Below are 69224 nucleotides of genomic sequence, written 5' to 3' on the forward strand. Positions count from 1 at the left end.
GCTTAACCGACTAAGCCACCCAGGCGCCCCTAGAGATTTTGTTTTTTTAAAGTAGTCTGCACACCCAGTGTGGGACTTGAACCTACAACCTGGAGATCAAGAGTTACCTGCTCTACTGACTGAGCCAGCCGGGTACCCCAAAAGACATTCTGAAGAGAATGGAAAGACACGCCACAGACTAAGAGGAAATATTTGCCAAACATATAATTGATAAAGGATGTGTATCCAGAATATACATAGTATTCTTGAACCACAAAGTGAAACAACCAAAAAAGGTTTTTAAATGGGCTGAATATTTAGGTTTAGAAGATATGCTAATGGCGAATGAGCACATGAAAAGATGTTCAGCATAATTACACACTAGGGAAATGCAAATTAAAGCCCCAGTAAGAGATGCACCTACTGGAATGTCAACGCGTTCGATCCTTCCAGCAACTAACCCTTTGAGGTAGTTAACGTTATTGTTTTTATTTGACAGAGGAAGAAGCTGATAAATGGGATTTGAATGCAGACACACCTGGGATTCAAAAATCCAGGCTCTTGGGGCGTCTGGGTGGCTTAGTCGGTTAAGCGTCCGACTTTCGCTTGGGTCGTGATCTCGCGGTTCGTGGGTTCGAGCCCCGCGTCGGGCTCTGTGCTGACTGCCAGCTCGGAGCCTGGAGCCTGTTTCGGTCTGTGTCTCCCTCTCTCTCTGACCCTCCCCTGTTCACGCTGTCTATCTCTCTCTCTCTCCTAGAAATAAATAAAAATTAAAAAAAATTTAAAAAAAAAATCCGGGCTCTTAACCAACACATGAGCAGGCTTCCCTATATACAATAGATCTGAACCTTATTTTTCGACTCCATTGTATATTAAGTGCCTGTGGTGTGTGTAGATAGCTCTTTGTTAGATATTTTTGCTGGATCCAAGGGAAGAAGTAGAAAATTCTCTACACCTAAACTTTTTTTCTGGGCAGTTCCTGACTACTTTGATCATAGGTGGGAGGAGAGCGCCATCCAGTGGTGAAAGGCAGAACTGCAGGCACCTCGCTTGCACTTCAAAAGGGTGTAGTTTTCTCCACCTGCCTGTGTTTAAAATGCTCCCGTCCTGCTGAATAAGCATGTCCAGATGTCTAACCAGTTTGACCCAGGTGCCAGTCGTGTTTCGTCCAGCAGCCTGCCATTTGATTTCAGGCCAACTTTCCCTGGCTAGGCCTCTGCTCCCTCATTTGTAAATAAACTCTGCAGTTCTCACCTACAACCCTAAGTTTAGTTAAACACGAGACTGTATCGGATCTTTGCTCTCTGAATGGTCTGTGCTTGGTGTTTTACCTGAATGACAGTGTTTTATCCCCACAGAACCTCACGGAGCAAATGCTTTTATCATCCCCATTTTACAGACGAGCAAACTGAGGCTGCAGATAGGAAGCCACTTGCCCAATATTATTCAGCTCATAAGAATTGGAGTCAGGAGCAGCACCTGGGTGGCTCAGTTGGTTAAGCGTCCGACTTCGGCTCCTGTCCTGATCTCATGGTTTGTGAGGTCGAGTGCCGCCTTGGGCTCTGTGCTGACACATCCTTGGACTTCAGAGCATGAGCTGTAAACCCCTGTGTGATCTGCCCTCGCCCATCTCACACGTCCCCATAGGGAAGTCTGTAGCCACAGCGCTACTGAGCCTGCAGTTTTTATTTATTTTTTATTTTTTAACTTTGGCAAACCAGTTTTGTTGTTAAAAAAATAAATGTTGCATTTGCATTTGACATACAAAAAGTCATTTTCAGTCATACTGATGGGTTTTTTTAACACGTTGTGATTTATAATATGAAATATACACAGTATTTGGTCTTCCTCCCCTTATTAACATAGGGCTCCTAAAAACCTGGCAATTTCCAAAGAAAGCGGTTAAGGTGTCTCTTGTTATGTTAATGAGGTGACATCGGGGCCTCACTTGGAGGAAGGGGCTGGTTGCCAGGGAACCAACCAAGCGCTGGAGGGTTAGAACTTTCGATCCCTCCCCACCCACCTCCCAATGCCGCCAGGGCGCTGGAGTTTGAGCCAATCACCAGCGGCCAACGATTTAATCAAGTGTGACTGTGTGATGAAGCCTCCGTAAAACCTGAAAGGACAGAATTTGGAGCGTTTCCAGTTTGGTGAGCGAACGCACGGAGTTTGGGGGAGAAAGGCGTGCCTGGAGAGGGCATGGGAGCCCCTGCACCTCTCCGTACCCTCACCCTGTGCATCTCTTCCGTCTGGCTGTTCCTGAATTCTGTTCTTCTCTAAAAGCAACAGTCATCTGGTAAGTGAAAAGTTTTTTCTCAGTTCTGTGGGCCACTCTAGCGAACTGATCGAATCCAAAGCGGGGGAGGAGGTCATGGAAAACCTGATTTGTAGCTAGTCGGTCAGAAGATCAGGTAGCAAATTGGACTTGGGACAGACGTCTGAGGTCCAAGGAGATTGGGACCCCCAATCTACAGCCGGGAAGTCAGAAGTACAGGTGACAACCTGGACTTCAAATGGACATATGAAGTCGGTGGCGCGGGAGGGGGTGCAGGGAGGAGGCAGTCCTGTAAAACTGAGCTCGCATCCTGCAGAATCAAACGTATCAGGATCAGAAACTGATTGAATTGTAGGGCACCTGGCTGGCGCCCGCAGTGTTACTTATTGATTTGGGGGAAACCGCAGTCCCGCGTTGGAAACTGGGTTCAGAAGCCCTTTATATGCCCAGGCCCTCGCTCAAGACTCTAACCTAACTGGTGTGGGGAAGCAGGTCCTCGGGAGAAGATCCCCCCCAGGGGATTGTAATATGCAGCTGAGTTGAGAAACGCAAGCTCTAGGAGGTATATTTACAGGTGTCTCAGCCCTTCTAGGGCACATTTAAGCCCTAACAGCTTCAGAAGTATAAACAAACTTTAAAAAAAAAAAAAAAAAAAAAAAGACTGCTTTCAGAGCAGTTGCAGGCATAGTTTTAGCAATTTTAGAAAAACTTATCAGGAAGTTCGGAAAGTTCCCGAACATTCCTTCTCTACCTCGCCCACCCCACTTTTCCCTATTATTAACATCTGGCGTTGGTGTGGTCCTTTGTTACCGTTGGTGAACCATAATATTGATACGTTAGTATTAACTGGAGTCCACAGTTGAAGTTAGAGCTCACACGTGAAGCTCCAAGGTTGTGAGGTTGGACACCCGCATAATGTCAAGTCCACACCGTGACGCTGTCACACCGTATGTTTCCCTGCCCTGAAAATGCTATTCACCGTCCCCTCCCCAACCCCTGGCAACCACCGATGGTTCTGGTGTGTCTCTAGTTCTCCGAACTTAATTTTAAAAGCATTTAAAAATGTAGCTAATTAAATCGTTTGGCACTCGCTAAGTTTTTCACATTGAAAACGACGAAACTTCCAGCTTTCACTTTGTTGTTTTCATCCTCGCCATCTTCAATCACGGGGGACCGAAATAAAAATTGTAAATTTAAAATCTATCAAACTCCCCAAACTAAGTACATGCAAAGGAGATGTAAATATATTTTCATACGCTGATTCTGGGGAGTTTGTAGCGTTCACACCTCCCCAGTTACTAAAACAGAGAACTGGGCGCAGACGTCTGGAACGCTCTGTGTTCAGGAAAGGAGAACGCAGTGGATTCCGCAGGCCAGAAACGGCTTCCGTGGGATGATGTGGAAAGCTGAGACGTCAGAGGATGGGGTGAGAGCCAGCAGGGAGGACATTCCTGGCGAAGAAGCTGTGTGAGCCACAGAGGGATGGCTTGGGCTGCCCCTGGGGAAATGGCTGGCATTTTGGCGAGAAGTGGGGCCGGAGGAGTAAAAGTGGTCACAGAGGTCACCGAAAAGAGTGTCAGGATTGGTGCTCGCCTGGGCCCTAGGGAGCCATCGAAGGTGTCAGAGGAGCAGAGCGGCCCAGTCTGAACTGTAAGGGGAAAGGACCATAAGATGTGTAGCCGAGAAACCACGAGAGTCGATCCTGTGCAGGTGTGACTTTCCTCTCCTTCCAGGCACATGCGACTGAACACGCTCCCTACACCTTTTTGGATATGACTGATTCTTGCAATGGAAGGTCATTTCTGGGTGGAAGCATTTCAGAACCAGTGTATAAATCACGCTATCTTTATATATATATATATAATTTTTATTTTTGAAAGAGAGAGCATGAGCGGGCAGGGGAAGGGGGGAGAGAGAGAGAGAGAGAGAGAGACCCAGAATTGGAAGCTCCAGGCTCTGAGCTGTCAGCAGAGCCTGATACGGGGCCCAATCCCATGGACCACGAGTTCATGACCTGAGCCCAAATCAAGAGTTGGACGCTCAACTGACTGAGCCCACCAGGCACCCCCAAATCACACTGTCCTTTTTAAAAAATTTTTTTATGTTTGTTTATTTTTGAGAGATAGAGACAGAGCATGAGTCGGGGAGGGGCAGAGAGAGGGAGGGGACACAGAATCTGAAGCAGGCTCCAGGCTCCGAGCTGAAAGCACAGAGCCTGATGTGGGGCTCGAAACCACGAACCGGGAGATCATGACCTGAGCCCCCCAGGCGCCCCCAAATCACATGATCTTTAAAGCCTGTGCTGAGGCCGTGCCAACCTGAGGTGGTGGGGGCCCCGTCCTCTGTATCCCCGAGGAACTACAACAAGCAGGTGTCTGCCAGTGAAGCTGTACCAGTAACAGGAGCAAACACTAAACCGCCGCCTCGAGCCTCTGTGGTCTGGGGGGTGTTTGTGCAGCGCGGCTGGCGAGGGCCGGGATGAAGGCAGCAGCCTGACAATATCGTGCAGGAGCAGCTGTCTGTTGCTGCCCTGAACTTGAGGGCTTAAAACAACTAAAGTTTATTTGGCTTCTGAGCCTGTGGGTTGGCTGGATGGTCCTTCGGGACTCCCGCATCTGTGGTCACCTGTGGGTCTGGGGAGGTGGCTCTGCCCCACGTCTCACCTTCCGTGGACCAGGCCAGGGATGTTCTCCTAGTGATGACAGAGGGGCAAGAGAAGGCAGAAACGGGCAAATGTCCATTTTCTGTTAGGTCGCAACGCCCAACACATCGCGTTAGCAAAGTAAGTGACGTGCCTGAGTACAGAGTCCAGGGACCAGAAGGTGCTGCCCACAGTGAGAGGGCACAGGCCCAGAGAGGGGTGACGAACTGGGGCATCTGGGCCACTTGGCCATCAAGTCACGCAGAGGTGAATCCACGGGACTTGATGCCTGATCGGATATGAAGGGAGACATCATGAATATTTCCGGCAATGGCCACCAATCTTTACTGCCATCTCTTTTACACACCTGCCACTCTACCCATCAAGATGTGGCCTCTGTTTCTCTGCCCTTTGTAGCTAGTCTGTCCTTGTGACTTGACTTGACCAGTAGTGTGAGGAAGTGACTCTGTGCCAGTTCTCAGCCTTGTCAAGCTGCCACGGAAAGGTGCTCAGGCTAGACCACTGAATGAGGAGAGAGCGTGTAGAGATAGAGTGGCCATGTGGAAGGAAACTGAGGCACACCTGAGAATCTTCTACTCAATTCCCCCCTGAATGATGCCACATGAGTGAGCCTCAATAAAACCAGAGGACTGGGGGAAATGATAAACTGTTGTTGTTTTAACCACTGTATATATTTGAGGTGGCTTGTTACGCAGCGGTTGATAACTGATACAAGGGAGATGGTGAGAAGGAAGCAAGGCTGATGGTAAGATTTTGGACTCAGGTTCGTAGTGCAGTGGTGGTGCTGTTTTCTGGGCTCGCACCTCCAGAAGGAGGGACTGGTTTGAGGACAAAGTTGTGGATAGAAATGTTATGCCTGAGGGACACCCATGAAATAAAATCCATCAGGTGTCAACGGGGAGACGCATGTCTGAACTTGAGAAGAAACGAGCTGGGGACTGGAGAATGCTTCCTACTGGATGGTGAATGATGCCATCGGCACGAAGCTGGTCACCCTGGAATATTGTGGAAAGTGTGACTAGAAGTGGGCCAAGAACCGAGTCTTGAGGTGGACTCCTGCACAGAAGTGGCTCTCAAGCTTTAGTGGATAGAATTACTACCTCGTGAGAGGGCAAAGATGGAGATTTCCTGGCCCAGCCCTTGCAGCTTTTGATTCAGGTCAGGATGCGCCTGGGAATCTGCTTTGCAGCCTAGTTTCTGCCCCTCTGCTCCCACACCCACAGATGGAAAATTCCATCCCAGGTGAGACAGGAGTTTGGGGCGAGGAGGAGATAGGCCTGGAGCAAAGCCGAGAGATTTATTTGATTTAACTTAAAAAACTTTATTTTAAGAGAGGGAGGGGGAGGGGGAGGGGAGAGGGGGAGGGAGAGAGAGAGAGAGAGGGAGAGAAAATCTCAAGAAGGCTCCATGCTCAGCACAGAGCCCGATGCCGGTTGCTATCTCAAGAACCATGAGATCATGACCTAAGTCGCAATCAAGAATTGGACACTTGGCCAAGTGTCACAACCCAGGCGCCCCCTGATTTTACTTTTTAGTGTGCAGGGAGATCATTTCTGTAGCCTGGTGGTGAGGAACCAGTAGCGAGAGAGGGGTTGAAGAATGGAAGACCTTTCTTCCCTGCCCCCAAGGAAAGACTCGGTGGGTGGGTAAGGAGAGAAAGAAGAGGCCTATGAAGCGCAGTGCTGCTGAAAACAGCCAGAAGGAACGTGCTGGAAATGTCTTGGGCGATGTCAGTAAAGAAGATCTGAAGTTGGGGGCTGGCCTCAGGCCTCCACTGTGTGGCTGAGGGGAAAAGAGCCAGAGTAGAGTGGAGCCTGCTGGCTGGGAGACCCGGGGCAAGCGTCTTCACTTCTCTGCGCCTTACTTGATTCTGTGAAAGAGGACTTGGCATCCCACCTCCCAACGCGTGGCATCGTGGTCAAGAGCCCAGGCCCTACTCCACTGGAAGGCCAGCTGTGCAGCCTACTGGCTCTAAGACCCCGGCAAGTCCTTCTCTGTGACCTCGTCTTCCCTGCAGACTAGAGATCCCAACAGTCCCTGCCTAAAAGTCGTAATCCCTATATGACTTCTGGGTTTGTTTATACTGTTCGTCCAGTCTCAGACCCCGCTCGTCGCTGCCACCACCCTGTCCTAATCTGGGTGTCTCCTGCTCAGCCTGAAGGAACCCTTCCCTGGCTCTCTCGCCTGGTTGTCTTCTGCCATCACATTTATAATACTGTAATTCCCTGCTCTGTTGCCCACTGTCCCAACCAGGCGAGGTGACCTGAATCAGGGCAGTTTGGTGGCACCAGCACCTTGCACAGAGTCACTTGGCATCGTATGTTACGGATGACCGTGCAGGCTCTGGAGCCCGGAGGCTGAGGTTCATTCCTCTGGCTTCCTCTGTCTCCCTCACATTGAGCTGTGTGACCTCAGGAAGGTAGTTAAATCATTTTTGACCAACAGCTTTTCTCCTTCAAAGGCACAATTTTGGAAACACAAGTGTAATGGATTGAGGCAATAATGATGCTAAAACCACTTTACTTCAAGCTAAAACCAAAGCTTGATGAACAGGATAGTCACATGATCTCAATGAGGGGGGGGGGTGACGTCACCTTGGCCAAGTGCCCAAGGTCTCACATTACCAACAATGGGGCCTGCTGGCATTCTGGACATCCCATTGTGATACAACAATAGAGCACATTACTCAAGTATGTTCTGCCGAAAACTGCTAACATCAATCTAATCATGAGGGCAGGGGACCAGACCAATCAAAATGGTGGGTTTTCTGTAAGGCAATTGGCCTGGACTATTGAAATTTATCAATGTCCTAACAGACAATGTCCTAAAAGGACAAGGTGGGAAGGAGGAAGGCTGTTCTTTATTTGAAAAGACTAATGGGGCGCCTGGGTTGCTTAGTCTGTTAAGTGTCTTCCTCTTGATTTCGGCTCAACCCACGCTCTCACAGCTGAGGAGTTCCAGCCCCAGATGGGGCTCAGTGAGGAGCCTGCTTGGGATTCCCCCCACCCTGCTTCATGAGGATGTTGGGGGGGGGGTTCAAACTTAAAAAAAAAAAATTTAATGAAATAAAAATCAAAAATATTTTAAAGGAGACTAAAGAGAATAAAGGTAAGACTTTTGATTGGATCCAGGATGGGGGTGTGGAGGGGAAGTCTTATTTGGGACCACTGATTAAATGGGTCTTAAATTTGAATATAAAGTTTATGTTCTCTAACAACTTGGCGTCAGTATTTCTTGGGTATGAAATGGCACTGAGATCCCGTAGGATAATGCCGTTGTTCGCGGGAGAAACACGCTGAAGAATTTCTGAAAGATCTCCCACAGCTTAGAGCGCCCAGCGGCGCCTACAAGATCTGCGCATGCGCCCAGCCCATTTTCTGAGACTTCCTTCGCGCGGGTGGAGAGCCAGATTGGGCGCCAGGAGGCGGAAATACGAAAGGGCGGGTTCCGGTGACCCGCGGAGACGACGAAGACAGCCGGAATGGAGGAGGTGCCTCAGGGTGAGCGCCCGGAGGGGGCATGGATGGGGGGGATGGAGGGACACGAAGCCCTCTTACTGTGACCTTCTCCCCGCGCAGGCTGTCCCGGGACCGGCAGCGCCCAGGCGGGCCGAGGGGCCTCATGTCAGGGGTGCCCCAACCAGCGGCTCTGCGCGTCTGGAGCCGGCGCAGCTCCGGACCCAGGTGAGGAAGGGGCGAGACCTGAACCGGAAGTGAAGGGCACCAGCCGGGAAGAGGTGGGGCGTGAGGGGATAGCGGATGATTGATGGTGGTGAGGGACGGCCCAAAGGTTGGGTGACAGAGGCGGGACCTGGAGCCCTGTTAGAAGGGGTGGTCCGAGCGGGGGCGGGGCGTGGAAAAGTCAAGGGCGGGGCCTTTAGTCGGGAGAGTAGCGGGATGGGGCGGAGCCTGAAGGGTCTGGTGACAGGCGGGGAGTCCAAAGAGATCCTAACTGGGGCGGAAACCTGGGCGGGGCTGGAGGTTTGAGTGACAATGACCGGCAGTGGTCGGGAGGAGGCCATCAGCCCCGAGAGTAGGGTGTAGACTTTGACCTCGGGGGTGGGGGTGGAACTCGGGCTTACTTTTTGGACAAAATCGTCTTCTTTTGGAAAAAGCGATTTTCACAGTCACGTAACAGGAATGTGTATTAATCATCTCGTGGGTGTTGTGTAATAGGCAAGACCCACAGTGAGCAGGCAAGCAAAAAGGTAAACCGTCACAGCAGTCGGTAGGGACGCACTGGAGGGTGGGGAGGACTTTAAAAAGCAGGAATATGGGAGAATTTCGAAGGCGTTCAAACAGAGACTTAGGTTTGATTCTTGGGTCCCACAAACAGTATGACCTTGAGCGAGAGTCTTAACTTCTCTGAGCCTCCAGTTTTCTCCCCAAAAACAGGCAAGGGGAACCAGGGCCTGCGACTCTTGATCTGGGGGTCACGAGTTCAAGCCCCACGTTGGGCTTGGAGCCTCCTTTTCAAATAAGTGTGTGTAGGGGGACTTGTTCTCTCATGGTGGTTTTTAAGGATTTGAAGGAAGGTGAGACCTTGAAGGTGTAGCAGGTGTGTAATATGTGACCGTCATCAGTCACTGGTCCTCATAAGTGCCTGCTGTTGGTCAGCGTTTCTGCACCTTGACACTACTGACCTTTGGATGTGGATAATTTGGGGTGGGGGACTGTTCTGAGCACCGTTAGACATCTCACAGCGTTGCGCCCTCTACGTGCCACATGCCAGCGGCACCCCTTCCTTGTACCCCTCAGAAACGTCCCCAGGCAGTCGGGCCCCGGGTTGGGAAGTGTTACTGTGCGGAAGCTCTTCCACAGCTGGGGGTGTCGCAGTGGCTACTGCAGTCTTTGTCCTGGAGCTTCTGTTCTGGAGGGGGACGCAGACCAGGCAGCCAACGAACGAGAAGATCTCAGATACGACAGTTGCCTTAGTTTCTCAGTAGTCCGTATTGCCTCCATTGGCTAGGCTGTGTTTCACCCGCAGTGCCTTGAAACAGCCCTAGGGGCTTAGCTCCTGCGCGTCCATGCCTTCAGGGGCTTCATCTGCCGATGTGCTTCCTTTGCAGCCATAGAAGAAATCAAAGAAAAACTGAAGACCGTGAAACACAAAATCTTGGTGTTATCTGGGAAAGGTGGCGTCGGGAAAAGCACGCTGAGCGCCCACCTCGCCCACGGCCTGGCAGAGGACGGAAACACGCAGGTGGGGCCTGGGGCAGAACTGGGCGGGGCTCCTGTGGGAGGGTCTGAGAGGGTTGCAGACAACGGTGTCTTTAGACTGAGCGGAACTGGCTTCCTGGGAACCCAGCTCCTTGCAGGGGCGGAGGAAGCACCAGCTGCTGAGCTGTGAAATGACATACTTGCTTAGGTTCTCCAGCTGCGAAAATGGATGGACTTCTTTCTATTAGCCCTTTTCTGCCTATTTCTAGGCCAGGGGTCTACCGACTATAGCCCAAGGGCAAATTCTGTCCCTCTCTGGTCTTCTTAGGGCCTGTGAGCTAGAATGGTTTTTAATTTAGAAATGGTTGCCTTTAAATTGTTAGATCGCTTCTTTGGTTTTGCCCACAAAGGCTAAAATGATCCTTGGATTCCTAGCAGGGCTGTGACCTGCGGGGTTCCACTTCTGGGTGTATTTTCTCTTCCTTAGAAGTTTTTTGTAACCTCTTTTACTCTAGCTTACCGTGGCATAAGAACATAGCTATAATGTAGCAGACGAGTAAGTGCTGACTATTACCGGTAAGCTTCCAGTAAACAATTGGCTCTGGGTACTTAAATGGGGGGGCGGGGGCGGTCACAGGTCACGTATGGAGTTTTCGACTACTCAAAGGTCCGCTGTATTTTCTATTCGGCCCTTGAGGAAGAAAACCTCTGCCAGCCCCTGAACTGGGCTGCTCGCTCCTGCCCAAGTGCACACAGGAGCACAAAAACCCCCACCTGCCTGGTCTTGCTCTCTGGGTTTCAGCCTCGGTGAGAGGTGTGGTATGGTGGGGAAGGGGGGAAACATAGCACAAAGTTCAAGTGGAAATTTACAGTCCCTGTGGTTTTTTAAAAATGTGTTGGCTTATTTACGGGACTCGAGATAATTGTGCATTGATCTTAGAAAAATGACCCTGCTGTTCACTTTGGTCACCACTTTATTCCCAAGAAGACCATGAATACTGTGGTTTCTGATTTTGATGTTTGTTTTTTTTAAACACAGAACACAATCCATCTTTTTGGTTTTTTTCTAATTAAAATTCCAATAAATATCTACCAGGTGAGAATTCCTAGCACAATGTGGGTGTCTTTTAGAATCCAGCTATTCGATAGGTTTGAGCCCTAAATGAGCGCCCTCGCCAAGGCGACACTATATGTGCACTGGGTTGGGGAGCCTCCTGTTCTCTGGATAAGAATTGCCAGCTAACTGCCCTCTTGTGTCCCCGGACACTGTTGAGGGCCTGCATGGGAGAAACTGGTGTATTTTGTTCCTGTTGAAAGCCATTTCTTCCCATCTCCCTTCTTCCTGTGGTCTTTGTGTTCGTGCATCTTGAATATTGACTTATTTTTATATACGGGGGCTGAGTTTCAGTTCAGAACTCTTTTCTAACTCTGGTAAACGGCCCTCTGCTTTTTGTTTGACCTAAAAAAAAAAATGCTAGAAGGGACTTTTGTGTTGTCATATTTTAAAATTATGGAAGCTGGGTAAATTTCAGTGACTGATACTTGTAGTAGGTAAACCATTCTACGTTAGTGTGAAGTAGCACTGTAAGGTGTTAACAGAAGGCTGCATTTTCTGCACAAAGAAGCCGGCTACAGTGGGTAGAAGATCGAGCCTCCCGTTCTGATAGGCCCCGTATACACATGAGCCCCTGAGACACCTCCCCAGGCTCCAGGGACTCCAGGAATCCATTTCTCAAATAACTGGATTAAGCAATTAGAGTTTGCTCCGTGGGTTGTCAAACGTTTGTGTAAAGAACCAGATGGTGAAAATGTTAGATTTTGCCGGCCATAGCAACGCCTGCTGAGACGAAATAGTTTCTGCAGCAGCTGTTTAATTCTGCCCTTAAACCTAAATGCGACCCTAGACCATCTGTAAACAAACATGGCCAGGTTCTAATACAATCTTATTGTCACTGGTGTTTGAATTATATACGGGGGTTATATCATGAGATTGTTTAATTTTTCCCCCTCTGCAACCTGCTAAAAACGTATTAACGGTTCTTACCTGGCGGGCTCTACAGAAACAGGTAGCGGGCTGGGGTTGGCTGCCAGCTTGTAGGTTACTGGCCCCCAGTTTGGTTTGTAGCCCTAGAAACACCAGTGCTCGTGGGGAAGTGCCTCTTTGAAACCGGGGGCAGGTCGCAGGCTGGGAGAGAAGAGGCCCGGCTCGGTGATCTGTCATATACGGTGTTGTCTCACTCACCCAGGCTCTGAGTTCTCCCGTTTCCTGTTCTGATCATTTGCTAAGGGTGGAGCTTTTCGGGCTGGCCTCCAGTGGCCGCGGCGGGCTTCCCTGGAATTGGTGTCCACCATCCAAGATGCGCTCTAGGGATTTGGGACACGGGAGGGAGGACTTGGAGGGACCCCTGGGCTGGGAGAAACCTCTGGACTATGGCGGGGACTGACGGCAGTGTGTGTGGCAGGCAGTGTGCCGGGGATCCCCCAGGGAAGGGAGCCACGGATGAGGCTGAGCCGGACCAGGGAGGCTTTGCATACCAGTAGACGTTGGGCGAGCAGAGAGGCAGGATTTGAGCGTCGTGTTCAGAGCATGGCAGTGAGGTCAGCCGAGCGTGTGATTGGGTATCATTAGAGGGGACGGGAGGCCAGGTGGGAGACGGTGCTCGTGGCGGCTCTCAGAGGACCCAGATTAGGCCAGTGGGTGGGATGAGGGCCAGGGAGCAAATGAAGGGAGCGTCCAGGAGAGAGAAGCAGGGCCTCCCCACGTTTGGACACAGTGGGGATCGGAACTCCAAGGTGGCGGGCGCAGCGCAGCGTGGTGGCCAGGACCACGGGCTCTGGAGTCAGACGGCCTAGGCTCACATCCCAGCCTCATCCGTGCCGCTTCTGTGACCATGGCCAGGTTCCCAGGCTCGTGGGCTCCGTCGTCCCGTAAAATGAGTCTCGGGACCCCGTGGAGTAATGCGTGTAAAGGTAAAGTGCTCAGTGCAGCACCTGATGGGTGTGAGATGCTCCGTAAACACCTGTGATGGCAATCCTTCCCACTTCACCCATGAGCGGGAGCGGGAGGCGGTGACGCTTTCTGCTTCAGCCTCCTCCACGCACCATGACGAGGAGGTTCAAAACCTCCCTGCTGACTTATTCTTCTGTTAACCCCTTGCCATTTGAGGGTCAAATTTATATTGGCAAGTTGGTCAGCAAAAACCTGTGATTATCTCTCTGAGAGGATATCCCTACTCACCAGAATGCTCTCTGCTTCTAGAAGCTGTCATGCATGTTCTGAAATGGCTCCCTGAAGATGGGCTTTAAAGCAGGTCTGATGCAAGCAAGCATTTGGAAAGAGACCGCTGTTTCTGTACAGTGATGCTTCCACGTAATTCCGTCCTGAAGCAGTTGTCAGGCCTCAGCAGCTGGGGGAGAAAACCACATCCAGCGCTGAAAGATGGTTCCTGGGCTGCGTTTCTTCATGCACGGGTGGCTTGTGAAACAATCTGCCCTTAGGGACGTGTACTTCCCCGTAGATCCTACTCAGGACTGAGAACATCACTGTCTGCAAAGGCTGCAGGCTGTTGACAGACAGACAGACTGCAGACCTCTGCCTCTGTCTTATTGCTTAATTTCAAGTAGCACACGTTCCTTCCTCCCCTAAATCGAGGACGGAAGTTCTGGTCCCTCTTCTGTCCACTGTCCCGTGGAAGCTCATCCCTGACTCTGAGCCGGGCTTTTCTGGGTTAGCACTCAGGGCAGGCAGGTGTCCCCATAGCTCATTGGTGAAGGGCCTGGAGCCATGAGGGCACAGAACTACAACCCTCCCGCCCCCCCCCCCCCCCCCCCCCCCCCCCCCCCCCCCCCCCCCCCGCCATGACTTATGACACGCAGGCTGGGTTGTGGGAGTCGTGAAGGGAGCAGAAGTGGCTTCAAAAGCTACACCTCAGCCAGCAGACAGCGAAGGCTGATGCGCTGTCTTGCCGCGGCAGAGTCACCAGCTCCCATAGGGGACCAAGTAGTCTTCTTGCTTGGTGACCTGAAAGCCAGCTGTAGCATGAGCGGGTCCTCTTTGGGGGCTTCCGGACTAGATAAGGCCTGTCTCTTGGGCTTGTAGACTCTGGAGCTTGGATGGAGCCCGATGATCTCCTGAACGCTTGTTTCCCAGATCGGGAGCTGTGGCGGCTGGGGTGGAGCAGGAACATTCCCCACGCGGTGACGTGGCCCTGGGACGCCATACGGGCTGCAGCTCACCTCCTGCACCTTTTTTTTTTTTTTTTAAGGTTTATTTATTTTTGTGACAGTGTAAGCTGGGAGGGGCAGAGAGAGAGGGAGACACAGAATCCGAAGCAGGCTCCAGGCTCTGAGCTGTCAGCACACAGCCCAGTGCGGCACTAGAACTCACACATGGTGAGATCATGACCTGAGCCAAAGTTGGACACTTAACCGGCTGAGCCACCCAACAGCCCCTGGTCACCTCTTCTTCAGGGGAAGTTTGGGATCCTGATGGTACCCTGTTCCCCCAGTCTCTGGCTGGGAGACTATGGTGGCAAAGCCTGCTTGTCTCATCAGGCTTCCAGCACCTTCCACAGAGGCCCTGGTAAGGTTTACTCAGGCATATTTCTCTCTACTAGGGTCCTCTGGCTTGAGCAGAAAAGGAATTAGTTGGATCAATATTGGGATAGTGACAGATTCTCAAGAAGTCTGAAAGGGACAGGACACAACCGCCCAGAGGTCTGGATGGCAGGGACGTGTCACAGCCTTTGGGTCACCTCCAAGGGAGTGAGTGTATGGGCTTTGTCTCCTGCACCCCTGCATCATTTCATTCAGGATTCACCCCCTTGGTTGCGGGGAGCCTGGTTCCTCTAAACGGGTAAAATCGCCCCCTAAGAAAGCACACGGCGACTGAGCGCCTAGGAGCCAAGAGGACGAGGAAAGGCTGTTAGGGTCGTAGCAATGGTGTGATTTGCTGACACCCTGAGGTGGACCGTCTCCATCCCCGACGCCGCCACCAGCCTAGTGCGAACGCCAACGGGAAGGAAGCGGGCTCCTCAGTTTGTGTCCTCCTGCTGCGTTCTCCAGGCGGCCCAGCAGGGGGCAGGGGAGGCACGGGGCTGATCTGACCGGGAACTGGTTCCTGATCCAGGGTGAGCAGAGTGAGGAAGTAGAGGGTGGGCTCTGCTGGGAGCATTGAAGGGGAGGCAAGAAGCAGATTTGGGGCAAGAGAAAAAGTGACCTGGAGGTGCCACACTCCAGATCCTTGGCAGGGGGCCTCTGGAGCTGAATACTCGCTCTGCTGCTGTAGCCCCCGGCCTCTCCTGTGCCACGCGGGGAAGCCGGGGTGTTCGGGGCAGGAGGAGTCCTCCCGCCTGCACAGCTTTCCTAGCCTTCCTTTTTACCTTCAGTTTCCTGTCTGGGGAAGCCATCACTAGCCTTCAGGGTTCCAGTGCAGTGCGGCCTGTTCAGAGGTCGGTTAGAGCCTTCCCCCAGCCCCAGGGGGTAGTGGAAAGAGCCCTGGCCTTGGAGCCGGGAGACGTTGGTTTATGTTCTAGCTCTGCTTCTTGGTTTCTGAACAAGACGGGGCCTCTCTGAACCTCAGTGTCTTCTTCTGTAAAGCAGAGATAACGTACCCACCTCCCCTTCGAGCACATGGTGAATGCCAAGGGAATAGTGGCTGCCCCTGGATCTTTAAGTGACTGGGCACTGGGTTGTTAGGTCACCTTGGAGTTAGAGGTAGGTGTTGAAATCAGTGGTGTCGATGGACTTTGCCATATTCTCTGTAAGAGATCTCGAATGCGTCTCTGTGGCCTGGAAGCGAAATGCTGTAACTCCCCTGAGATTCCGTTTGGTCCACATTTGACTTTGCTTCTTTCCCTGTGCTCCACTTCCTCCTTTCCTCAAGCCCCGTTTCGTTCCCAGCCGTGCACGTTGGGAGGAGCGTGCATGGGGCTGCATCACTGCTCTGGTCTCTTCTTGTTTCCCAGGTTGCGCTTCTGGACATTGACATCTGTGGGCCGTCAATCCCCAAGATGATGGGGTTGGAAGGAGAGCAGGTAACAACGGGGTGCAGACACATGGGGCAGAGCCGGGTGTCTCCACGGGGCCGGCCTGACACCAGGTGGACGCTCCCTGGGCCGTCTGCCTCACCGACGGCTGTGAGCGTGGGGGTTGGGCTTGTACGTGAAGTTCACCCACGCCCTTTGAGAAGCGGTAGTTTCAGTGCCTTCTTCGAGGGGAAGGGAAACACAAGTGAAATGCAGAAGTAGGACACGGAAACTGGGCCCTGCCTGGGAAAGACCGGCTGCGCTTTGCCAGGGGCCTGTACCCTGGAAACAAGGGAATGTTTTTGCCCTTGTCACCCCTGGGGAACTGAGACTGCGAGGCGAGTGAGTGACATGGGGTGGGGGCAGGGCCTCAGCCCCACGGCCGTCTGCGGGTGCTAGTCTCTCCCTCCTCAGGGCGAGAAGCAGTCCCGGACAGCATCCCCCTCGAAGGCGGTGCGTGGAAACGGGGCTGGCGGGCAGGACGCCCCCAGCGTTAGGTTGGCTCATTCCCATGATGGCCGGGCGCTGCTGGGGGAGCTGGGGGACAGTGGTGAACAAGGCACGTGAAGACCCCGGCCCTGGTGGGAGGGGCGCTGACAGGTCATGGGAAATGAGAGCAGGGTAGGGGGGATGGGACGAGCGAGGGGAGCTGCTCCTTAGGAGGGTGTGGTCCGGGCACCCCTGCGGGGGAGGAGCCCTGGAGCAGAGTGTCTGTAGCATGAGGACTAGCGGCAGGGTGACGGGTGCCGGGGAGCTGGACACTAGCCAGGGGCAGGCAGGCCGGGCCCATGGGCGCTGCTCGGGGCTTGGCATTCGCCACCCAGGGTGCCCTGGGAGGGGGGCGTGATGCCGTGCAGGGCAGAGGCACAGCCTCGGGTCTGGCACGCGCGCTCCCGTGCGTCTGTCCCCTGCCTCCTGGCACGCGCCCACGGCACGGCTCTGCTGGCCTGTTGGTCACGTCCTCTCGGCACTGACAGTCCCCGTGTGGGAGGACTTTGTAGAAACCCTAACATGGTGAGCTCAAATAGGAGTTCCGCCGTCTGCTTCTCTTCCGCTGCGGGGTTATTCCGTTTTTCACCCCCTTTCAAGCCTGCCGTTGTGGAGAATGAGCTTAAGTAGGAATGGAGGGTTTTTTTTCTTTTTGTTTCTGTTTTTTGTTTTCTGACTAAGACCTGGGGGAAATAGGTGGAGGGGACTCAGAGCACCCCTGTTGGGAGGAGCAGAGTCACCGATGGAACTGTAGAGTCACTGTGTCGTGCCCCTGAAGTCATACAACAGTGCGTGTGAACCGGGATTTAAAAAAAACTAGAAAACCTCAAAGCCAGTCCCCAGAGACCACCTCGTGTATGATGGCCTGTGTGTGAAATGTCCAGAACAGGCACATCTGTAGAGACGGGGTGGGGGGGGAATGGGGGCGACCGCTGAGGGGTGATGAGAATGCTCTGAAACTGAGTGCCGGGGGCCCAGCTGCTGTGAGTGCCCCGAAAGCCACTGCGTTGGTGGCTGCGGAGCCTGGTGTGGGAGTGAGACCTCCGGAGAGCGTTGCGACAGTCAGGCCGTTGGTGGCGCCGGAACATGGCTGCTCAGACCGCTGTGTAGCCGCAAGCGAGGAAGCTCTGCTTTCACGAGGAGCGGTGTTGAACACTGACTAACGAACAGCTCCTGGAAGGACAGTCCCCATCTTGAAGTGGCCCCGTGAGCTTCTTATAGACATCCCCCCGTCGCCCCCCCATCACCCCCCCCATCCTTGTGCCCCTCGGGCTGACCCTCTGGCCGCTGACTGGGCAGGGTCTGTGTCGCCGCTTTCACCGAAGCACATACCTTCACACCTGGACTGCTACAGAGATGGCCTTGCCGGGCCACGGTCGCCTGCACGTCCTCACAACCCCCGCCTGATTGGGGTCACACCTATAAAATACCTTAGACCCCAGGTTCTATTGGAATGTGGCTAAGTCTGGTTCCCTGATGAGATCTAACCGCCCAGGGTTTCAGAATAACCCAATTCAGGGAGGTGGGGGGGCGGGTACAGCTTCCGTGGTCCATGGCCTCTCCCTACTGTTCACTCTCTAGTAAGGATTGCGTTTGCATTTAAGACAATGAATTGTGCTGTATGAAGTTCTTTTCTTAGTGTGTAAATCGGTGTGTGGGAGAAGTGTGTTCGGGCCTTCTTTTCTTACACGTGTCCATATTCCTGTAGGTTCACCAGAGTGGCTCTGGCTGGTCTCCAGTGGTGAGTTTGTTTTGTTTTTCAGTGTTTGTTTTTGAGAGAGAGACGGACAGAGCATGAGCCAGGGAGGGAAAGATGGAGGGAGACACAGAATCCGAAGCAGGTTCCAGGCTCTGAGCTGTCAGCACAGAGCCCGATGCAGGGCTTGAACTCCTAAACTCTGAGATCATGACCTGAGCCAAAGTCGGATGCTCAGCCGGCTGAGCCACCTGGTGCCCCATTACTGCTGTGCCTTATCTTTAGGGTAGTATGTACATAACGGATGTGGGTTGGGCTGGCAGCACTTACCTCAACCCAACTATCAGTGAACAAAGACTTGCTGAGGTCCTGTTTTAGGGGCCGGAAATACAGCACACTGTTTCTACAAAGGTTCAGATAGTAAACCTGTCAGTTGACAGGCCACACCCACCCACTGTTGTAGTGTGAGAGTAAGGAGATGTGAGGATGGCTGTGGTTGTATTCCAATAAACTTTACGTGCACAGCCACAAGGTGGGCCACGTTTGGCCTGGGAACCATGGTCTGCCAGCCCAGGCGAGAGCAGCTAGAGCCCCGGGGTACCTCCGTCAAGTCCCCCCAATGTGGCAGCACTTCGTCCCCCCTCCCCCAAAATGATCTGTGGCTTTAAAGAATGCATTGACCCAAGGTGCCTGGCCGGCCGTCAGTAAGCGCCTGACTCTTGGTTTCGGCTCAGGGGATGAGCTCATGGTTTGTGAGGTCAGGCTCCTTGCTGACCCTGCAGAGCCTACCTGGGATTCTCTCTTTCCCCCTCTCTCTCTGTCCCTCCCTTGCACGCGGGCTCTTCTCTCTCTGTCCCAAAATAAATAATTAAAAACAAAAATGAATAGACCCATAAATCATACGGTCATTGAGTTCCCAAAAGTGAGTTTTTTCATTTTGAGCTCAAGTAAACGACCAGGAAGTGCCTTGTGCTGTGGTTTTAAATGTTTCTTGCTTCATCCTGTCTAGTTCTTGGAAGACAACCTCGGGGTGATGTCGGTGGGTTTCTTGCTCAGCAGTCCTGACGACGCCGTTATCTGGAGGGGACCGAAGAAAAATGGTTTGCCACCCTGCTTTATCTCTCGGCTCAGCACTTGGCCGGGTCGAACGGCCCTAGGTTTCCTCTGCAGCCCGTCGGTCACGACGGCAGCTGGCAGCTGCAGGGCTCTGGCGCAGTATCGCTTGTGGGCATTGGGTTGCCTAACACGGTTGCCTGTATTGTTGCCTTCACCGGCTGAAGAGAGCCCGCTGGTGTGGTTCAGGTTTTAACATCTTTGATGAGTCTTTTCTCTCTGACACCCCTGTAACTCTGAAGTTACTTTTGCTGTGGTTTGATAGTAGTTTATTGATGCCCAGGAAGCGTGTGGGGTGGAGTCATAGCAAGCCGATCAGGCCACCGAGGCTCAAGGTAACAGTGCAAAGTAGCTTTTAGGACAGGGTTCCTCAGCCTTGGCACCAGTGACTTCCAGGGCCAGGAGGGTTCTTTGTGAGGGGAGGGGTGGACTGTGCTCCGCACTGTAGGGTGCAGCGCCCCGGCCTTGACCTGCTCGATGCCAGTGGCACCCCCACCCCAGTCGTGACAGCCAGAAGTGCCCCCAGGTGTGGGCAGGCGCCCCCGATTCAGAACGCAGAGCGAGCGCAGCCGCTGCTGTAGGGCCATGAGTAGAGGAAAGAGCGAGGAGGCCTCACTGGAGTCTGTCTGCAGGCATGATCAAGCAGTTCCTTCGGGACGTGGACTGGGGCGAGGTCGACTACCTCATCGTGGACACCCCGCCGGGCACGTCGGACGAGCACCTCTCGGCCGTCCAGTACCTGGCGGCGGCGCGCATCGACGGGGCCGTCATCGTCACCACTCCTCAGGTGAGCGGGTGCCCGTGCGGGGCCGGCTCCGTGCTGTGCCGCGTTCTCGTGCTGCCTCGACCCCCTTTTCTCGGAGCTCCTCCGAGCACAGGCTCCCGCAGTCCTCAGTTCGGATCCGCGGGAACTTGTTAAATGCTTGATGCGTCGTCCTGACGTTTGGGTGAACAAAATAAGCCGTCTGCAGTTAGGCCCACAATCGCCTCGTAAGTGTCCTTCACCAGGCCAGCACGCCCCCGGTGCTGTTGGCCTTCAGCCTGTCCCTCGCGGTCGCCTCCCTGTTTCTGCGCTCCCTCTGCTGCCCCCTGTAGGGCTTCCACGCGCATTTCCGACCCATTCAGGAAAGGTGGTTTTCCGTAGAGCCAGCCTGGGGCATAGAAAGGGTTCTGGGCACGCTGCTGTGGTCCTTGCCCCTTCCTGAGCAACGCCCGGGTCCCTGTGTCCCAGTCCCCCACGGGCTGTGCGGAGCCCAGACTGAGGGAGAGCAGTGGCGGCGGCCGGGTAAACCCGGCAGTGCCCAGACACGGTCCGGCCTGCGATGGCTGTGTCATTGCTGTCCTCGCTCTCCCACGGTCCCGAGGAAGCAGTTACCCTTTCCACAGTTCTCTCCTCGACTCCTGAGAAAGCACAACGGAGTAGGTTTTCGTCCATGAGTCCGTCAGTACAGCCCCTCGTCCTCCACCAAGGCTGCACTGAGCACCACCTCCCAGCGGGCCCCGGGCCAGGCACCAGCGACGGAAAAGCCGGTCCTCCCTCCGGGCCTGTGCGGTTCGCAGAGGAACTCGGTACCAGTCGCGGTGTGTCCACTGTGCTCCGACAACCGAGCGGGACCAGCACGGCACGCCCCGTGGGGGTGCCCGGGGCAGGGCGTGGGTGATGGGATGCATGGGAGATACGGCTTTGGTGCCCGGTGTCGGGGGCTCCTGGGGGCGTGCGGAGGAGCAGGTACAGCCCTCGGGGCTGCGGGTGGGGAGCCCCTGGCCCAGGGGGCGGCCGTGGAGCGCGGATGGATTTGTCCTTAGCTGGGTGGTGGAATGTTCAGAGTGGTCGGGTCACACTCCAGACGGGCAGTGCTGTCAAGTATGGGTCCAGAACCAGTTACCAAAAAGGAAAACAGTCCCCTGGGAACTCAGCACCCTGCCGTGGGGAGGTGAGAGGGGAGCGGGCGCAGGGGCCGGACGCACTCTTCCCCTTCAGTGTTGCTGTGAACCGCTCTGAACTCATCCGTGGAGAAACAGCAATCCAGGTTGCATCAAGGTGGCTTCTTCAGGGCCGCCTGGGTGGCTCTGTCCGTTGAGTGACTTCGGCTCCGGTTCAGGAGTGTGAGCCCCACCTTGGGCTCTCTGCTGTCAGCTCAGCCTGCTCCGGATCCTCTGTCCCCTTCTCTGCTACCACCCCACTCAGGCTCACCCTCTCAAAAATGAAGAAACAATAAAAAAAAAAAAGGCACAGCAACCTTTACTGTGAAGGAGCACAGATTTCCCCTTGGGCTCCAGGAGAGGGAGAGCGAGGAGAAGCTGGCCCTCCTCCAGGAGGCGGCGGGAGGATGCTCCCCGCGCCCTTCTTGTAGAACTTAGGGGGAAAGTGGGACTTGACAGTAGGGTCTCCCACTGTCACAGCCGCTGTCACAGGCCTGAGGCTCTCTTCTGGGGGTCCCTTTTGACAGAGCAGTGCCACCACCGAGAGACTCCCAGAGGCACAAGCAGGTGTGGAGGCTGACACAGCTGACTTGCTCCCTGAATGGCTTTTTGTCCCTACCTCTGTGTCAGGGCGCCTGAGCACCAAAGATGCGCTCGGGAGAGCGAGGCCGTGTGCACAGTACCGCGGTGCATGTCGAGAGGGTGCTGAGCAAGGACTGCACACAGTACTCATGCTGTCAGAGCTTTCAGAGTTGAGAAGTGAATTCCATCTAAATACAGCAACGTGCTTTCTTTCCTTCTTGTCCAGAGTTGTGTTCCTCACAGTCTAGATCAGAGGTCAGCCAACTATTTTCCACATAAAAGGCCAGGTAGTGAATACTTTAGGCTTTATGGCTCCTATGGCCTCTGTCCCCCGCCCCAAGCACTGGGGACGAAAGCCGCCTGATGAGATGTGAAGGGACGGGCGTGGCTGTGTCTGGAAGTTTACAGAAATAGGCAGGCAGCTAGGTCGGTCCCGCAGGCCACACTGGCTGTGTCCCTGACCTAGACAGTCGTGTGCAGTAGTGTGTCAATGTGAAAACAGAACACTCAGCCGTTGTACAAGGTTATTTTTCTGTATGTTCGTTTTACGTTTACCACGTGGCCGTGGAGGTTTATCCTTTGGGGCATGTGGGAGTTGCGCCCGGATAGGCCCGAGCCCACAGTCAGCACCGAGTGCTTAGAACGCGCGGGGCTCCCTGGTGCCGCATCCACTGCGTCGCTGCCGCCCCTGCAACCACACGGTCTGCCTGCCCTTGGACTTTGCCATGAATGGCCTTTTGAACCTTCACAGGAGGTGTCCCTCCAGGACGTGCGCAAAGAAATCAACTTCTGCCGCAAGGTGAAGCTGCCCGTCATCGGAGTGGTGGAGAACATGAGCGTCTTCGTCTGCCCCAAGTGCAAGGTGCGTGCGCCAGCCCGTGTGGCCCACAGCCCGGCCCGCCCCTTCCTCGTGGTGGAGCAGAGCCAGAGGGGGGCCTCGGGGATGTGGCGTCTGCTTTCCCCGTCATTTTGGGAAACGGGATGACACACACACAATGTTGCTGACTTCAGGAAAGTTCTCTGGGGTAGTGAATGTTTTGTATTCAAACAGACATTTTTCTTGAGTTGCTTGAAAATGCTCATTTTCCGGAAAGAAACTCCTAATTCTCCCCCTTTTAACTTGCCTTCCAGAAAGAGTCTCAGATATTCCCACCAACGACAGGGGGCGCGGAGCTGATGTGCCAGGATCTGAAGATCCCTCTCCTGGGAAAAGTGCCCCTGGACCCACACATAGGTGGGTGACTCGGAGTGCCGATCCCAGCTTTGTGTCGCCAGCTGCGGCCTTCACCCCCCACTCGGCCACCCTGGGGCCCGATGGGGCCACAGACGAAGGGCCCACCCGCAGGAGCTCCCCTCCAGCTGAGAAGCAGTAGACTGCGTGGCGTGGGGTGTGGTCAGGGGAGCCAGTAGACCTCCGTGTGAGGAAGGGGCTGGGTGGGGCCTGGGAGGTGGTGTCAGGACTGTCCTAGAGGCTGGGAAGCCACCAGAGTGGAATTCACCTGAGGAGAGGGGCCTGGAGGGGGACTGGGCAGGGTGTCCGGTGCGGTCCCGTCTCTGACAGGGAGGGATGAGGTTCTGAGGTGAAAGTCCTGGACAAGTTAGCCTTGAAAACCCCTTAGGAAGACATTCAGCTTCACGGGAGGCCCAGCACAGCCCGGAGGGCCATCTCAGCATGAGATGGGGGCATGAGGCTATTTTCAGGGGTCCTGTCGCAAGAAAAACTGTCCTCTTTAAAATTTTCTTGAAATTTTTTTTGAGAGGCAGAGAATGAGCGAGGGAGGGGCAGAGGGAGGGAGGGACACAGAATCCGATGCAGGCTCCAGGTCTGAGCTGTCGGCACAGAGCCTGATGCGGGGCTCGAACTCCCCAGTCGTGAGATCATGACGTGAGCTGGAGTCTGACACTTAATAAACTGAGCTACCAAGGCTCCCCCAAAATGCCCTGTTTTTAATGCCAGAGTCCCCTGGGTCCCCTCCAGGGGCAGTGAGCCTGGAGGAGGGGTGGTGGACCCACCCCCACTCCGTGTCCACTCTTGCTGAGGTGCATGGTGGGGAGGGGGGTCCACACCTTTTAAGTTCTACTTGCCTCCAGCTTTGTTTCCCCAGGGCCACAGCACTGAACTTGGTTAAGTTATGCCTCTGCCAGGCACAGGTGGCCGTAGCGTCTGCAGAGGGGCCTAGGCCTGAAGGCAGCAACGGGGGAAGGCAGGCTGAAGCCCAGGTGTGGATGGCTTTACATCCAAGCCCGGCAGCCGCGCCTTCAGGGGTGAGGACATGAGAATCAGAGATTGAGCAAGGGCACAGGGGTGAGTGTGGAGAGGGAGGCCTTCAGGCAGCCCTGCAGGGGAGTGGGGGGGGCGGGGTTAGGACTTGCCCCAGGGCTGGGCATTGCCATTGGAGAGGAAGAGCCACCCAGGAGAGGAAAGACGCAGGGTGGGGAGACGGGGCCAGTGTCCACGCCATCTGTCCTGGGCCTTGCGGGAGCAGTGACCCCCAGAGCCACTGTTGGGGGGAGGGGTGCATTCCCCCTCGTGTGCTGGGTCTCAGAGGCAGGGGTGGCTGGAGGTGTGTGCGCAGGCTCAGGCGAGGTGGGGACATGCCCAGCGGGGGGAGATTGAGGGGGCTGGAGGGAGAGTGGCCGAGCGCGTGGGGAGGTCACACGAGGGGTTGCACGTCGACAGGGCAGCTGTTATGAGAACCAAGCCAGTAGCCCGGGGCCTTCCCCCTGCTCTCCCTCCAGACACTGCCCTGCTATGTGGGCTCCCCCTGCAACACAGAAGAGGCCAGCTACTGTTCTCGGGAGGGTACAGACATGCAGGACAGGCAATCAGTTTGCAGTGACCAGATGAGCTGCTGAGCTGGCCTGGCTTCTCCCTCCGGCAGGAAGGGCAGGGCACAGCGCCTGCTGCAGGTCCCCACCTGCCGGGGCAGCGCAGGCAGCCATGTGGGGGACGGGCTGGGCAGGGGCTGCGGGCGCGCTTGCGTCTGTCGGCTTCTGCCTCTGCCACAGCTGGAGGTGGGGTCCCACAGATCACGAGCAGGGGCAGGGCGGGCCGCGGAGCCGTGGGAAGCTGGGCGAGGCCCGGAGAGCCCCACGCCCCCCTGTGCGTCCCGGCCCATGTGAGGGAGCGGGGCCGGGAGGCTGGGTGCCTGCCCGACGCGGGCTGTGGCCAGGCGGGTCGGGGTGGCCGCTTTTCACAATACAAGAGGTCGTGGCAAAGCAGAGGGGCCGCCACGCAGCCGCCGCTCAGGCCCCAGCTAAGAGCATGAAGTGCTTTCGAGGGCACAGTCCTTTGTGACCGGTTCCATGTGCCCAGGCCTCACTTCTGCTTGAAATCCCGAGGCCAGTGAGCGGGGAGAGGAAGGGTGGTGAGCAGCACGGCCGTACAGTGGAGAGAAGGACGAGGTGGTGAGGTCACCGCGGGAGCAGAGAGCAGAGGCAGATTCCCGGGCACAGACCTGAAGGGGTGAGGGCACACGCTCCAGCCTGGGTGGGGAGCCCGGAGGCGAGGTCACCTCCCTGGCGCTGGGATTCTAAGCCCTTCCCCAGCCTCAGGACCCTGCCCCACCACCGCGGGCTGGTGGTTCCAAGCCCCAACAGCCTCATCGGTGAGAGGCGATGGTGACAGTGCCCCCGGGAGGGGGAGGAATGACATGAGAGGACACGAGAGCGCCTCAGCAACTCGCTCTTCTGACAGTGTTGATCTTGGAGCACGGGGAGGGGAGGGGAGGGCCGGGCAGGGCCATCTGGGGCCCTCATCCCAGGGTAGCCCAGGCTTATCTGGGCTCCACTTCTGCCAACCTCCCCCTCCCCGTCTTGGCTCTCCCTGGCCTCAGTTTCCCTGTCTCAGGGGGCAGCGTCCTAGGAGAGGCGAGGGAGGGCCAGTTCCACAGCTGGCCTTGCCAGGGCCCACTTCTCCCAGCACCACGGCCCTGCCTCTCCCACGGTGCTGGGCAGGCGGACAGGGGCAGCCCAGGCTTGGGGGAGGGGAAAACACCTGCCCGGCGGGGTCCCTGCACTGTGGCCCCTGGATTCTGGCCGGACACGTCCTCGGCTCACCTGTGGGTCCTTGGGAGGCCGCTGGGAAAGCCCAGCAACCAGACAGACGCCAATGTGATAAAGCACCGGGTGGAACCCGTGTGCTCTATGTCCCTGTGCAGTTTGTGCGTTCCTCGGCTGTGCTCTGCGCTGGGGAGGTGGGCGCGGGGCTTCCGTGATGTCACAGGGCCAGAACGAATCCCCCAGTTCATCGTACCACTGCTGCCTCTTTTTTCCTTTTCATTTGTCTCCTGAAGGTAAGAGTTGCGACAAAGGACAGTCTTTTTTGATGGAGGCACCAGACTCGCCAGCTGCTGTAGCCTACAGAGGGATCATTCAGAGTACGTGTGCGCAGGGGTCCCGGGACTGCAGAGGGCTGTGGCGCGCCATGTGAGATCCCAGCGGGGGTCATCTGTGGGTCATTAGGGTCGGTGCCCTGCAGCCTCGGGTGGGGACTGTAGGGCCAGTAGGGGCTGGGATGAGCCTTCGGCCCAGGAAGCCAGGCGTCTGTGAGAAACCAGGTACTTAGGATCTGGGATGAATGCTGTTGAAGACACTGGGTGGAGCAGGATCAGGATGTCCAGGGGTCGGGCCGTCACCAGCCCACGCACGGCTGTCACAGCCTGACTCGTGGTCACTGCTTCTGTGGCTTCTCTTCCAGAAATCCAGGAGTTCTGTGGCCTCCATCAGCCACAACCAGAGCACCTGAGCGCTTCCTGAAACAGGACATGCCAGACGCAGGCCGCATGTGCAGTCCAGCCCGAGCAGCGTGGGGACAGAGTGGGGGTCACAGGCAGAAAGGGACCGGACTCTGGTAGGGCGTGAAGTCATCTTTGAGAGATGCTTTAATCATGATGTTTGTATACTTTTCGACATACATAAAGGCATTCTTTACAAATGTGCCATCTTAAAAATAAAAACCTCTGAGCTCTCCTCCGAGGCCTGCTTCTGGTACGAAGCCCGTGGCTTCCTGGTCGGGGAATTCTGCTCTGGCGGAAGCTGGTGCAGTTACAGGCCTTCGCGCTTAAGCCGCTGCCACCTCAGAAGTCAGGCCTGAAAAGGAAGCACAGGGAGGGACATGTGGCCTCATTGCAAAACCCACTCATGGTTTCAAACAGCGTCGTCCAAATGCTGCTCCGTCAGGAGGAGGGAGAAGTGAAAATAGTGCCCCCAGTCCTTGAAAAGCCCTAACTCCCCCGGGTAACAGAATGGTGTCTGGGTGTATTCCCTGTGCAGCAGTACGTGCACACTGTGCCCCTCACGGCCAGCGTCCTAGAGGACAGGGCTTCTTTCTAATCACGTGAAAGCAGAGACCCATGTCCACCCTCACGTTCGCCCACGGCCAGGAGCTGGACAGGGACGGACAGCAGCCAGGGAAGTTTTTCCGGCAGACGTGGGTGGGCAGATCCCTTGTTCTCTCCCTGCCCTTCTCTCGGGTCCTGCCCCACCCCCTGCAGGCCTGCACACACGGCAAGGTTTGTGCGTGATCTGTGTGAGGAAAGGGGGAGGGCAGGTCTGGCAAACCCCTGCGGGCGCAGGCTGGCTCCCACCTGGCTGTGTGCCCAGGCCCCCCCCCCCCCCATTGGTCGGGCCTCTTACCTAATGTTTGTGAATCTCCAGCCCCTCGAGGCCAGGCTTCTGGAAGTCCCTCGGGCTGGCCTACGAGGGGAAAAGTCAGCTGTGGCTTGGCCCTCACACGTGAGGGGCCCGATTCTGCTGATTCAGGGGCCAGAGCAAACCCGCCATGTAACCAAAAGCCCACAGCGCTTGTTGCTCAGTGTCTTGACAGAAAGCAGCGTTGGTCAGATTTTTAAGACGGTTCAATCCATTTTAAGATGAACCTGATCAAATTGGAAAGATCACTCTCACTTGTAGAAATATAAGCAAAGTTAAAATATTTTTGTGTGGTGTTTTTTTGTGCTCCTGACGGGGCAGCCGGACTGATAGAGACAATGTTAACATTGCAGTGGCCAGGGGGCCTCCGTCATTTCCAGCGTCTGGAGTGCGGGGTCCACGAGGAAGACGTGGGACTCACCATGGGGATCACTGCGTGGGACAGAAAACTGGCTGTGGCTTTGCTCCTGTCCCTCTCGCCTCCCATCTTACAAAGGATGTAGCCATAGAGGTTAGCAGCTTGCAGAGAGATCCCGGCTATCACGAGGGCCTGCGCTCACACAAAGCACATTCTTGGAAAAGCATATATTGAAACGTTCCCCCCCAAACCGCACAGAAGCGGCTCTGATCTGTACCTGGTTACACCCAGTCTTCACGGAGCGCTCACGTAATCACAGACACCTTTTTGTCACCAACAGCCCAAGAGGTTGGTGCCATTATTATCCCATTTTACAGGGAAGAAACTAAAGCCAGAGAAACCAAAGTTGCCCAAGTCCCAGCGCTGCTGCGTGGCCGGACCACATCCCAGCTCCAGGGCCCCTGCTTTTAACGACCACACGGTCCGTGGGCCTTTTGTTTTCCCAGCGAGGGAGCTACGTCACAGTAACAAGATCGTAAGGTCGCAACACTGAGGCGAGCTCACTGCCATCGGGGAAGGGCTCCACAGTAGGCAGGCCCTCACCCACACCTCCTCCCGGCAGGATGCACAGGAGTCCCAAAGTTACCGCGAAGGGCCCGCCGGGGAGGAGTGGGTACACTAAAAGAAGCGCGGCCACCCAGCGGGCATAAAAAGGGAGGGACGTACGGACAGTTGCTCTAGCACCCATGAACCTGGAAAATCCCACCTCAAGTGCAAGATCACAAGCGATCATGTTCTAGAGTTCCTGTTATAGCAAGTATCTGGAATAGGTAAGCCTCCTGGAACAAAGATGAACGAGGGGCAGGGCCAGGAGGGAGCGAGGTCTAAAAGATACAGGGGTTCCTTTGGGGTGATGAAAATACCCCAAAACTCACAGTGGCAACGACAGCCACGAGGAACCGGCCCGAATTGCACAGGCTCGATGGGCGAAACAGCCGGGCCGGGAAGGACCTCAGGATGCCCGATGATAACAACGAAACCCACTCCCACGGCCCCACCCTGCGATGCTGGAGCCCCGGCCGGGCTGCACGCCGCCTTACCAGCCACTTGAGCTTCAAGGAGAACAAGGTGCTGAAGAAGAACACGATCCAGATCACGGGGCAGATGATGAGGCCAAGCCAGAAGATGCGCGCCTCTGCCTCCGTGGCGGCGTGCTGGGGGGACGCCTGTGGGCGGGAGGGGTCCGTCTGCGAGAGGAGCGCGCACCTGGCCTCGCCTCTTCTTCTAGGGCACCTGCAGGGCCGGGGGCACGCAGGAGCGGGAAGCAGACCCGCGGAGCCTGGGGGGGAGCTGGCACATGCGTCCCCGGCACTCCCCCACCCCCCAGGGCTGGCCCAGAGCCGACAGTACCTTTCTGGCCTCGAAGATCCAGTGGCTCTTCCCATCTTCATCTATCTGGTTCCGCCAGTGGAGGCCCACCAGGAGTCTCCCGGTGATGTTCTGGGGGAGAGGGACACAGGACTCCAGGCTCCCATAAAGACGGGGTGGTCTTTTCACTGACCAAGGGAAGTACATTCATGTTGAACTTGTGCCCGGAGCAGGGCAGGGGGGACTGCAGCACGGCAGCTTCTCAGAATCAGTCGGAGGCTACTAATTTACTCCTCTGTTTACCTTTAAACATGACCCCCCCGCCGGCCCCCCAGCACCCCCCCCCAAAATACATACGTACTTTAAGTGTATGCCAAGTTTGCCGAAAACCCAAAGCCAGATGGAGCGTCCCTCTCCTAAGACATCCTTGCGGCCGTGACGGAAGGACCAGATCCATTTGTCACCTCTGAACGATGGATTCTAACTCGAATTTCAAGGACGTTGGCTCCGTGTGTATTTGCAGTTTCAACGAAAGTACCTCTTGGCTCAAACCACCACATGCGGCGGGAGTGTCCCTGTCGTTCCTTACCTTCACCGACCAGAAGTCGCAGGACAGGAGGAGCAGCACAGTGACGAAGCAGCCCACAAAGCTTCTGCTGAGCCAGTCGCAGCACACGTAGGTGACGATGGCGCTCACCCGGAAGAACAGGTGGAAGAAGGTGGCCAACGGGTGCCTGGGAAAGAGCCCCCAAGCCCCGTCACTGAGCGCACCCCGTGGGCTCTGACTTTGCGTGCCGTTCCTGGGGCGCCGCGGCCCAGCGCAGGCCCAGCGCTCCAACGTCCGTCAGTCCCCAGTCCCGGACAGTCATTCGTCTACTGGCACCTCTCCCCTCGAAGAATCCAGTACTTTCCCCTGAGTTCAAACATCCCTTGCTTTCCTCGAAACTTGGCCACCCTCTGAAGTGAAACAGGACGGTGGTCACTGCCTTCCCACCTGCAGAGAGAAGGACCAGTTCCCTAAAGGTAAAGGTTGGGTGATTCCACCAGTGACGGTGCAGTCCACGTGCAGCCCACGGGTGGGGTCTCGTGTCCTCGGGGAAGGTGGGGTCTTTGAGAGAAGAAAATCCAGACTCCGTCTGCGGCACTTCATAAAGAAAAGAGTCTGAAAGACCAGACACCTCGGGGTCGACTGAGGACAAGGGCCCCCTGTGCCCCCAGAGCAGAGGGAGCAAAGGCCTAGAGGGGTCAGGCAGGTGCGGGTGGTGGGGGACAGGGACCAGCCGGAAGACCGTCCTGGCCTCCGGTCGTTTTCTTGGGAATCCACTTTGATAGAGCATGGGGACAAACAAGCAGGGAAGACGGAGATGGCATCCATGTGAGCCCGACGGTGCCTGGCACTTAAAGCAGCAGCCGGGACTCTGGCCGGAGGGGCTGGTGGGCTGCCAGGCCCGGCTTTCGCACAAGGTGCCGGAACTTCACAGTTGCGATGGGAAAGTGTTTTTAAAGGACAGCGACTGGTAGTGTGAATAAGATACTGCAGCACGTGTTTCCCGTGGGCCCGGGAGCCTCCAACCGGCAGCCTCCAGGGAGTCAGAGAGGCAGTCGAGTCAGGGAGGTCCCTGCTCCTTTACAAGAAGGACCACGTGGAGGAAGCAAACTGGGTTCCTGTGTGATTGTGCAGTTTCTGACTCTTAAGGGAGTGGGAACGGATTCAGAAGCGTAATTTGTAGCCGCTTCTGCATGTGCCCCCCCATGTGCCCAAGGCAGACGGAGCGGTGCCACAACACCAGCCCGTCACCAGCACGTTTCTCCTCTGTACCTTTCAGATCCTGAGCTCTTCTGGGGGTCTGAGTGCAAGCCAGCCAGGGACGTGGACCCAGCCCTGGACAATCAGATGTTACCGTGAAGACTGTCCAGATCTGGAATGTTCCCAGAAAATAAGACCCTCAACAGTCTCTGACACCCTTTTAACCTTACATCTTTCTTTAAATGTTTGAGGGTGAGGGAGTGTGCATGGGTGACCGGGAGAGGGCCGGAAGGAGCGAGACTGAGGATCCGAAGCAGGCTCTGCGCAGTGTGGGCAGGGCCCGACCCGGGGCTCGAACGCACAAACCTGGAGATCATAACCTGAGCCGAAATCAAGAGTCCGATGCTTGACCGACTGAGCCCCCCACATGCCCCTAACCTTAAATCTTGAGCATCTCTTAACTCAGTGTCTTAATACACTCCCGCCTCCACGCCAAAGATAAAGAAGTCTTTCAAGAACTGAAACTTCATTCAGGGCAGGAAATCACGTCTGAGATCATTTTACACGCGTGATAGTATCTGGCATTTAAGATTCTCGGCAAATACTTGCTGGGCTGAGCCATGCAGTTGAGTCTATATTGTCCAACTGCATAGACCTGATGTGAGACCCAAACATGTCTGTGGATCTGGGGTAAAACCTGGAAGTTCACGCATTCGAATAAATCCCCTGCCCACCCTTTTTTTTCTTTTTTTTTTTTTTTGGGCTGTGGTTTCCTAAAATAAAACGCAGAAAAACTCCCATTGTTGGAAAGTTCTGCTTCGCTGGGTCCCAGTTAAATGCTTTCCTTAAGTTGTAATGGAAAGTACTATTATCGTGGCCACCGTCATTACTCAAAAGGCCCAGGTACAAAAGGCGGCCTCCTGCCCCCTCGCACAGCATGCTCATCCCGTCCGATGCAGGCAGTCCTCGGGGCGGCCCTGCACACCCTCCTTCGGTCCGCTGCTGAAGGTGGTCTAGCCCGTGTGCCCTGCCTCCCCTCACAGGGGAAGCTTCCAGCCCATGGCTTACACCTGTCCACCTTTCCCTGCTGGGAGGTTCCCCCGCCCCTCAGGGTTCTCTCTGCCACCTCCACGGCCACGGGGCACACACACGCCCTGACCGTCACCTCCGCCTCCCCATGCCACTGGCTGCCAACCCCACCCTCCCAGGCCCCCACCCGAGGGGCCCCCTGAGAGGCAACCAGGACCCAGGTGCCGGCCTGCCTGTGTTCAAATCCTGGCTCCATGGTCGGTGCAGCCTGGCGGCCCTCCCGCAGCCACGTGACCTCTACCCGCCCCAGTCTCCACTAGTGTAATGTGGGAATGCCAGCGCCGGCCGCTTCCTAGCTGTTACAAGATCAAGTGGAAGGTGGCACGTACAAAGTGCTTCACACACACACCGTGCTCAGTGACCGTGACCGGCTTACCTCAGCTCCCAGCCGCTCGAAACCTGTCCACCTCCAAGGAACTCGGCTGTGAAATTCCCCTCACGACCGCAACTTTCTCTCTCACTAGCCACGGGCAGACCTTCACCTCTGCAGGGATCCCCCGAGCCTCCTGACCTCTCCCTATCCGCCCCCATCCCTCCATTTCACTGAAGAACCCTCTTCCTTCCTCAGCGTGAACAGGTCATGCTTTCCACTCGGCACGCAACCCTTGCCCTGGTCAAGGGATGGGGGGGGCGGGGAGTGTTCATGGGCTGGTGTTTCGGGGTCTCCATTTTCAGAGATCTGTGCCCTACAGCTGCGGTCTCCCCCGTAGAGGAGATGCAGCAGGGGCTGCGCCTGGCCCGGCCCTGGGCAAGCCTGAAGGGGTGTGCCAGCCGCTACCCCCTCCCAGGGCAGGCGCATCAGACCTGGAGGGCGGCCGTGACCTCAAGTGCTACCAAGGGAAAGCGCTGCTGTCCGCGGGCCTCAGAGACCTGGCCTGTTTCTCTAAGTCAAGTTCTAGTGGATCACAGCCACGCTTGCGCGCCAGCCTGCAGAGCCGAAAACATGTACCCCGGCGGCATGCCAGCCTCCGCTCCAGCCCAGCGTCAACAAAGACGGCATTGCCATTCACAACCACCCAAAAGAGGGGTGCCTGGGGGGCTCTGTCAGCTGAACCTCTGACCCTTGATTTGGGCTCAAGTCAGAATCCCAGGGCCATGGGGTCAAGCCCTGCTGAGCACGGAGCCTACATAAGATCCCCCCCCAACCTTGAGAGAGCTCATGCTCTAAAATACGTAAAAGTGAAAAATAAATGTTAGAGCAAAACCAACCAAAATAAAGCAAATTGCTACTAATGCCTCCCCACCTCCACCAAAAATCTGCTTTCTGAAGCTGCGGGTTGGGAGCTGGCCGAAGGCAGAGCCCACGGATGGGGCTGGAAGTCGAGTATCATTTTCTCTGGGTGTGGCTGAGGGAGGGTGCGGAACACTCCTCAGCTCCATCTCATGGGCATACAGGTATCAAAGTTCAAACCAGGGCTCCTGGGAGGCCCAGCTGGTTAAGCATCCAACTTGAGCTCAGGACATGATCTCACGGTTCATGGGTTTGGGCCCCACATTGGGCTCTGTGCTGATGGCGTGGAGCCTGCCCAAAATTCTTTCTCTCTGGCTCTTTCTGCCCCTCCCCTGCTTGCTTTCTCTCTCTCCCTCAAAATAAATAAACTTTAAAAATAAGTTCAGGGTTGCCTGGGTGGCTCAGTCGGTTAAGTGTCCAACTTCAGCACAGGTCACGATCTCACGGTTTGTGGGTTTGAGCCCCGTGTCGGATTCTGTGCTGACAGCTCAGAGCCTGGAGCCTGCTTCAGATTCTGTGTCTCCCTCTCTCAGCCCCTCCCCTGCTCATGCTTTGTCTCTCTTAAAAATAAATATTAAAAAAAATTTTTTAAGAAAAATATTTAAAAAATTTCAAACCATCTACTTTAGTGTACTTTGTGTACATTACACCTTTAAAAAGTTTTGATTCAAGCTACCAAAGAGAAGTCTTTGCAAATCAGCCTACAAACTCTACTTGTGATATAGTCCAGCAAGCCCGCTGCTCAGTATTGACCCAAATGAGTTGACAACTTCAGTCCACGCCTACGACAGGACACAGACATTTACAGCAACTTCATGCATTGCTTCCCCCAAGTGGGAGCGACTCAAGACGTCCGTCCTCGACAGGTGAACAGATAAACTGTGGGTCCTGCCACACAGGGGAGTATTATTCAGAGCTAGAAAGAAATGAGCTCTCGGGCCACAAAAAGACAAAGAGGAACCTTAAATGCACATTACAAAGTGAAAGCAGCCAGTGTGAAAGGGCTGCTTACTGTAGGACTTAAGCACTAGGGACGTTCTGGGCAAAACTCAACTATGGACACAGTAAAAAAAAAAAAAAAAAAAAAAAAATTGCTAGGGGTTACGGGGGGTGGTGAGGGAGGGCTGAATAAGCAGAGCACAGGGGACCTTCAGGGCAGTGAAATACTGTGTACGACACAATGGTGGATACGGGTCATCACGTGTCCGTCAAAGCCTAGAAGATGGACAGCACCAGCACGAACCCGCGTGTAAACAAGGGCCCACGGGGTAACGCTGTGTCGGTCCATCATATGTAACACATCCAGGACACTACTGCCAGCTGTTAATGGGGAGCCTTGGGCTCGGGGAGGGCTTACCGGGACTCTGTACTTTCTACTCAGTTTTTCTGTAAACCTAAAACTGCTCTAAATGTCTAAAAATGGACACGGGTGGCGGTGGATGGGGGTTGGGGAGAGGCTGTGTCTAAACAAAGTAAAGAGTAAAATCGGGGGAGGTCCCACGAGGACATACGTCCCCTTTCACACTTTTTTATTTTAAGGTTTAAGAGAGAAAGACAGGGTGAGCAGAAGAGGGGGAGAGGGAGAATCCCAAGCAGGTTCCGGGCTATCAGTGCAAAGCCCGACAGGGGGCTCGATCTTACAAACCCGGAGATTGTGACCTGAGCCGAAATCAAGAGTCAGATGCCTGACGGAATGAACTACGCCGGCGCCCTTCCGTTACACTTCTAAGGTGGCTCTGACTTGAGGGGAAAAGGTTGGTTCGATCCTGAATTCAGCAGGAATTGAACAGGATCTTAAAAACTTCTTTCGTTTAATTGTTCAAATTACTTTGAAAACCGTGCTCTGGTTTTTAAAGACGGTCTCTGGCTTCAGTTCCTCAGCAAACACCCCATTTTATGTTCTCATCCTTTAAATCTCATCCTGGAGGGGCGCCTGGGTGGGTCAGTGCCTTAAGCATCCACCTCTTGATCTCAGGGTCATGAGTTCAAGCCCCATATTGGGCTCCACACTGTACACGAAACCTACTTTAAAAAAACTCTCTCTGCTTTTCACTGGGACAAAGGTTGAGGAAAGACTGCATCTTTACTCCTTGGTTTACTCTGCCACAAAACAAATAAACAAACCATGCATCTGAGAGGATGCCTAGAATTTGCTTCTCAACAACCCAGGGGCTGGAGTAAAGATGAAACACACTGGCCACGTCCTGATCATGACGGAGGCTCACAGCTCTCTGTACTTTTATGTAAATGGAAATTAAAAAGTAGAAAAGTAAAGAAATCATAGGCAGCCTCAACTTTGCATGGAGGCAAGAATAAACCAAGCCCATGAATTGATACTCTGGGGGCTATCTGTGGTCAGAATAAAAATCCAGACCTAAAAATCCCCAACTGAGAAACTGACCATTACAGTTGGACGGATGAGGAAAATTCCAGAAAGCAGGCCCTTTGTTCTGGGCTTACCAATTCCTCGCAAACAGAACAAAGCCAACCAACCAACCAAGGCCACTTCTACTTGGAATTTAAGTGTCCACTGGGCCCCCACCGGGACACAGGAGATCCTGACAGAGAGCCTAGACCCACACTCGCACGCGTCCTTGCCGAGTGAGCGTACAGCCCCGGACGAGGTACAAGCGCTCAGAGCCTTGGTTTACTCAGCTATAAAATGGGAGGCCAACATCCACCCCAGATGCCTGAGGTTCCTGGAGAGGAAATACCTACGACAGAGGGCCTCAGGTGGCTGCGCTTAATCACTCTGCCTACTGTTTCTCGTTCATGGTGACGATTTTTGAGAGGGGGAGAAAGCTTCGGCCGGGGAGGCTCTTTTTAGAGCTCCTCTCTGAGAGGTTTTCCCCTTCCACTGTTAAAAATGGGTAGCGTGCTGCTATTTATTTCTTCAGCCCTGACGCCCACTTACAGTCAGGTGGCTCTTCCGCTCACAGCAGCTTGCCACCATGAAGACCGTGGGACCCCCAGGCACAACACCGCCTGCCCGTCCCTCATCCACTCCCCTCCACGGCTGGGATGTCTTGGAAACACGGGACCAGCAGACCCCCACCAGGCCTCCTGAGCCCGAATCTGTATTTTAACACGACCTCGGGGGACTCCGGGTCTGCTCGCAATCAAGTGGCCCTCTCCCAGTGCATCTTCAAGATGGACTCGGGTCCAGGAGCAAAGACGAGAGAGGCTGGAGGAACCGGCACTTGTCAAAGCAGGGAGCCCTGTGTGCCCTCGTGAAACCCCACGGGACTGGCTAGCCAGGGGGGCGGCCCGTCGGGGCAGGAGGGGAGGTTTCTTCCCCAGAATGCCCCAGAGGCGGTGTTCGCACCTCTGTCCTGCAGCCTGGCTTCTTGCCTCACAGGACAACCAATGGCCCCCTCCAGCTGAGCCCGGGCAGGCAGCTTTTCAGACAGTGAGGACACCTGGGCCGACGCAGACGCAGACTGCTAGGTCCTCAACGGCTCGGGTTCGAAGGTTAGCACAACAGAAGTCCGAGCGTTGTAGCAAATTTTAAAAAAACCAACAAACAAAATAACCAGACTTCCCTCTGGTTGCCAGGGCTTGAACTCTTGTTTCTGTTCTTTATTTCTTTTTAAAGAGACATCCCAACTTTAGAGGCTGGACAGGCTTAGCAGCAAATGAAAGTGGATCCAGAGGCGAGTCAGCGGGCCCCTGGCTGCTGGGCCTGCACAGCGCCCTATGGGGGGGAGGGGGTCTTCCCCTCTCTCCTGGGAGGGCACCATGGCAGGGACCCCCCTCCCCCAGCCACAGAGCCCAGAGCTTTCAAAACAACTGGAAGTCAAAAGAATCGAAAGCCCATCTTCCAACAAAAACCTGTACGGCGTGTGCCTAACGGCAACCTTCCCAGGCACCAGAAGGTGGAAACGTGCCCATTGCCAGGTACGTGAACAGAATGTGACCCATCCACACGGGGGGACATTATTCGGCCACAGACAGGAAGGAAGCACGGACACAGGCCATCGCTGGAAGAGCCTTGAAAGCATTGGGCTTCCGTGAACGCAGCCAGGCACCGATACCCGCGGGTTCCACCCGCACAAGGGGCCTCGAACAGCCAGGCGCACAGAGCCGGCGAGGCAGGACGGCGAGGGAACAGTTACTGCTTACCACGTACAGGGTTCCGGTCCGGGCAGACAGACGGTGGGGACGCTTGCCCCGCAGCTGTATGTTGGAAATGGCCCAAATGGTCAATTTTAGGTGATGTGTATGTAACCACAATAAAAAATATGAAACATAAAATTTTAAAAAAGGGACGAAGTACGACCACCTGCTACAACGTGGAGGAACCTGGAAAACAAATGAAAAAAGCAAAGCACACGCAGCTGGGTCACAGGGGGTAGGAGTCCCCTCCTGGGAAACATCCAGAACAGGCACATCTAGAGGGACGGCAAGCTCAGGAGAGGCTGTGGGGGGACGGGGACAGGGAATTCGTGTTTAATGGGCACAGGGTTCCCTTTCGGGGTGATGAAAAGGTTCTGGAACCCAACGACAGTGATGGGTCCACACCGGTCACGGAACTGTTCACTTTAAACGGTTAAAAATGGCCACTTTTACACAACACGTAGTTTACCACAATTTATAGGCGAGAAAGAAACGGGGAAATGAGAGCGGCCATCAGGAGCCTCCCAAAGTAGTGGGAAGGAGGGAGGGGTGAGCAGCGGTTAACAGCTGCCTGGATTCAAATCCCAGCTGCCCCACTGGAGACCTGTGTGACCCTGAGCAGGTAACTTGACCTCTCTGTGGGAGTCCCACTCTCCGCACCCATACGACCAGATGCCAGGGAGTGCCAGTCAATCATAGTTCACGGGAATCACGTGTCCCTGAGCGTGCAGCACGCGCACGGGGAGCAGCGCCTCTGCAGGGCACTGTGGGGAAGGTCACAGGGGAGAGTAACGTCCCTACACGGCGGGGGGTGGGGGGTGTCAGGTAATGCCAGCTGTTGCCAGACGCGGTGCGTCCGTCCGGGGCGGAGCCATTCCACCACCTTCGTCCACAGACGGATCACCTGGGTCCCGAGTTAAATCAGGACTCTGATTCGGGAGGTCTGGGGTGAGGCCCGAGAGTCTGTCTCAGTGAGCATGCAGGTGGTGCCACCGTGGGAGAGCAGGCGCCTGCTGTATGTGTCTCCGCAGCTACTGTTAACAAAGCACCACCAGCAGGGTGACTTAGAACAACAGACATTTCTTGCTCCCCCTGCCCCGCCTCCGCTGCAGGGCCAGAAATCCAAACTCCCAGTGTGGACAGGGTTGGTTCCAATGGCGGCCGGCACCCCAATGTCTGCCCCCTGTGTCTCACGGCGTCCTAAACTTGCCTGTCTCCCTGAAGCTGGCTTTTCATAAGGACACCAGTCACGCTTCATTAGCGGCCACCCTACTCCAGGAGGACCTCAGCTTAACTACCGATCCTNAGACAAAGAGGAACCTTAAATGCACATTACAAAGTGAAAGCAGCCAGTGTGAAAGGGCTGCTTACTGTAGGACTTAAGCACTAGGGACGTTCTGGAAAAAAAAAAAAAAAAAACACAGAAAAAAAAAAAAAAAAAAAAAAAAAGTTGCTAGGGGTTACGGGGGGTGGTGAGGGAGGGCTGAATAAGCAGAGCACAGGGGACCTTCAGGGCAGTGAAATACTGTGTACGACACAATGGTGGATACGGGTCATCACGTGTCCGTCAAAGCCTAGAAGATGGACAGCACCAGCACGAACCCGCGTGTAAACAAGGGCCCACGGGGTAACGCTGTGTCGGTCCATCATATGTAACACATCCAGGACACTACTGCCAGCTGTTAATGGGGAGCCTTGGGCTCGGGGAGGGCTTACCGGGACTCTGTACTTTCTACTCAGTTTTTCTGTAAACCTAAAACTGCTCTAAATGTCTAAAAATGGACACGGGTGGCGGTGGATGGGGGTTGGGGAGAGGCTGTGTCTAAACAAAGTAAAGAGTAAAATCGGGGGAGGTCCCACGAGGACATACGTCCCCTTTCACACTTTTTTATTTTAAGGTTTAAGAGAGAAAGACAGGGTGAGCAGAAGAGGGGGAGAGGGAGAATCCCAAGCAGGTTCCGGGCTATCAGTGCAAAGCCCGACAGGGGGCTCGATCTTACAAACCCGGAGATTGTGACCTGAGCCGAAATCAAGAGTCAGATGCCTGACGGAATGAACTACGCCGGCGCCCTTCCGTTACACTTCTAAGGTGGCTCTGACTTGAGGGGAAAAGGTTGGTTCGATCCTGAATTCAGCAGGAATTGAACAGGATCTTAAAAACTTCTTTCGTTTAATTGTTCAAATTACTTTGAAAACCGTGCTCTGGTTTTTAAAGACGGTCTCTGGCTTCAGTTCCTCAGCAAACACCCCATTTTATGTTCTCATCCTTTAAATCTCATCCTGGAGGGGCGCCTGGGTGGGTCAGTGCCTTAAGCATCCACCTCTTGATCTCAGGGTCATGAGTTCAAGCCCCATATTGGGCTCCACACTGTACACGAAACCTACTTTAAAAAAACTCTCTCTGCTTTTCACTGGGACAAAGGTTGAGGAAAGACTGCATCTTTACTCCTTGGTTTACTCTGCCACAAAACAAATAAACAAACCATGCATCTGAGAGGATGCCTAGAATTTGCTTCTCAACAACCCAGGGGCTGGAGTAAAGATGAAACACACTGGCCACGTCCTGATCATGACGGAGGCTCACAGCTCTCTGTACTTTTATGTAAATGGAAATTAAAAAGTAGAAAAGTAAAGAAATCATAGGCAGCCTCAACTTTGCATGGAGGCAAGAATAAACCAAGCCCATGAATTGATACTCTGGGGGCTATCTGTGGTCAGAATAAAAATCCAGACCTAAAAATCCCCAACTGAGAAACTGACCATTACAGTTGGACGGATGAGGAAAATTCCAGAAAGCAGGCCCTTTGTTCTGGGCTTACCAATTCCTCGCAAACAGAACAAAGCCAACCAACCAACCAAGGCCACTTCTACTTGGAATTTAAGTGTCCACTGGGCCCCCACCGGGACACAGGAGATCCTGACAGAGAGCCTAGACCCACACTCGCACGCGTCCTTGCCGAGTGAGCGTACAGCCCCGGACGAGGTACAAGCGCTCAGAGCCTTGGTTTACTCAGCTATAAAATGGGAGGCCAACATCCACCCCAGATGCCTGAGGTTCCTGGAGAGGAAATACCTACGACAGAGGGCCTCAGGTGGCTGCGCTTAATCACTCTGCCTACTGTTTCTCGTTCATGGTGACGATTTTTGAGAGGGGGAGAAAGCTTCGGCCGGGGAGGCTCTTTTTAGAGCTCCTCTCTGAGAGGTTTTCCCCTTCCACTGTTAAAAATGGGTAGCGTGCTGCTATTTATTTCTTCAGCCCTGACGCCCACTTACAGTCAGGTGGCTCTTCCGCTCACAGCAGCTTGCCACCATGAAGACCGTGGGACCCCCAGGCACAACACCGCCTGCCCGTCCCTCATCCACTCCCCTCCACGGCTGGGATGTCTTGGAAACACGGGACCAGCAGACCCCCACCAGGCCTCCTGAGCCCGAATCTGTATTTTAACACGACCTCGGGGGACTCCGGGTCTGCTCGCAATCAAGTGGCCCTCTCCCAGTGCATCTTCAAGATGGACTCGGGTCCAGGAGCAAAGACGAGAGAGGCTGGAGGAACCGGCACTTGTCAAAGCAGGGAGCCCTGTGTGCCCTCGTGAAACCCCACGGGACTGGCTAGCCAGGGGGGCGGCCCGTCGGGGCAGGAGGGGAGGTTTCTTCCCCAGAATGCCCCAGAGGCGGTGTTCGCACCTCTGTCCTGCAGCCTGGCTTCTTGCCTCACAGGACAACCAATGGCCCCCTCCAGCTGAGCCCGGGCAGGCAGCTTTTCAGACAGTGAGGACACCTGGGCCGACGCAGACGCAGACTGCTAGGTCCTCAACGGCTCGGGTTCGAAGGTTAGCACAACAGAAGTCCGAGCGTTGTAGCAAATTTTAAAAAAACCAACAAACAAAATAACCAGACTTCCCTCTGGTTGCCAGGGCTTGAACTCTTGTTTCTGTTCTTTATTTCTTTTTAAAGAGACATCCCAACTTTAGAGGCTGGACAGGCTTAGCAGCAAATGAAAGTGGATCCAGAGGCGAGTCAGCGGGCCCCTGGCTGCTGGGCCTGCACAGCGCCCTATGGGGGGGAGGGGGTCTTCCCCTCTCTCCTGGGAGGGCACCATGGCAGGGACCCCCCTCCCCCAGCCACAGAGCCCAGAGCTTTCAAAACAACTGGAAGTCAAAAGAATCGAAAGCCCATCTTCCAACAAAAACCTGTACGGCGTGTGCCTAACGGCAACCTTCCCAGGCACCAGAAGGTGGAAACGTGCCCATTGCCAGGTACGTGAACAGAATGTGACCCATCCACACGGGGGGACATTATTCGGCCACAGACAGGAAGGAAGCACGGACACAGGCCATCGCTGGAAGAGCCTTGAAAGCATTGGGCTTCCGTGAACGCAGCCAGGCACCGATACCCGCGGGTTCCACCCGCACAAGGGGCCTCGAACAGCCAGGCGCACAGAGCCGGCGAGGCAGGACGGCGAGGGAACAGTTACTGCTTACCACGTACAGGGTTCCGGTCCGGGCAGACAGACGGTGGGGACGCTTGCCCCGCAGCTGTATGTTGGAAATGGCCCAAATGGTCAATTTTAGGTGATGTGTATGTAACCACAATAAAAAATATGAAACATAAAATTTTAAAAAAGGGACGAAGTACGACCACCTGCTACAACGTGGAGGAACCTGGAAAACAAATGAAAAAAGCAAAGCACACGCAGCTGGGTCACAGGGGGTAGGAGTCCCCTCCTGGGAAACATCCAGAACAGGCACATCTAGAGGGACGGCAAGCTCAGGAGAGGCTGTGGGGGGACGGGGACAGGGAATTCGTGTTTAATGGGCACAGGGTTCCCTTTCGGGGTGATGAAAAGGTTCTGGAACCCAACGACAGTGATGGGTCCACACCGGTCACGGAACTGTTCACTTTAAACGGTTAAAAATGGCCACTTTTACACAACACGTAGTTTACCACAATTTATAGGCGAGAAAGAAACGGGGAAATGAGAGCGGCCATCAGGAGCCTCCCAAAGTAGTGGGAAGGAGGGAGGGGTGAGCAGCGGTTAACAGCTGCCTGGATTCAAATCCCAGCTGCCCCACTGGAGACCTGTGTGACCCTGAGCAGGTAACTTGACCTCTCTGTGGGAGTCCCACTCTCCGCACCCATACGACCAGATGCCAGGGAGTGCCAGTCAATCATAGTTCACGGGAATCACGTGTCCCTGAGCGTGCAGCACGCGCACGGGGAGCAGCGCCTCTGCAGGGCACTGTGGGGAAGGTCACAGGGGAGAGTAACGTCCCTACACGGCGGGGGGTGGGGGGTGTCAGGTAATGCCAGCTGTTGCCAGACGCGGTGCGTCCGTCCGGGGCGGAGCCATTCCACCACCTTCGTCCACAGACGGATCACCTGGGTCCCGAGTTAAATCAGGACTCTGATTCGGGAGGTCTGGGGTGAGGCCCGAGAGTCTGTCTCAGTGAGCATGCAGGTGGTGCCACCGTGGGAGAGCAGGCGCCTGCTGTATGAGTCTCCGCAGCTACTGTTAACAAAGCACCACCAGCAGGGTGACTTAGAACAACAGACATTTCTAGCTCCCCCTGCCCCGCCTCCGCTGCAGGGCCAGAAATCCAAACTCCCAGTGTGGACAGGGTTGGTTCCAATGGCGGCCGGCACCCCAATGTCTGCCCCCTGTGTCTCACGGCGTCCTAAACTTGCCTGTCTCCCTGAAGCTGGCTTTTCATAAGGACACCAGTCACGCTTCATTAGCGGCCACCCTACTCCAGGAGGACCTCAGCTTAACTACCGATCCACAAAGACCCTATTTCCAAATAAGGTCACCTTTTGAGAGTTAGACGAATCAACCTGTTAATACCTACCCGGGGACACCAAGTAAGCCAGGTAGGCAGCTTGCAGAGGAGAAAGCGGGAAGCAAGGTGAAGTGAAGGGCCCCGGGGTCTGAGCAAAGAAGCATTTACGCAAGTGAAGGCAGCTGGAATCAGCCCCACCTCCCCTCTCCAGCTTCAGGCCCTGGAGGGAACCGAGTTACCCAAGGAAGAAGGTTCAGGAAGGCACGCTAAGGGCTAGCAGCTGCTCCGAGCGGCAGACTCAGCGCCAGAACCCAAGTCCTTAATCTCAGCCCAGGGTTTCCAGGCTGCCGCACCTGATGGCTGCCCCCCACAGAGCCACAGACATTGGGGACACCCCCCCCCCACATACATCCCCTAAGAGATGGGATTCTGGGCTCACCTGCCACTTTCTAGGCACAGAGCCGAGGCCAGAGAGGCGCCCAGATGCTGGCCTCTGGAGTCCATGCGGGAGATTGCGGGCACAGATGGAGAAACGCACAGGGCATCGGAAGCCCCAGGTAGCAGGGAGGCCGTCCAAGACCATAAAGTCGGGCAAAAGACGCAGAAACCGGCTGGAAGAGGCTCCCGCCCGGCCAACAGTGGGACAATCCGAGTAACAACCTGCAAGGCACCCGATACTTACAAACCCTCCGCGCCCCCCTATGGGGGAGAAGACACGCTCGTGTCTACAAGGCGGAAGGATGAAGGCGAGACCCTAACACGCGTCGTGCCCTTCACAACGTACACGAGGCAATGACTAACACGTTGACGAGGGGGAGAAAGTAGATCGCTGCAGTTCACGCCGAGAGGACCCGGGGCGGGAGGCAGCTGAGGCCGAGCAGGCATCAGGAGCCCCGAGTGGAAGGACACCCCCCGCCCCTTGAAGCCGGCGTCAAATCAACCACACCTGAATCCCATCCAGCCTCCGGCTCCCGCTACTAACGTGCAAGCAATCTAGGGGACGGAAGAAAATACTGATGGACACACAAAATCCAGCCTGGAGGAAGCTCTCCAGATCATGAAAGCAATCGCACAGGGGAAGAAAAGACAGAAGGACTGGGGAGCCCACAGGTTAAAAGGACCTAAAAGAAACCCAGCAAGCCACGTGAGTGCTACTCAGGTGCCGGTCCAACAAGTAATAAGTAAATACAGTTATGAGACAATCAAGAAACCTTGGACACTGGCTAGATATTTCAGGATATTTGGGAATTATTCATTATTTTAAAGTGGGAAATGCTACTGTGGCTCTGCTTTTGAAAATTAGTTTTCCTGGGGCATCTGGGTGGCTCAGCTGGTTAAGCGTCCAACTTTTTAAAAAAAATTTTTGTGTTTCATTTCTTTCTGAGAGAGTGAAAGACATGGCATGAGCAGGGGAAGGTCAGAGAGAGAGGGAGATACAGAATCTGAAACAGGCTCTAGGCTCTGAGCTGTCAGCACAGAGCCTGATGCGGGGCTTGAACCCACGAACTGCAAGATCATGACCTGAGTTGAAGTCAGACACTCAACTGACTGAGCCACGCAGGCACCCCCCGCCCCAACTCTTGATTTCAGCTCAGGTCATGATCTCACCATTCAGGGGGATCAAACCCCACGTCAGGCTGTGCACTGAGAGTGCGGAGTGTGCTTGGGATTCTCTTTCTCCCTCTTTCTCTGCTCCTCCCCAGCATCTGCTCTCTCCCCCTCTCTCAAAATAAATAGACTTAAAAAGAAAAGAAAATGTTCTTTAAAAAATAAAATAAAATAAAAAGGAATTTTCTTTTAGAGAGAACATAGCAAATTATGCTTGAAGTGACATGATGTGATGTCTGGAGTTTGCTTCAAAATAACCAGGGTATAATTCAAAGAAGACTGGCCATGAGTCGATCATTTCTGAAGCTGTGTGATGGGTCTGTGGAGTTCATGATTTCATCCTATTTGGTGTGTGTGCTTGTAACTCTCTATAACATATATATTTTTTCTTTCTTTCTTTTTTTTTTTAAAGTAGCCAGGGAAGTAGATGACTGCCTTGCAAATTTCAGTTCTCCTATTTACTGTGTGACCTTAGACCAGTGACTCAACCTTCCTGGTCCAGTTTCCTCACCTGCAAAACAGTGATAATCCCATCTACCGAACACCAGTGCCTGGAGCACAGTGGGCACTCTGTGGCCACACGCGTGTCCATTCCTCCTTGGGGCTGGGCTCCGTAAGCAGCCAGCCTCTGAGGTGTTCCCCCATGATCCCAGTCTCCTGGGGTTCACACCCTTGTACAGTCAACTCCGACAGTGAACCAGGGCCGTTCTGCATGACTAATAGAATACACCAGAAGTGACTGTATGTCACTTCTGAGATTGGGTTATAAGTCACAGTTTTCCATTGCGGTCACTTTCCCTTGCTCTCCCCCTCTCTCCCTGTCTCCCTAGGGGAAGCCAGCTGTCATGTTGGCAGCACTGCTACAGCAAGGCCCACATGGCAGGGAGCTGAGGTGCCCAACCAACAGCAGTGTGAAGGCGCCATCTTGGAAGGGGCTCCTCCCACCCCGGTTGAGCCTTCAGATGACCTCAGCCTTGGCCGATCACTTGAGTGCAACCTCATGAGACCCAGAACTGGAACCACTCAGCTGAGCTACTCCCAGACTGCTGACCTTCACACTGTGAGACCGTGATTGCTGTCTGAAGCCACTAAGTCTGACATAATTTGTTATGCAGCAGTAGCTAACTGATACAGGCTCTACTGTTAAAGACTTTTAACTGTGTAACCCACATTGTGTTTTGTCAGGTGGTTTCAAAGGGAGGAAGGACAGAGAGAGTCACGTTCCTCTAAGAATCCAGGTGGCAAAATGAAGGGTCCTAGGCTTACTTGGAGAGAGTTGGGGATGGAGGGAGGAGGCCATGGGGGCAGATGGTGTTACCGTCACCTCTTTTAAATGGGAGGCCCAGAGTTATTACAGAGGGAGAGAAAGGACTAACTTTCCAGAAGGCCGGAGTGGAAGTCAGCCAGCACAAAGGCATTTTAAATCAGGCAGCAGGCACCTCAGAGAGGTTGAACAAGAAATCCATATTATTTGTTTTTACCCTGCATCGGAGTGGGGTGCTTTCTTTGGGCACTGAAAAGAGAAAGTAGAATTCACCCATTAACGTGCTTTTATTTCTGAAGAGCTAACTAAACTTTGCCAGAAAGGGCAGCATTTGAAGGCATCAAATGTTAGCTACGGTGAGACCTTGGCCTGAATCTTGGGAGCTTCAGCTGTCTCATCCGCAAAATGGAGAGAATCCTGTCTCTCCCTCCATTGTGGCCATTTTAATGGTTCTGGAATCAGAATGTACCCATGAATGGATGTGATTATTAACATGGCATTCATTTCCTGTCCCACGCCCCCAATACCTGTAACTGAACGTGCATCTTATAGCACCTTAGAAACAAAGGCCGTGGGTGGTAGGGCCCAACTTATAGGTTATTTAATGGGAAAATAGAAATCATATTCATTCATATTCATGAAATTCATCATCCATTCATTCAGCAGATACCGAGTCACCACCGCAGCCCGTGGGGGCCCCGTTATACTGGGCTCTTTCTTCTAAAGAACTTCTGTGACATTTCAAAACATATTTGTGCTTTCTGGCAACAAAAGGATGTGCCAGATCCAATCTGAGCGGTTTCTGCATCCAGATTTGGAAGTGGCTCCTCTCTCAGGAGCCCTGGGTTCTTTGGAAAGAGAATCAAAGACCAAAATCTGGGGGCTGGGGTGCAGCTCACAGGTGGGGGAGGGCAAAAAAATGCCATTTCTGGGCCACCTTTAATAGTGACAGAGCTTGGGGCGCCTGGGTGGCTTAGTCGGTTGGGCGTCCGACTTTCGCTTAGGTCATATCTCGCGGTTCGTGGGTTCGAGCCCCGCGTCGGGCTCTGTGCTGACTGCCAGCTCAGAGCCTGGAGCCTGTTTCAGAGTCTGTGTCTCCCTCTCTCTCTGACCCTCCCCTGCTCACGCTGTCTCTCTCTCTCTCTCTCTCTCTCTCCTAGAAATAAATAAAAATGTTAAAAAAAAATAGTGACAGAACTTGAAGGGCACCTGGGTGGCTCGTTCAGTCAAGCGTCTGACTCTTGATTTCAGCTCAGGTCATGATCTCACGGTTGGTGAGTTCAAGCCCCGCACAAGGCTCTGTGCTGATGGCGCAGAGCCTGCTTGGGATTCTGTCTCTCCCTCTCTCTTTCCCTGCCCTGCTTGTGATCTCTCTCTCTCTCTCTTTCTCTCTTTCAAAATTAAAAAAAAAAACTTAAATAGTGACAGAGCTTAAATTTTTTTTCCTTTTGTAAGACAACATTGTTTCTGTTTTTCTGCCAAAAGTCTTCACCTGAATCTAACCATCAGACAGACCCAAGTTTAGGTACATTTCCTAATGGCCTTGGCTCTTCAAAACCATCTAAGTCATGAAAGATAAAGAAAGGCTAGGGATGCCTGGTGGCTCAGTTGGTTAAGAGTCCAACTCTTGATTTTGGCTCAGGTCATGATCTCATGGCTGGTTCATAGGATCAAGCCCCACGTCAGGCTCCGCACTGAGCATGGAGCCTGCTTGAGTCTCTCTCTCTCTCTCTTTCTCTCTCTCTCTCTCCCCCCCTCTTCCTCCCTCCCTCCGCCCCTGTCCTCCACTCGTGAGAGTACTCTCTAAAATAAAATTTTAAAAAAATTTTAAAAAGGCTAGAAATATTCCAGAATAACTAAATGCAGTGGGTAATCCTGGGTTGGTGTGCATATATACCTCCAAACACACCTACACACACACACACACACAGAGCAAAGTGTTAACCCCTGGTAAACCCAGGTGGAAGGCATGTGGTAGTTCTCTGTACTATGCTTGCGGTTTTCTGATAAGTTTGAATGTATTTCAAAATAAAAGATTTTTTAAGTCATTTTAAGGATGTTGACTCAAAATATTATTTTCTTAAAAAATATTTTTCCATGCTTATTTATTTATTTTGTGAGGAGGGAGAGAGAAAGAGAGAGAGACAGGGCACAAGCGGGGGAGGGGCAGAGAGAGAGGGAGGGAGAGAATCCCAAGCGGGCTCTGCACTGTCAGCCTGACACGGGGCTAGATCTCACGACCTGTGAGTTCACGACCTGAGCTGAAATCAAGAGCCAGTCACTTAACCAACTGAGCCGCCCAGGTGCCCCCAAAATATTATTTTCTAACAACATGCTTTGTTGCTGTGTTTTACGATGCTTTCACCTGGGGCCCACCAATCATCCCATCGCGGGCAGGAGGTTTTGTCATTGCTGCACACGTGTCGTTACGCACGTGTCTGCAGGTCAGTGTGGCACCCAAAACCATGACTAACGCCAAAATTAAAATCGTAGTTTAAGATGTCTGAGGACATGGAATTAAACTTGCAATCAACATATAAATGGTTTAAAAAGATTTTCAAGGGGCGCCTGGGTGGCTTAGTCGGTTAAGCGCCCGACTTCCGCTTAGGTCATGATCTCGCGGTTCATGGGTTCGAGCCCCGCGTCGGGCTCTGTGCTGACTGCCCGCTCAGAGCCTGGAGCCTGTTTCAGTCTGTGACTCCCTCTCTCTCTGACCCTCCCCTGTTCACACTGTTTCTCTCTCTCTCTCCTAGAAATAAATAAAACATTTTAAAAAAATAAAAAATAAAAATATTTTCAAAACTGTTTGAGAAACAGCGAGTTTAGGGCACCTGGGGGCTCAGTCGGTTAAGCGTCCCACGTGGGTTCAGGTCATGATCTCACAGTTCACAGGTTCGAGCCCTGCGTCGGGCTCTGTGCTGACAGCTCAGAGCCTGGAGCCTGTTTCGGATTCTGTGTCTCCCTCTCTCTCTGACCCTCCCCTGCTCATGCTGTCTCTCTCTTTCTCAGAAATAAATAAAACATTTAAAAAATTTTTAAGTTAATAAATAACATTAAAAAGTTATAAATAAATAAAATCTGACTCATTTAAAATACTTCCCTGGCCTAAAAGAGTATGTCTGAGGCTTGGAATCAGTATCCCGAACGATTCCTTTGCAATTTCTATTCCAAAGTATTTTAAAATCCAGGGCAGAGACACCTGTGTATTGTAACGCAGGAACAATGTTAGGATCCACACACACGGTCTGTGGCCGTGTCTGACTCATTCTGAAAGTGCCAGCTCCTGTGATGAGCAGGGCTGAGTAAGCCACCCGGGGACACCCACGGCCCAGCCCCTGCGTGGGGAGGATTTCCTCAGGGCCAGGGAAGGGCTAGCCCCTCAGATCCTGACCCAGACCCGTTGAGCTGGAAATGTAATTTAAAAGGAAATGTAACGAGTGTCACTTAGCAGAACAGACGGCTGAGCTTTGTAGCCATGCCTACTGCCCCGTGCCAGACAGTGAGCATGCGCGTTCTTCACCATCCACAAATGGACAGCCTAGAAAAATCTGCCAAGTTGCTTGGGGCACAGAAGAGTCGTGCTCCCGGAGGCTCCCACACCCATAGCCACAGGGACTGAGTGGGCGTCTGCAGGGACAGAGCCCGAGGACCCGAAGGCTCGCCCCTCCTTTGAGGTCCCTGGGGATGCTGATGAAGTTGGGGCCCTGAGACCCCAAGACCCGCATCTCGGCCCCGCCTGCTTCCAGCCCTCTCTCTCTGACCTTGGACTCATACCTCGGTGGTTGGGAGAATCTGCACAAAAGTCAGCCTGAACCAGGTCCCCAAGCGGGTGCCTGGAGCTGAGCCGGCCCAGGCCACCGGCAGCCTCCGCTTCGGCCCCTTCACCAGCCTCTTAACCCGTCTCGCTGCTTCTGCCCTGACCCCGTGGCCACAGGGCAGTCACGGGCAGCCTCCTCCAGCGCCTGTCGGGTCATACCACCCCCTCCCTGCTCAAATCTCTACAAAGATGGCCCATCAAACGCAGACGAAATTCCAAATTCTCCACTGGGATCTTCAAAACCTCATGTCCGTCCCCCTAACGAATCTCCAACTGTCTTCCTCGCACTCCTCACTTCCTACCTCCTGGTTCCACCACCCCTAAATACATTTCCCGCCTCAGGGCCTTTGCACTTGCTGTTTCCTGTGCCAGGACTCTCTTCCTGTGCATCTTCCCATGCCTGGCTCCTCCTCCACATTTGGGTCCCTCAGTCCAAATGCACCTCTTCCAAAAAGACACCTCTGAGCCCCCCTTCGTCTAAAGGAGGCCCCCTTACCCCCCACGTACCCCTTACCAGCACTAGCACTCTCTAAAGTTTCTTAAAGTTGAATAGAGAGTCGCTTAGATGGTCACTGTCTTCTCCTTAATTAAAATGTCAGTTCCATGAGGGTCAGGACCAGGCCTGTCTGGTTCTCTCCGTGTCCCCCAGCACCGTGTTCAGTGCACAGAGGTTCTTGGGAGTTTTCATTGACTTAATGAACAAATGAAGTGAGTACAAGGAAAAAAATGGTGGTTCTCGAAGGGAATTGATTTTGCCCCTGCCCTTAGCAATATCTGGAGACATTTTCGGTTGTCACAATTCAGGGACCACTACCATCCAGTGGAGTAGTGGCCAGGAAATGCTGCTACGGTGCACGAGATAGTCCTCACAACAGAGAATGTCTGGCCTCGGTTGAGCATCTGACTCTTGGTTTCAGCTCAGGTCAGGATCTCATGGTTTGTGGGTTCGAGCCCTGCATCACGCTCTGGGCTGATAGCGCGGAGCCTGCTTGGGATTCTCTCTCTCCCTCTCTCTCTGCCCCTCCCCCACTCACACTGTCTCTGTCTCTCTCAAAATAAGTAAATAAATTTTAAAAAATAATAATAATAAAAAGAGTGTCTGGTCCCACACGTCAATAGCATCAGCCCAGAATAAATGAATGAGTGAATTAAATACTATAGGTCCTCAGGGGTCAGCCTCCTGTCAGATATCAAACATCAAGGACCCTGACCACCATCCCCAAATGCCTTTCCTTCTCCTTTTGGTGATTTTATTGTTGGTGGGGCTTATGCAATCAATTTCATGTTAGCAAGAAATGTCACTAAAGGGAAGTTAAGCTGCTGTTGATACAAGGACTTAATTTCAAAATATGAATTCTGTGCTCTAATCAAAGAGAACCGAAATTTGTCTAGTTCCCTGATTCTGTGGGTTGTTTTCCTTGGTAATTATGGGCCTTCCTTAAAATTAAACCATCAGCCCTTGATGGGACCTGCTTACGTGTAGTATTTCTAGATGTTGAAGATAGATTTCAGGGTGGGGGGAGGGGCGGCATGACGTCCCCAGGGCTACTGGGGACAGGGGACTGGGGTCCTCACTTACGGAGGCAAACAGACTTCCTGGAATAACCACAAAGAAAACCCCAAATTCTCCTCCTTATGTGTTGGAGTATGGTTGTGTGTGTGTGTGCGTGTGTGCGCGCGCGTGTGTGCATGCATGCGCGCGCGTGTGTAGCAATTACAGCTGCAATTAGAGTTGATTTCAGAGCATGGCAGGTGGCCACCAAGGCTCTGTCTGTCCTCTGCCGGCTGCACCGCCCTCACCTCTCGCCCCACCAGCTTCCCTTGGGTCAGTGTCAAACACAGAGGTGCTGGGAATGCTCTGAGTTCCCTCAAATGCAAATTTAACTCATCCAAACTCTAGAGGGAGGGAGATCAGGAGGAGGGGGAGACAGAGACAGACACAGAGAGACAGACAGACAGAGAGAGGGAGAGAGAATAAGCTAATCAGGGCTCTCAACAGGTGCAATTTTGTCCCCAGGAGATATGTAGCCACATCTGGAGACATTTGTGGCTGTCACCTGGGGATGGGGTGCTGAGCTACTGTCGCTAAAATGCTACAGTGCACAAGGCAGCCCCCACAACAAAGAATGATCCATCCCAAATGTCGACTAGTGCTGATGTAAAGAAAACCTGCTCTACAAACTGGGAGCAATTCTGCAGCCCCACGGACCCTGGGACACTGTAAATTATTCCCCAGAGGACGCGCCACGAGGAAGCCCTAACGGTGCTGTTCCCACGGCTCATCCCCGGTGTCCCTCCCTGTGGGAGCAGCCCAGCCCCTAAGCAGAGTGGGATGCAAGATTCGGCCTCCACGGGCTCAAATCAGCACCCTGCGGCCTCCTAGCCGCGTGGCCCTGGGCCAGTCCCTCGGGTCTCTCTGTCAATTTCCTTCACCTTCGAAGCATGGAAATCACAGTCCCCATCTCACAGGTTTGCGATGCAGATTAGATGGATCCTGAGTGCTGGTTCGGTGTTCGCTATTACTATTATTTTTCATTCCCTCTAACTTCCCCTCAAAAACAGCCAACATTGTTGTTTAACTGTGGCTCATTTAGAGGAACTACTTCTGCGTCCAGCCTGGTAAGACGAAGCGACAGCGGAAAGGCTTCTTGAGACACAGAACATTATTCTTCTGCTTGATGGGCTGGTCAGGGATTTGCAGGGGAGCGGGGGCGGGGGGGGGGGCGGGTAGTTCTGGCTCCTTGTGAGTTTTGCCTGAGGGCCTGGTCCCTGCTAACATGTGACTCCCTAGGGCGTCTGGGACCAAGGGACAGCGTTCTCAGCTGGAGACCCTGGGCTGGGTGGGGGCCAGCCATGCAACACTGACCGAACCCTGCAGACACACCGGCCCTGACAATCAGATCTAAGAATTCTGTCCGCAGCAGGAGGATAGCATCCTACTCTGACGGGGACCCGCAGCCTTTGGGTCTACGTGCATTTTATAAAGATGGCACCTTAAAAGATATATATATATACAGATATAACTTCAACAGGAGGCAGTCTCCAGCTCCACGGACAGCCTCTGTGTGACATCCGGTTCCACCTGTGGATGCGCCTCTGCCCCGGCCCTGCCCACAGCAACAGGACACAGAAGCCACACAGAAGGCAGGTAGCAGGCAGCATTTATGAAGGCCATACAGGAGCCAATGGTTCGCCTCAGCCGGCGGTATACATTTGTCGCCTCACCTAGTACACTTTACGCAACCCTGCCAGGGAGCTAACATCGTCCCCATTGGACAGATGAGGACATTAGGGACCCAGGAGGTGCCCTGACTTGGTCAAGGTCACGGCAAGCACAGGGTTACCATCAGGCCTGCCTGGGAACGAGCTGGGTCTCCCACAGCAGTGTCCTATCTGCCCGCTCGTAGCATGGAGCTGCCCGTGGGCTGGAGGAAATGACCTGACTATGAACAGAATCATAGAAAAGTCTGGTAGGAGACTGAGGCTGAGACTTCCAGGTGACTCAGAGCACTCTGGCTATTGCCACTAGCACCCCAGCATGGCCCACATAGGTGGGAGAGCACGGGGAACTGTGGGAGGGAGTGGAGGGGTGGCTGGACCCCCCAGCGAGAAAAGATGTGGTATTGTTGTCTCAAATCCTTCCATCCGGCTGAGTCGGTTCAGTTTTGTCTGGAAGCCTATCTGTGTCTTGTGAGGCTGCCTGCCAAGCTGAGCCCTTAACCTGGGCTGGAGACTTGTGGACTCAAGATCCAAACCTGGGTCTGTGTGATCTCACGTCCAGGCTCTGTCTACTCCCCGAGGCGGCCGAAAGCCCAGAGTCCTTGCTCAGAGAGGGTCTGCAACACAGCATGGCTAAAACACGGGGTCTGCCATAGGCTCAGCGATTTCCCTCCTAGGTTTACGCCCCAGAGAACTGAAAAACAAATGTCCACAGAAGAACTTGTGCACAGATGTTCATAGCAGCCCTTCTCATAAGAACCAAGGGCAGAAATAATGCAAATGTCCATCAACTTAGGAGTGGATAAACCAAATGTGCTCTAGCCAAACAATGAAGTATTATTCAGCCATAAAAAGGAACGAAGAAATGTCCAAACACAGACAAACCTGGAAAACATGACGTGTAGTGAAAGAAGAGAGGCAAGGACCACATGCTGTGTGATTCCATTTCTAGGAGACGTCCAGGGCAGGCAAATTCGTAGGGACAGAGTGTAGATGGATAGTTGCTGGGGCCTGGGGGAGGGGAGATGTAGGGAAAGCAAGTGCTAAATGGGTACAGGGTTTCTGTCTGGGGAGATGAAAAAATTCCAAAACTAGACAGTGGAGATCGCTGCACTACCTTGTGAATATACTAAAAACCACACCAAGCTGTATCTTTAAAAGGGTGGTTTATGGGCTCAGTTGGTTAAGCGTCCGGCTCTTGATTTTGGCTCCAGTCACAATCTCACAATTCATGAGTTTGAGTCTAACATCGGGCTCTGCGCGGACAGTGTGGAGACTACTTGGAATTCTGTCTCCCTCTCTCTCTGCCCTTCCCCCACTTGCTCTCTCTCTCCCTCTCAAAATAAATTAAAAAACATAAACTTTAAAAGGGTGGTCTACGATACATGAATTATATTTCAATTTAAAACACAAAACAACATGGCACTAAAAGCAACAACAACATAAGTAAAAATAGGCAAATAGAACTACGTCAAACTAAACAACTTTTGTGCATCAAAGGACACAATCAGCAGGGCCAAAAGACAACCTATGGGATGGGAGAGGATATCTGCAAATCGTATATCTCATAAGGGATTAATATGCACAATATATAAAGAAGTTCTACAACTTAACAGCAAAAACTCCACCCGATTAAAAAATAAGGAAAGAAGGGCACCTGGGTGGCTCAGTCAGTTAAGCATCTGACTTCTCAGGTCATGATCTCATGGCTCATGAGTCTGAGCCCCACGTCGGGTTCTGTGCTGGCAGCTCGGAGCCTGGAGCCTGCTTCGGATTCTGTGTCTCCCTCTCTCTCTGCCCCTCCCCTACCCAAGCTCTGTCTCTCTCCATCTCTTAAAAATGAATAACGTTAAAAAAATTTTTTTTAAGTGAGCAAAGAACTTGGATGGACATTTCATGAAAGAAGACATACAAATGGCCCAGATGTGCATGAGAAGATGCTCACCGCTAACAATCATCAGGGAAATGTCAATCAGCACCCCATGAGGTACCCCACATCCATCAGAATGGCTCCTATGGAAAAAAAAAAAAAAACCCAGCAAGTAACATGTGCTGGTGAGGATGTGGAGAAATCAGAGCCCTGCATATCACTGGCCGAATTCTCAAATGGTACAAAGTGTTATGGAAAATGGTACAGAAATCCCTCGAAAACTTACACACAGAATACCATAGGACACAGCAGTTCCACTGTGGGGCCTGCGCTGAAAGCAGGGGCTGAAGATATATTTGCACGTCCATGGTCCTTGAGGCACTATTCACGAGAGCTAAGCCCCTGAAGCAGCCGGTGCCCACCAGCAGATGAACGGAAGGACACGGTGTATCAGTGCTTGGCCTTTAAAAACGAAGGAAATTCCAACACCTGCTAAAATATGGATGTACCCCAAGGACGTTTATGTTAAATGACATGAGCCAGGCACAGATTCTATACGATCCCACTTACATGGAGTATCTGAAGTTGTCACATTCACAGGGACAGAAGGAAGAAAGCTGGGTGCCAGGGACTGGGGCGGGGGAAACGGGGAGGTGTTTAAAATCTGAGTTTCAGATTTGCAAGACGAGAAAGTTCTGGAGATCTCCTTCACAACAACACAACTATATTTAATGGTACTGAATTGTATGCTTAAAAGTTGTTTAACTGGTAACTTTCAGGTTGTGGGGTTTCTCACCAATGAAAATAAAAAAGGAGAGAAAGAGACAGGGATGGGGGAAGGGAAGGGAAGGGAAGGGAAGGGAAGGGGAGGAAGGAAGGAAGGAAGGAAGGAAGGAAGGAAGGAAGGAAGGAAGGAAGGAAGGAAGGAAAGAAGAAAGAAAACATAGAAAAGAAAGAAGGAAAGGCAGGAGGAAAGACGGAAAGAGAAAAAGAGAAAAGAGAAGAGAAAGAAAGGAAGGAAGGAAAAACGAAAGGAAAGCGCATGCACACGCACACACATTCTCGGAGAACTGGGCTAACGGTTCCTCTACCTGCCCAGGTGTGCCATGGGGTCACAACCTCCCCTGATACTGCCAGGTCCCCTCCCCCAAGACCCCCTACCACAACACTGCACCTCGATGACCTAGAACTGGGGACAGGAAGGGGAGGAACAGGTCTGGTCTCCACCCCAGGGCTCAGCACCTGATACCCAGCAGATGTTGGATAATTACTTGCTCGACAAACTAAAAAATGCACATGGGGAGTTCAGGCTGGTCCGATTATCTCCATTTTACAGATGGGTTAATGGAGGCTCAGCAAGAAGAGGTGACGTTTCCAAAACCACAAAGACAGCAAGCGGTAAGAGAAGTGGCCCCGATACCCCAGACTCCCTTCCGTCACATCACCTTCCTTCAAAGTCAAGGTGGAGTCCATTTTAACAGGAATTCCCAAATGATTCTCACTGTACACTAGTGACTCTTAATTTTTTTCCTAAGCAACACATGCAAAACTTAGATACTAGTTTTCAGAGGGCTCCTGACCTCCTGAAGCCCATCCGTCAACCACATTTAGAGCCCCCTTTCCACCCTGCTATCCAGGAGCTCAGTTATCCTCAGGATTTGAGAGACTTCTCTATATTCTTGATTATCAGAGTCAAGGAGAGATGCTATTTTAAATGCGCATTCCCAGGCCCAGACCCTGTTGACCTGGTTAAGTGGGTGCAGAGCTGGGCCCAGAAGCCAGCATGGCACACCAGAGGATTCTGGGACGGGCGGCTCTGAGACACACATGGGTCCGTGAGCTGCCACCCCCGGGGGGCCTCTGAATAATGCCCAGGCTCCCAGCCTCTCTCCCCAGCTGCCCACCAAACCCGGCTAGTAGACATTCCAGTACAATCCAGGAACTGGGCAATCCCAATCAGGGACTTCCTGAGCCCAACCTCTGTGACCCCAAAAGTGCTCCTTTGCCGGGATCACGAGGCTAGAGACCTGGGCACCGCCCTTTACCGTCCCTGTCCCCAGCCTACATCTTGCCCATCACCAAGGCTGGCTGATCCTACTGCCTATGTGTCTCTGGGCACCCCCACTTCCCTCCACCTCCCCGCCCGCACCTGCCTCTACTGTCCCTCCTCCGTCCTGCGACTCTGATCCTATTACTGTCCAACATGGTAGCTATGCGTGGGCACTGAAACTTAAATTAAAATGAGGGCCGCCTGACTGGCTCAGTTGGTGGAGCGTGCAACTCTTGGTCTCGGGGTTGTGAGTTCGAGCCCCACGTTGGGTGTAGAGATGACCTTAAATAATAAAATCTTTAGGGGCCCCTGGGTGGCTCAGTCGGTTGAGCGTCGACTCTCGATTTCGATTCAGGTCACAATCTCACGGTTTGTGAGTTCCAGCCCCGTGTTACGCTCTGCACTGATGGTGCGGATCCTGCTTGGGATTCTCTCTCCCTCCCTCTCTCTGCCCATGCTCACACTCTCTCTCAAAATAAATAAACTTTAACATAAAATAATATAATACAATGCAATACAATAAAATATTTAAAAAATAAAGTAAAATAAAAAAATAAAGATTAAATATCCAAAGTTCTGCCCAAGTTTCACAGTAGCCACACACCAACTGCTTGAGAGCCACATGTTGGCCGGTGGCTACCATACTGGACGGCACACATCTAGCACATTCCCATCCTCACAGAAAGTTCTAGTGGACAGCAGAGCTCTACCACTTCCCTTATGAGCCCTTCGGGGTCTGGCCCCGGCCTCTGCTCACACCACTCTCGGTGACTTTGCTCCCAAGTCGCTGTGAACCACTGTCAACTCCTTAAACTCATGCTCTCACCTCCAAACCACTGTGGGTCATACCCTTCCCGCTTGGTTACCTCCTACCTGCCCTTCGGGTCTCAGCTGTCATCGCTCCCCCGACCAGGGTAACTGCTCCAGCTCTTGCCCATCACAGCATTGAAAACACGGTGTCACAGCAGCCATGGGCACACCTACACCCATCCCCCCCTCACCAGCAATTTTTAGCTGGGGGCGAGTTTGCTCCTGGGGGGACACCTGGCAGTGTCTGGATTCATCGTCGGTGAGATGATCCTGGCATCCGGTGAGGAGAGGCTGGGAGCACTGGTGGCATCGTACAATGCACAGGGCAACCCCCACGGCAAACAATCATCTGGCCCAAGATGTCGGCCGTGCTGGGGTTGACCATCCCTGCTCTGGACTGGACACCTCCACAAAGGAAGGGGGTGCGCCCTGTATGCCATGCACCACGGACGAGAACGGATGTTCTATAAGATCTTCCCCCAGGACTCCAGTTTCCTTACAGCGTCTTTCCTTAAAGACAAGCAGTCGTTGGTCATTAGGGCAGGCTGGAGAATGCCCCTCCCAAAACACCCCGGTCCTAATCCCTAGAATCCGTGGATGTCACTTTACGGGGCAAAAGGGACTCTGCGTATGTGATTAAGTGAAGGATCTTGAGATGGGGACCTTAGCCTGGGTCATCGGATGGGCCCCAAATGCATTCACAAGCCACCCTAGCAGAGGAAGACAGAGGGACGCTGGGCAGAGAAAAGGCAACGTGAAAAAGGAGCGGAGAGAGCGAGTCAAAGATGCTACAGTGCTGGCCTCGCGCCCAGTGGAAGCTGGGAAAGGTAAGGGCCAGACCTTCCCCCACAGCCTCCGGTGGGGTGTGGTCCTGCCGAGGCCTTTTTTTGGCCCAGTGAAACTCGTTTTGGACTTCTGGCTTCCAGAAGCGTGAGAGAATGCATTTCTGCTGTTTTTAAGCCAGCAAGTTTAGGGTTTACAGTAGCCTAGTGCGGTCATATTCCAGTCCGGGGTTTACTGGGTTTGGATCCGAGAACTGAAAAGGAAGGGCATGTAGGTGCCAGGCCCCCACCCCGCTGACCCTGAGGGCTGGAAAGAGAGATGGGGAGTAAGGGCGGCTGAGGCATGGGGGTTGCTACATGCGGCAGCTGCCTGGGCCATCAGCAACCGTGTCCATGCGTCATTCCTCACACCCTAATCCTGCCAGCGTCTGGGATACGGAAGATCTCTGGTAGGCAAGTGACTCGACCCAGGGTGCTACGTCAGTCAGCCTGGCGCTGAGGCAGGGATGAGAACAAAAAGCTAAGCCTCTGTCCAGCTCTCCAGCCTCCCGCCAGCCCCTCTCCCTTCCCCACCACCCCCAGACACAGGGCCTTTCTTGGACCTCCCAACACAGCCTCAGGGTCTTTGCACCTGCTGTTCTTCTGCTTGGAACACTTTCTACAGGGTCTCGCATGGCTGGCTTCTCAGCATTCAGGTCACAGTTCAAAGGCCACCTCCTCAGAGAGGCCCTCCCTGACTGCGCTAGGGCTAGCGGCCTTCACGTTACCTTCCTTCATCACCTGTTGAGTTTCTTCTCAAATCTTCTCACACTCTGTCATTACCTCATGACCATCTTTGTTTGCCTATTCACTGTTAGTCCCCCAGCACCCCACACTGCAGGCCCCGGGAGGGCAGGGGCCTTGTCTGATCTGCACAGGGTATGTTCCTAGTTCCATGCCTGTCACACACCAGGTGCTCAACACCTTCTGAATGAATGAATGAATGATGAATGAATGAATAAGTGAATTTGCGGCTCTGGGTGATGTCACAGCCACGTCGGTGACATACCTAATCTTGGCTTTCCGAAAGGCCAGCTCCTCTTCGTTGCCGAAGTCCAGGGACACATCCTCAGTATCGTCCACCAGGGCCTGGGGGACACCAAACAGAGGTGGCAGGCAGGCAGTGCACATCCCCAGGCCACCCCTCTGCCGGCAGGGCCCCTCCCCCGCGGCTGCAACCCCAGGTCTTCATCCTCCTCCAGGAGGACCACTTGGGGTCGGGCCCAGGCCCAGGCCCAGGCGCAGGCTCAGGCGCAGGCCCAAGGCGTGCGCATCCCTCTTCCTCGCTTCCCCGGGCGCTTGCGCAGGCTCCTCCCGTCATCTCCCCCACCCTCCTGTCCCCGCATCCCTACCTGCTTCATCCTCCCCAGAGCCCACCTGGAGCCCACGGCCCAGGCTCTCCGCCTCTCGCTGCCTTGGGCGGGGTGGGGAGGGCAGTGGAGCCAGCGCCCCGCGGTGCTGCGCCGGTGCAGGTGGAGGCGGGGCGCGCGGCGCCCAGAGCGCAGTCGCGGGCTGGGGAGGTGGGCTCGGCAGCCCGGGCGGGGGTGGGGCTTGCGAGGGTCCGGGTCCCGGGCTCAGTGGGGACCACGCCTGGGAGAGAAGGCGCTGTCGCCTAAGGTGAAGGGATGGAAGATCGGGCAGCCGCCCGGAGGGGACGAGTTTCGGGCTCAGAGGCGCATTTGGGGACCGTGGACAGTGACCCTGGGAGGAACGGAGCGGCGGGCCAGTGAATGAGGTGGACGTCCCAGAATTGTCGACTGGGCTAGCGAACGAGTGAATCATAAATGAATGTCAGTGTTGGACAGCCTCGTTCAGCGTTTGGAGGTGGCCAGTGATTCCCAAAAATCTCTCATCCCAAGAATTCTGCCCCGCCCCCAGCCCTTATGAAAAGCAGATTCCCAGGCCCAGCCCCGGAGATTGGGCAGGCCTGGAGTGCAGGCCTTGAAATCTGCCGTTGAACGGGCGAATCTGCTGCAGCTAAGATCACTGCTGAGCACAGTGAGATCTTCAGGCATCCCGGGGCCAGACACACTCAGCACAAAGGAGTATTATTAGCAGTGATAGTAGTGATTCCGGATGTTAAGGCCTCACCAAGTGTCTCCCAGGAAGGAAGACTTGTCACCTGAAGGTCTTTCCTAGCCCAGGACCACGTCCCTCCCCTCCCTTCTGCTCTCCCTCTCTCCTGGCCTCCCTCCCCCTCCCCCAGCTGAGAGTCTAGATGCCAAGTCCTGTCTTTGCCCCGCTGCCACAGGCAGTAGGGGCCGTCCCCATCCCTGGTGACCTGGAAAACGGCCACTGGCCCACAAGCTCCTGACACAACTCATTCGCTGCTCCCCGCTCTACCCCAAAAGGGCGAGTGGCCCTCCGTGTGCCCGAGGTGGGGGAAGAGTAGGAAACACAGCTGCCTGAGCTCTGATCCCTGTCTGGGTGGGCACCCCCTCCCTTCTCCAAACTGGCCCCACAACAGGCCTGCTGAGTCTGTGTGGAAGGAAGGTGCTTTCTCCTTGGGGACAGAATGCCATCTTGAGGAGTCAGCGAGTCTGGGCCGGCCTGAGATGTGAATCTGTAACAAGCTCCCACGTGATGCTCGTGACGCTCATGCCGCAGGCCTCTGGACTTTGAACTATAAGGATCTAAACCACCAAAGCCTGGGCTTCTAGAAAGGCGGGTGTCTCTTCCAGGAACAGAAGAGAGTCACACTGAGAGGCTGGGGGACACTGCGCTTCCCCGACTCCACTAGTCCCCAGCTGCCTGGGGAGGGGCGCGCAGGGGAGGGCAGGTGGAGGTGAGAAGCCGTTGCAAAACATTTAGGGGCTTTTCCTCCAACCCTGAAAATCACCAGCTGTTGCTATCTGTTAAGTTGGGGCTCAGAGTCCCCAAGGGGGTGAGGAGGTGGGAAAACCCCCTTGGAAATCCCATTTGGGGACAAACTGTCGTTCTTGGGTGCCTGGTTGTGGGGTGCCTTGAGAAATAGCCATGCCCCTGACACGTGGAATTCTCCCCACACATACGAGTTCATGCTGCTCTGCCCCTCCCTGACCTGTCCACATCGGAGCCCGGGCTGGGGATGCAGATCCCAGGGCCAGACCCGGGGCCTCAGCCTTTGGTCCCCAGGAGAATGTGCTCTCCCAGGTGGCCCTGTGCAGAGTCAGTCAGTAGACTTTGGGGGGTAGGCAAGGAACCCGTGGGCTCTGCAGGGAATTCATCATTGGCCTTGAAATCGGCTGCAGTGGATTTACCTGGGGCTCCTGGGTGAAAGCAGATTCCAGAGCCCCACTCCAGGCCTGGGAATCTGCCTTTAATATGGGCTCTGGAGAATCCCCAAGAGCAGAGACTTTGGGGAAATACTGACCTTCTCCCTTCACGATGGTACCACTAAATATGGTCACCGGGACCCTGACGCTAGTCACCTTTGCTGGCCTGGGCTCAGGAGGGGTGCGGGGAGCAGAGTTTCAAAGAGCAGACTCATCTCTGATCCCTGACCCTGGGGCGAGAACAACCTCAAGGAAAGAGGCTCCAGGCTCAGGCAGCCACCGGCCTCTGAATGGTCCCTGGAGGCCCACATCTGGAGTTAGACCGGCTGGGAACAGGGCTCCACCCTTCCTGTCTGGATGGCCTTGGGCGGGGGACTTCACCTCTCTGGCCTTAGTCTCCACACCTGTAACATGGGGCCACACCTTCCCTCTCCCCCTTCATCAGGGAAGATGGACGACCTGGAGAAAGCACATGTAAAATGCCCTCCTCACGGCTGGGGCTCAGGAAACAGCGGCTCTGGTGACGGTGACTTGTGGTCATCAGCAGAGCAGCCTGGAGTCTGAGCCCCCCTCCCCCCCCACGCCCCACGCCGGGCATCACAGAGGAAGGAGTCTCGTATCAGAACCACTCCTTCCACTACGACACGTCTGTCTTAATGGAACCGCACATCCAGCTTGTTGGCCATTTCCCAAACACCTGCTGTGCGCCCGGGCAGATGGCAGCTGGGACAGAGGGTGGAGCATGGCCGTCTCCCCTACAGGGGCCCCCAGGAGTCCTGGCTCAGAAAGCACCCACTTGCTGTGAACGGACAGGACTTAACGTTGGAGCCTAGAGCGCAACCAGGGAGGTGGCCGCGGGTGGAGTCGGCCTGGAAGACAGACAGCTGGCACAGAGGGGCGGCGGGGGTCACATCCGGGGCTGGAAGAGGCCCCCGCACCTCGGGCAGGGCGAGTGGTGCAGCCTGTCATCCCTAGGCCTGCGCCGCCATGGACGGTGTTCCCTGAGGTCCCTCCTGGCAGCGGCCCCGTCACTCTGCTCAGCAGGGCTGGGGGTCTCCCAAGTAACACTAAGCGAGCCTGTGGGGCGCCTGGGTGGCTCAGGTGGTTGGGTCCTGACTCTTGATCTCAGCTCGGGCCTTGCTCTTAGGGTTTCAGGTTCAAGCCCCGTGTTGGGATCCACGCTATGTGTGAAACCTACTTAAAAAAATATATAATAAGGGAGCTCAGTGAAATGGAACTTGGGGGAAACAACAAATCACTTTTTAAAAACACTTTTTTAATGTTTATTTATTTTTGAGAGAGAAGGAGAGTTCAAGTGGTGGAGGAGCAGAGAGAGAGGGGGACACAGAATGTGAAGCAGCTCAGGCTCTGAGCTGTCAGCACAGAGCCCGACGCGGGGCTTGAACCCATGAACCGTGAGATCATGACCTGAGCTGAAGTTGGACGCTTCACTGACTGAGCCACCCAGGCGCCCCAACAACAAATCACTTTTTAGTGTAAGTATGTCCCGTGCAATATTTGGGACATACTTATACTAAAAACGATCAATTGCTTACCTCAAATTCAGATCTACCTGGGGTCCAGCTCCCTCCTGCCCTGGCATCTGGGCAGCTGCCCCTCTGCCTACCCCCCCCGATGCTCCGCCCACTTCGCAGGGCTCCTCCCACCCCACCCCACCTGACCTCAGCCCTTCATGCTGGCAGCCAGGGCAGTGTGCCCAGGAAGGCAGAGCACAGGGCAGAGGGGGGAAGGTGGGTCCCTCCCGTGGGCTGCCCCGCGGGGCGGGGGTGGGCCTGTCCACCTTGTTGGGGGCAGGCGGTGCCCAGGGTGAACCCCGGATTTCTCCCAGACAGAGCTCCGCTGTGCCCGGGCCTCTGTGAGATGGGGAGCGAATCGCTTCTCTGCACACTCCCGTGGCCCTTCACTCCCTCACTCTCTCACCCATTTACTCTGTGCTGAGTCTAGGCTCAGGGATTCCAGTAAGAGAGAATAAGAATTACCAAACCTGGCAAAAAAAGAAAAAAAGAAAAAAAAAGCAGGAGAGGGAGGAGGAGGAGGAGGAGGAGGAGGAGGAGGAGGAGGAGGAGAAGAAGAAGAAGAAGAAGAAGAAGAAGAAGAAGAAGAAGAAGAAGAAGAAGAAGAAGAAGAAGAAGAATTATTATTATTATTATTACGGAAGATGTCAAAAGTCTGTCAAGAACTCAACAGAAGAGAACAAAGGCAGAGACAGTGGGGATTGGGGGGGGCAGGGAGAGCCACTCGGAGCCTCTACATTTTCAGCTCAGGAATATCAGTGTGTGTGTGAGGGAGTGCTGATGCCGAGGAAAGAGCAGGTGCAAAGGCCCTGAGCAGAGAAAGACCCAGCTGTGTTCCGGTACTGGGCAGAAACTGGCCAGCTGGCGGAGGGTATCCTGACCCGTAAGGCCTTGTGGGCCAGGATGGGAGTTTGCTGGCCACCTGATGGGAGGGGACAGGTCCAAGCCACCTGGCTGAGGACAGAAGCCCCACTTTCCTGCCCTGAGCTCCACGCAGGGCCAAGCATGGCCCCAACCACAGTAGGAGGGCTCTGCGAAATCCGCGCTCAGTGGAAAGAGGTCTGGTTTCTCGGGGACCTGCTGGGGTCTGACAGCCACCCCCATTCACTCTGCAGACAGTTTACAGATACGGCCTAGCCCTTCCTGTTCACCTGGCTCCCAGCCCCATCCGTGCGGGGATATGTCGTCTGTCATCTGGCCAGCAGCCCCCGGGGGTGGGGGAGTGCGGTGCTCTGCTCCATTGCCAGGAAGGCTGAGAATCTGGGGTCTTCCTCCCCAGGGGTGCGACAGAACCCAGAGCACAGAAGGATGCAAAGGGCAGAGGGCCTGGGCCCTTCCACGAACATGGTACAAGAAAAGAGTTGGGGAGAAGAAACTTCTGGTTTAAAGAAATTTGTCTATGTGTTAATCACACACGACATGTGCACCTCATTAGGATGCGATTCAAACACCTACGAGAAATAAAGATACTTACGGGCCAGTCAGGGAATGGGCCCTAGAAGGGGTGCTGGATAACGATTTATTTTTTTTTTAAGGCATAATGACGATGTGGTGGTTTTTAAAAGCTGAGATATAATTTGCATACCGTAAAATGTCACGCTTTTCAAGTATAACACGTGCTGGTTTTTAGTAGATTCACAAAGTGAATCTCCACCATCACCACCATCTCGCTCCAGAACATTCTCATGACACCAAAAGGAAATTCCATACTAAATAATAGTCACCCCCCAGCCCCTGGCAACCAATCATCTGCTTTCTGTCTCATTTTGCTTCTGGTTTGTTTCCCTGAGCATCACGTCCACAGGGTTCATCCATCTCGCAGCAGGTGTCAGGGGTTTGCCCCTTTTTGTGGCTGTACGATTCCTGTATGGATAGAGGGCGTTTTGTTTATCCCTTGGTCCATCGATGTACATCTGGCTACCTTCTGGTGATGAGGCACGTCCCCACCCATGGCCGTGGCTGCATGTACCCTCAGTTCTCCTGGGCACTAACCCATGAGTGGACGCAGCTGTGTTTATCAAGAGTCCATTTTTATAGCTACATGACAACAATATTAACGTGCAATGATAAGACGTTGGGGCTCCTTTCAAAATCATAAGGAAGGAGGAAGTAGGGTGTGTGTCAATGCACAATTAACATAAGCTGTATGCGGGGCGCCTGCATGGCTGGGTCGGTTGAGTGTCCAACTCTTTTTTTTCAACTTTTTTTTTTAAATGTTTTTATTTATTTCTAGGAGAGAGAGAGAGAGAGACAGCGTGAGCAGGGGAGGGTCAGAGAGAGAGGGAGTCACAGACTCTGAAACAGGCTCCAGGCTCTGAGCTGGCAGTCAGCACAGAGCCCGACGCGGGGCTCGAACCCACGAACCGCGAGATCATGACCTAAGCGAAAGTCGGACGCTCAACCGACTAAGCCACCCAGGCGCCCCTCAACTCTTTTTTTTTTTTAATGTTTATTTATTTTTTTGAGAGAACAGAGCGACAGAGTGCTAGTGGGGGAGGGACAGAGAGAGACGGAGACACAGAATCTGAAGCCGACTCCAGGCTCTGAGCTGGCTGTCAGCACAGAGCCTGACATGGGGCTCAAACCCATGAACTGTGAGATCGTGACCTGAGCTGAAGTGGGACGCTCAACCAACTGAGCCACCCAGGCGCCCCGAGTATCCAACTCCTGACTTTGGCCCAGGGCATGATCTCATAGTTCCTGAGATGGAGCCCTGTGTCAGGCTCTGTGCTGACAGCGAGGAGCCTGCTTGGGATTCTCTCTCGCCTTTCTCTCCCTCTTTCTCTGCCCTTTCTCCTCTCTCTCTCTTTCTCTCTCTCAAAATAAATAAACATTAAAAAAAAAAGTTAGGCAGTGTGAGTTGAGAATTTTGAACCAGGGCATGTGGGGGTTTATTATGTTGTTTACTTTATATTTGTCTAAATTTGGGCATAAAAATCTTTTTTTAATGTTGAGGCTCAGTTTATAGCAACTTTTTTGTCCTCCCTTCAAATACCCACCAGTTACCTATAGCAACAGAAATGTCATGAGAGCCATGTGTGTCATTTTAAATCTGGTGCCACATCTGAAAGGTAACGGGGGGGGGGCGCCTGGGTGACTCAGTCCGTTAAGTATCCGACTTCAGCTCAGATCACCATCTTGCAGTTAGTGGGTTCGAGCCCCACATTGGGCTCTGTGCTGACAGCTCAGAGCCTGGAGCTGCTTCAGACTCTGGGTCTCCCTCTCTCTCCGCCCCTCCCCTACCTGCACTCTCCCCAAAATAAATATTTAAAAAAATTTTTTTAAAAGTAGAAACAAACAGGGAAAATTGATTTTAATTGTCCTTTTCTTGAATCCATTATACCCAAAACATGATCATCTTTTTTTTTTAAGTTTATTTATTTATTTTGAGAGAAAGAGAGTGCACTCCAGCTGAGGAAGGAGAGAGAAAGAGAGAGAGAGAGAGAATCCCAAAAAAGGCACTAACAGTGCAGAGCCTGACATGGGGCTCGATCTCATGAACTGAGAGATCATGACCTGAGTCGAAATCAAGAGTGAGATTCTTAACTGACTGAGCCACCTAGCATCCCCAAAACATGACCATCTTAACCTGTAATCTATTAAATTATGAAACAGACATTTTACTTGCTCTTTTTCCCGGTGGCCTTTCCACCCCAGCGTGTAGTTGACGCTGCCAGGACGTCTGTGTTCGGCCTTGCCCTCCTTCTCAGAGGCCCTGGGGTGGCTCGTGGTGCCCAGACTGGATAAGACAGCTTTGTTCGGGGCTTTCAGAGCACCTCTCCAAAAGCTCTTGTGACTGACTCCCTTTTTAAGTGGTTGCTCTGGTCTGTCTACAACTAGAATGTTGGCCGGGCGAGGCAGGCACCCCTTGTGTCCCTCTGGGCGCTGCGCCCATGTGCCTAGACCTGCGGGTCACCTACAGCAGGTGGGTGAGAGAGTGAGGGAGTGAAGGGCCACGGGAGTGTGCAGGGAAGCGATTCGCTCCCCATCTCACAGAGGCCGGGAGCTCTGTCTGGGAGAAATCCGGGGTTCACCCTGGGCACCGCCTGCCCCCAACAAGGTGGACAGGCCCACCCCCGCCCCGCGGGGCAGCCCACGGGAGGGACCCACCTTCCCCCCTCTGCCCTGTGCTCTGCCTTCCTGGGCACACTGCCCTGGCTGCCAGCCTGAAGGGCTGAGGTCAGGTGGGGTGGGGTGGGAGGAGCCCTGCGAAGTGGGCGGAGCATCCGGGGGAGGGGGGAGGGGGGAGGGGGGGTAGGCAGAGGGGCAGCTGCCCAGATGCCAGGGCAGGAGGGAGCTGGACCCCAGGTAGATCTGAATTTGAGATAAGCAATTGATCGTTTTTAGTATAAGTATGTCCCAAATATTGCACGGGACATACTTACACTAAAAAGTGATTTGTTTCCCTCAGGTTCCATTTCACTGAGCTCCCTGAGTTTACGTGTGACACCCTCATGAGGGCCGCGGGATCTGAGAGTAAGGAGCTGCCCTCTGTCCAGTGCCTGCTGCAGCCGCCACTTCTCCCCTCCACAAAGTCCCTCCATGCCGAGGCCACCTCCTCTGAAGTCCTACGAAGCTTCCGTCTGTGCCAGAAGTTTCTTCCTGCTCCAGTATGCCCTTGTTTGGTCGGGGAGGCCTTCGCTGAGGCCAGCTGGGCACTCCCCTGAGAGGGGAAATTCCAGACCAGGGGACAAAAGGGACAGCCAAGTTTGATGTGACTCCTTGGCCTCCCAAGCAATGTGCCATCCAGCTAGGCCAGGGAGGAATCAGAAAACAGAGGAAGTCTCTTGTCACTCAGGGGCTGGGACCGGGGACAGAGAAGGCAGGTCCACAGCAAGGGTGGGCCCGTTCATTGAGACGCTGGGAGGGGCGCCTGGGTGGCTCAGTCGGTTAAGCGTCTGTTTTCAGCTCAGGTCATGATCTTACAGTTTGTGGGTTCAAGCCCCGTGTCGGGCTCTGTGCTGACAGCTCGGAGCCTGGAACCTGCCTCGGATTCTCTGTCTCCCCTTCTCTCTGCCCCTCCCCTACTCATGCTCTGTCTCTCTCTGTTTCTCAGTAATAAATAAATGTTAAAATTTTTTTAAAAAAGATTTTGTTTTAAAGACGCTAGGTGGGTGGGCAGTAGCTATTACCCATCTCGCAGCTCTGGCCTCCCCCTGGAGCAGAAGATGGTTGGGTTGCCCCCACTAGAGAAAACGACCTCCACCATCCTAGCCCCTCCCAGGCCCTGTTTGGAGGGGGCCTGCAGACCTTCCCCACTTGCCTTCTGTCATCCATCATGCTCTGGTAACGCTGGCTGGACCGCGGGGTTTTCAGAACCCCCTGATTCTTTTCCTACCTCAGGACCTTTGCACCTGCTGCTTTCCCTGCCAGGTCTTTTTAGGACTGAGAATATGAGGTCTCTCTCAGAGAGGCCTTCCCTAACTCCCGGTTCATGACTCACCTAATTGTTCAATTCCTCTCCAGGGTCTGGGACCTAGACAGTCTTGTCCTCTTTCTGGCATTCTCCATGACTTCTAGCTGTTTTGTTTTTGTATTAAACAATCTTTATCCTCCCCACCCCACCCCTGCTATTAGGGTATTATCTCTGTAAGAGCAGGTGCTCCTTCTGTCCGCCTAGCAGAAGGCCAGGCACACCGCAGACACCGGACAAGTGTCTGGTTTATTTATTTTTTATTTATTTATTTTTTATTTATTTCTAGAGAGAGAGAGAGCGTGAGCAGGGGAGGGTCAG

At 53.9% G+C, this 69224-nt stretch overlaps 2 protein-coding genes across 7 annotated transcripts; one reads left to right on the forward strand and one right to left on the reverse strand.

Moving 5' to 3' along the window:
- The first annotated feature begins 8248 nt into the window (after positions 1-8248).
- On the forward strand, positions 8249-27997 carry NUBP1 (nucleotide binding protein 1). 2 transcript variants are annotated; one of them, XR_005530518.1, is made up of 12 exons: positions 8249-8416; positions 8495-8599; positions 9985-10118; positions 16042-16110; positions 18299-18331; positions 19296-19386; positions 20032-20186; positions 22656-22766; positions 23036-23138; positions 26200-26283; positions 26604-26756; positions 27910-27997. XR_005530518.1 is itself a non-coding variant. In XM_039244325.1 (11 exons), the coding sequence occupies exons 1-11, from the start codon at positions 8398-8400 to the stop codon at positions 26660-26662; spliced, it is 963 nt and encodes a 320-aa protein (XP_039100256.1). In that variant the 5' UTR covers positions 8249-8397; the 3' UTR covers positions 26663-26875. The 2 variants fall into 2 exon arrangements, 1 of the variants encoding a protein (XP_039100256.1); XM_039244325.1 differs by lacking the exon at positions 27910-27997 and having other exon boundaries at positions 26604-26875.
- On the reverse strand, positions 26770-60168 carry TVP23A (trans-golgi network vesicle protein 23 homolog A). 5 transcript variants are annotated; one of them, XM_039244328.1, is made up of 8 exons: positions 60054-60168; positions 59711-59790; positions 29872-30016; positions 29325-29414; positions 29015-29140; positions 27978-28106; positions 27543-27601; positions 26770-27080 (listed from the first exon to the last, which is right to left on the reverse strand). In XM_039244328.1, coding segments are annotated over exons 1-8 (639 nt in total). In that variant the 5' UTR covers positions 60063-60168; the 3' UTR covers positions 26770-27079. The 5 variants fall into 5 exon arrangements, with proteins under 5 accessions (XP_039100259.1, XP_039100257.1, XP_039100261.1 ...); XM_039244326.1 differs by lacking the exon at positions 60054-60168 and having other exon boundaries at positions 59711-59935; XM_039244330.1 differs by lacking the exons at positions 27978-28106; positions 60054-60168 and having other exon boundaries at positions 59711-59935.
- Between the last annotated feature and the right edge of the window lie 9056 nt (positions 60169-69224).

The sequence above is a fragment of the Hyaena hyaena genome, unplaced genomic scaffold (assembly GCF_003009895.1).
Source record: "Hyaena hyaena isolate Hyena2069 unplaced genomic scaffold, ASM300989v1 scaffold_238, whole genome shotgun sequence".
NCBI classification, from domain to species: Eukaryota; Metazoa; Chordata; class Mammalia; order Carnivora; family Hyaenidae; genus Hyaena; species Hyaena hyaena.

Excerpts from the sequence above, each read along its gene's own strand:
- NUBP1 (XM_039244325.1), top strand. Across the intron at positions 18,332-19,295 it reads GCTCTGGCTGGTCTCCAGTG|TTCTTGGAAGACAACCTCGG; the intron begins GTGAGTTTGTTT and ends CATCCTGTCTAG. Across the intron at positions 23,139-26,199 it reads GCCCCTGGACCCACACATAG|GTAAGAGTTGCGACAAAGGA; the intron begins GTGGGTGACTCG and ends TGTCTCCTGAAG.
- TVP23A (XM_039244326.1), bottom strand. The coding sequence starts at position 59,832 with ATGTGCACTGCCTGCCTGCCACCTCTGTTTGGTGTCCCCCAGGCCCTG. Across the intron at positions 30,017-59,710 it reads TTTCGGAAAGCCAAGATTAG|GCACCCGTTGGCCACCTTCT; the intron begins GTATGTCACCGA and ends GCTCTTTCCCAG. Across the intron at positions 29,415-29,871 it reads GCGACTTCTGGTCGGTGAAG|AACATCACCGGGAGACTCCT; the intron begins GTAAGGAACGAC and ends CCTCTCCCCCAG.